Below are 68,989 nucleotides of genomic sequence, written 5' to 3'. Positions count from 1 at the left end.
AGACAGAGACAGAGACAGAGAAAAGTAAGTAGCTGATATTGTTAAAAATGTGGGAATGGCATGTACAAGATTCCTCCTCTATAACTCCCAACTTTAAAAGGCTTATCCAAAATACACATGGTAGGGAGGAGAGAGAGAGAGAGAGAGAGAGAGAGAGGTTGATAGAACTACAGAGGGTAGTAACTACTTGGTATTGTTAATTTTTTTTCCTCAAACAGGCTGAACCAAAACACACATGTAGAGAGAGAGAGAGAGTGAGAGAAAGAGATAAGGAGAGATAGAGTAACCAGCTGACACTGTTAAATAATATGAGAATGGCAGAGAAGAGATTTTTCCCTTACAGCTTTCACCTCTAAAAGTTTGTCCAAAATACACAAACATGAAGAGAGAATGAGAGCTAAAGAGATCAGTAACTAGCTGATTTTGTTAAAATAACATGGAAACGATTCAGCTTCTTCATACTTCCCTCCCCCAAACAGGTTACCCAAAACACACCTGCAGAGAGAGAGAGAGAGAGAGAGAGACATAGAAACTGGCTGAGATTAGTATATCCACAAGGCCATGTGATGTACATGATTCAGCTTCCTTTCTAGAAACCACCTCCAAACAGGATAATCAAAACAAACCTGCAGGAAGAGCCAGAGAGAGAGAAAGATAGATGGAGGGAGAGAGAGAGAGAGAGAGAGATAGAAAGAAGAGCAAGAGAGAAAGAGAGAGAGAGACAGAGACAGAGACAGAGACAGAGACAGAGAGAGGAAAAGAGTCAGAAAGAGAGAGAGAGAGAGAGAGAGAGAGAGAGAGAGGTGTGCTAGACAGAGAGGGAGCTGGAGACGAGGAACATTTTCCGGGTGGCACGCTCCTCCTCCAAAACCACGACGTCGCCAACCTTCTCCAGCAGCTCCTCCAACCTGGCCACCCCCAACCTCTGATAATCCAGCTCCCTCTTGTACCTCCTCTGATACATCTCCTCAAAATTAGACCCAAGAATCCTCCCCCCGTAGCAGACCAGCAGCTCCTCCACCTCCCTCCTCACCCTCTCCATCCCCCCGTATTCCTCCCCGGATGACGACGACCAGCTCCCTCCTCGCTGTCCCCGCCTCAGCACCACCACCTTCCTCTTCCCCTCCCCTACAACATCCACTGCATCTGGCATCCTGCACAACAGCTGCACCAGCTTGGTGGCACCGTACTCCGCCAAGTACAGCGGCCGGCCATACATCCTCACGTACTCCGCCGGCAGCCGCAGAAGAGGCAGGCTCCCCCCGGCAGCGATCAGCACTGCAGTGATCCTTCGTTTCAGAGCCGAAAGATCCCCTGGCCGGAATTCCTCCACACGACACACGTCTTCGTCCTCGGCAGGGGCAGCCCCTCCGCGGGCAACAGCAGGCCAGTCCCAGAGGAAGTGGCCCGCGTTGCGAAGCGCTGCCGAGACAGCGGCAGCAGCGGGGGCGATGAGGATGACAGCGTAACCACGCTGGCCAAGGACGTGGAGGGCAGGGGCAAAGTCCACGTCACCAGAGATGAGCAGCACGGTTGACGGTGGCGGGTGGTCAAGGGCGAAGAGGAAGAGATCCATGAGGATGGCTTTGTCGGCGGCGTCTTTTCGGGTGTTGGGCACGTCCACGAGCTTGACGCCGGTTCGCTGGCATGCTTCACGGAGGCGGCGGGGGAAGCCATTGAAGTCGCCATAGGCAGCAAAGGAGTTGACGGCGCCGCCAATCAAGGGGTGGAGACGGAGCGCCAAGCGGATGTTGCCTGCCACCTCATCTGGGCTGACGTCATTCGGGATAGGGCAGTTTTCCATGTCCCAGAATATGCCCACCGGCCCGGCCCAGGCCGAGGGTGGCCTCTCTGTGGATCCGCATGAGTCGGGGATTGAGCTAGAGATCATCTCCTCTTTATATTTTCTGCCCTGAAAATTAAAGAAACCCAGGTCAGTCTGCAGTAATTTTGACTGGGATTGTCACTAAGGTGGCTTAATTTTTATTTTTGGAGCAGAAAACGAAAAAACCAAGGATGGCATTAGCTTCTGATCAGGCACAATTATTCAGATTATTACAGCAAGAAGGTTCTGCAACAACTTCTACAACTTTGAGTACAACGTTTTTTAGTTTTATTTACATTCTTCTTCATCTTCTATCAGCAGAAAATAAAAAACTTTGGACGGCATTAGTCTTCTGATCTGACGATGCAATTATTCAGAAAGAAGAATTCAGTAAATGTTCGACAGAAGATTGATAAATGACTAGGAATTACAGTTGGATCAGGCTGGATCGGACCAAATCTAATTCAGATCAAGGGATTCTGTCGAGCTGTTGATCTGGTTGGCGATCTGATTGAAAGATATGATGTAATACAATCCTAATATGAGTCTATGAAAGAAGGAAGAGACATGGACAGAAAACAAGGCCCAACAAACAGGAAATGGGAGACACAGGTCCACGTGGCTCAGATGACGCTGATCTGGCAAAGTAACAACCTGTTCTTGACCAGTAGTGCAGATAGGAAATGAAGGAATGCTATAAATAAGAGGAGGGATCTCGGGACGAGGATCTTTGGCTTTCAACTTATGGGAAGGCGCAGCGGTCTATGGAGAGCAGGCAGCTGCATTCGGCCAGGGGGTTCTACCAGAATTCTTGGCGATCGGGGAGTTTGAAAGATGACGAAGAGCGTACTCCATTTGAAAGGTTGAGTAGAGTCGAAACTCCAAACAGTGAATCTGATCCTGATTGGACGCACGGTTTAATCCAATCCATAGGCCGGTTGGTCAATGGATTGGCAATCAGATCAATCTATATGATGGTTCGTTCAGCCTAACGGACTGAATCATCCTGTCAATGGCTGCCATGCGGCAAGCCAGGGAAGAAACTGACTAATCAGGGGCATGCAGTCTTTTGGTAAACATTTTCTGTAGAAATTGATAGAATCAACCGGACGACTGGTATCCTTTGGACAGTTAATTTCAATAAAAGTATTTCAATAAGTTGAGAGACTGTGTTAGTGATATATTCCTATATCGGGCTAATGGGCCCTGTTCTATAAGCCCATTAGCCCTTTATCTCTCTTCTCTCACTTAGGGTATATATATATACCCTCTTCTTGTAACATCTTTGGTACATTATTCTATTTTCCTTCTCACTCCATCTCTCTTGATCCACTTCCCCCTCCTAGGGTTAACAGACTGAAAAATATCAAAAACTCTCAGAAGAGCACGTCTGATCGCAGGACTACAAAACTGCGAGTTCCCCTCAAAATTAGACATGGACTTTTGAGATAAACTACGAATTAATCGGAATCTACAAAATTTTGATTCCTGCTGGACGGGATTTGGAAATTGTCCAGTCTTAATAATTACAAAGCAGATAAAAATGTAACTTTTACCCAGACATGACATCACCTCGGTACAGATTTAGTAAATCAGAGGCGTAAACGATAGTACGCGACAAGCGAATTAAATCAAACATGAAAAGTTGAAGTAAAGGAAATCAAATCTTGGCATGAAAATACTTTGAATTTTCTCATTGAACATAAAAACATGCACCTGAGATTTAATTTGTGTTCCAGCAACCATATTCCGGAGATTTTCTAATTTCTAGCGGTCCCACGAATCAGTAGCTCGAACTAGAGGGGCTTTTTATCAACACTGGAGGTAATTCAGTAATTCATATTAGTTTATCCAGCATTCAGGGAGTCTCTGGGAAGATTTTTCCGGTCAAATTCATGAACCATAACGCCATAGGGCAATTGAATCAGCATAATTCAAAAAAAATAAAATCGAACCACCTTCCCAAACTAACAAAACGGTTTTCAATTCACAAAAAAGACCACAAAGATTGCGAGCGCGCAAACTCGAAGAAAGTCCAGAAGACAGGTTAGATAAACCAAAAAAACACGGCGAGGTCCGGCCTGCCGTGCCCCGCCATGAATATCGTCGTTTCCGGATATTACCCAAAACAGAACTCGCCCATTAATCGCAGAATCTTTAGAATTACGAAAAAAAAAAATTGGGATGCAGAAAAAAGAAGCGGATCAAACCTCCTGGAATCCTTTTGAGCGAATGATGATCTGCTGCCCTCTGCCCCGATCTTGACCTTCTTGACCTGGCAGGATATCCACAGTCTCTCTCTCTCTAGAGCTCTTTATCTCTCTTTACAGAGCTCTCTCTATCTCTCTCTGGGAGAGATATCTCGCCTGCACCTTCGGTGGGTGTTTCTAGAAATACAACTGTTGTTATTTGGAGACGGTGGGTTTCCGTGGGTATGTAACCAACCTCCACCAGGCCCAGAAAGCCCAAACAGCCCAAAATTGAACCAGAATCAAGCCCATCGATGCCAACTTGGTCAACGTTGACCAAATGGACAGATCTAGTGTCAAAGCCCATCGATGACTAACTAGGTTTTAGGATTTAGGGTTTAGGGTTTAGGGTTTGGGGTTTAGGGTTTAGGCTTTAGGGTTTAGGGTTTAGGGTTTTTTGGGGTTTAGGGTTTAGGGTTTTTTTGGGTTTAGGATGTAGGGTTCAGGGTTTTTTTGTTTGGATTTAGGGTTTAGGGTTCAGGGTTTTTGCAAAAAAAATTGTTCTATTTTTTGGGCTGAGAAAAAGTAAATCTGAGTGGAGCTCGTTAATGAGGGAGGAGATGATCTGCGCATTGAGGTCAACGCCAGCTTATGGGTCAAAGTTTAGGGTTTGGGGTTTAGGTCTTATTAAATATTTTATTTTATAAAAAGTATGCTAATCAAATTGTATCATGTATTTTAAATAACGGTACACTTTTATAGATATTTTAATTTTATAATATTGTTTAAAACTATGGTGTTAATGAACCATGACTGATAAAAGTATCTTTTAATGGAAAAAATTGGGTCCATATTGAATAATTTCTAAATGAGTAAACTGAATTCAAAGGGTGAGGTTTAAACCCTAGGTTTTTTAATTAACGTTAATGGTCCTTTAAGAAAAACTAGTATTGGCCCTTGGTCATGCTACCCCTATCCAAAAGAGGGTTGGAACACGGTACTTCCCATCGCTATGTCACACAATGAGTGCAGTGTTTTGTGTCTCTTTAAACAAGAATGACACACGTTAGAGTGTAATTATACAAAAAGGAAAAATGTGTGTATGTGGTGTGTGGCAATGCAAGTGTTGATGTGGTGTGACGAAAAATGTATCAATTTTTTCTGGTGTGAGGAATCTGTTTGTCGACCACCTAGTGTCCATGGGGCACAAAGTTTTAACTGATGCTTGATAAGAACCCATTAGAGATGCAGATCAAATTTCAACCCCGAACGAGCCCTACAACATAGGGAATCAAGATTCATAAGTTGAGTTCTTACCTCTCTTCAAGTATTTTAGGCACCAAATTTAGACAGAGTGTTTAAAATATACAATTGCATAAGCATACAACTTTTAGCTCAAATAGAACCCTACAACACTAAGATGTAAATATCATAATTTTGTGTTAACCTCCCATCTCATTTTTTTGGAATCTGTATTTCCCCTGTCCATTTTTTTAGAGTAACTTTAGAATAACACAGTGGAGATTCGCACCAAATTTTAGCCCGAAATGAGCCATACAACATAGGTAACCAAGATTCAAATTTTGATTTATCAACTTTCTTTGGCTCTTTTTGGCACCAAATTTGGCCAGAATGTTATAATATACAATTAGGTAAGCATAAAAAATTTTCTGTTCAAAGGGAGCCTCACATAAGAGAAAAATGATAATTAAAACTTGTGTTAACCTTTCTCTTCGAGCAAAAATGCCCCAGCAAGGTGTGGGTTGATGGAAATATATGTGGCCGGCAAGCCAATTACACATTCCATATCTCATTCAATGTTCATTGATAGAACATATTCATTATATTGCACATGTGATGCTTATTATGAAGTCCATGAATGCATGATTGGACTTAGTGAATTATGATGATATCGTAACATGGAGATCACTAGTCCTTAAGAATGTGTTCTAAACATTCCTATTAAAAGGATACGCGAGAAGGACATCAAAATATCTGGATAGAATAGCAATATCTAGCCTCACTCATATGATGAGTATGGCTGGTCCCATAGCCATTAGTGTGGAGACAGTAAGGCTAGATAGTGGGTGCTCTTTAGTTGAAATAGTTTACTGAATTGATTCGTACGAATCCCTGAATGGTATTATTCCGAAATGTCAATCAGGTTGATTCACGTCACTGTTGTGTAAGTGGTCCTTAGACCTGAGACACCAAAGACGTCTTGAGGACGGACGGTTGTACTTTGATTATGGCCAATGAGTCTCTAATCATGGGATTCTAAACGGTCTTTGTTCAGGTACATCAAGAAGTTCACGAAGATGATTCAGTTTTCATGATGGGATCGTCTACCCTAGGTATAAGAGGTAACATGTCAAGGAAGATGATGTGATGAAGTCCTTGGCCAAGGCAGTGAAATATTGGAGAAGAGTTCTCCGATGATTTTCGAATGCATCAGTACTAACTCGGATGACCGATTAGGATCTGAAAATTGACCATAGCCTAAGTCGTCCAACGAGCGTCAAGTGGATGAGGGATTATTTGCACACGGTAACTGATGACGAACAAGTTCCATGAGTGAGTCGATATACACTCCTTTGTATCTTCTAGAGCATGAGGTGTAGCTTGGCACCCCACGTGTTGGAGACTCGACCTATCAATTGGGTTAAATAGATCCGACATTTATTAATCTATATGATGATATAGTTAATTAATTTTGAAGGCCAATAAAGGTTATTGGGCCGCTGGAGTCGTTAACTAGACTGATACATGGACCTAGAGGGTCACACGCAAATGGTCTTTTGGACGTCATAAAATATACGTAGGTTTTGGGATTTTTTATGAAAAATACCCACTTAGTATAAATAGAGGAAGGCCCTAAAAGAAATTCACCCAGGCCAAAATTGTTCAGGGACCTTCCCCTTCTTCTCCACTCGACCTACACCCCTCTCCATGCCCGATGCGATCGGAATAATGGAACCACGACGGTGGAGGTAGAACGATGCTCTTCAAGGAGAAGGAGGAGATTCGATGTGCCGAGGATCGCATGGATACGTCTAGAGGCTTCACATTTGAGTAGCTTGATTCGGCTCGCTCCATGATCCAAGAAATCACGGTTGTGATCTGTGCGAAGGTACTTTGATTAATGGTTTTAATGATGTCGTTTGATTCCCTTAAGGCTTCCGCTGCGGAATGTTTTGTTTTGTTCATCCAGGTCAAGGCCTCTAGAACCCAACATGGGCACTATAGTAACCACTCCACCATTGAGCCAGGGCAAACCAGCTCCAAACCATCCTGAGACAGTGTTGAGCCACCCTCGAGCCAAGGTGAGCCACCTGAGCCAAGGTGAGCCACCCATAAGCCGTGATGAGCCTCACTTGAGCCAAGGCGAATCAGATCCAAGCCACCCTCATGCCATGGTGAGTCTCCCTTGAGCCAAGGTAAGCAAGCTCCGAGCCACCCTCAAAACCATGCTGAGCCAACCTTGTTGAGCTCAAGAGAGCCAGCCTTAAGCCCGCTCTGAGCCACAATGGAGCCACGGAGAGCCAGCTCTAACCTACCGTTGAGCTAGAGTAAGCGATCTCGAGCTAGAGGTAAGCCATCCTTGAGTCTTCCTCTAATCAGCCCTTAGCCAACGTGGAGCTACCCTTGAGCCATGGCTAGCCAGCCTTGAGCCATGGTGAGTCAGCCACAAGTCTAGGTTGTGCCACACTTAAGCCAGCCCTTAGCAATTCGACCAAGATAGTTTGGTCAGACATGAAATATAAATTTTTCATGTCAGCTAGGTTGGCTCAGTTCGATCAGATCTATGACATGGGCCAGTAACGTCAATCTGGTCGGTTCAGTTTGATCAAAGACTTCACATGGGTCAGGGAAGACGGCTGGGTCGGGACTATCAGACTTGTCATATGGATCAGCCATGTAGGTTATGTGGGGTTGACTAGAACATATGGATCGGTGACATTGGTTGGGTTAGCTTATCCATCATATTGTGATGTTCGATCAAACCCTTCACATGGGTCACGTCGATGGGGATATTTTGGTCAGACCTATCATACGGGTCGGTCATGTTGGTTAGGTCGCCTTGGTTGGAGACTTCATATGTGTCAGTGACGACGGTCAGGTTAGGTCGGTTGCGTCAATTGTCACATACCAGCCTGATTGGTTAATAAAGTCAAATTTAGGGTATCAATTTGTCTTTGATATTTGAGTTAATCAATAATAATTTTTAAACCTTTACTCATGAAACAATTTGACTAGTTATTGATAAGAAAGGGGTCATCTCTATATGGAATGGATATTTGGGTATAAATATTCTTTAAATGATGATTCGAGTAGAATGAGAGGATATACTTGTAACGCATAAATTATAGCATAAATTATGGTAAGTTATAGCATTTATGCATTAAAATGAATATAAATGTGTGTTATCAATCTTTAAACAATTAGACATTGTTATATTGGTATTCTAATTTTTGTGGATTTAATTGGATTTTAAATAATTTATATGACACTAAATCCTTTAAGAACTTAAATTTCTGACTGATAATATATTTCTATGAATTTTTTAAAGGTATATTCAAAGAGATATGAATTTTCTAAGTTGAAATATATATTCATCACATTTTTATGACTTAATATTTATTTGATAATGATTTATAATGTACTTTTCTGGCTTTAATATTCGCTTGCCTTATGTCGCCTTTTGATTCATCAAATTGCAATAAATTATGAATTTCTGCAATGATTAGTTGTGCTAATCATTGCGAAAAGGTGCAATTATGGCATCACAAATTGCAATTTCATTATGTGCCAATCATCAGCTAACATTCAATGTACTTTTTTGCAGGAGCAATGTGGACCACGATGTGGTCACCAAGCCAAATCACATCACCATGTTTTTATTTAAGTTCATTGAATAAAATAATAGTTTATTATTATTTCAGTGTGATGTTCATAATGAAATCCATGAATACGTGCAATTTCGTACTGAATTATGATGAGATCATAATACAGTGATGACCCGTCTTTAAACATGTATTCTAAATGTATTCTTATTTGATGGATAGTCGAGATGGAAATCGAATTATCTAGATAGAATAACACTCACTGGTTCTACTAATACAATACATATAGCTGATCTTATGACTATTAGTGTGGCGACACTAAGGACAGATGGTGGGTGATCTTTGGAGAAAGAGTTAATTGAATCGATTCTTATGAATTCTAGAATGGTATTATACCTAAACATCAATCAGGTCGATTCATGTCAAGGTTGTATAAGTGATCCGATGACCTGATACACCAAGGATATCTCGTAGATGGATGACTACATTTTGACTGCGCCATACGAGCCGCTAATCATGGGATTCAAACAAGTCATTACTCGGACATAGTAAGAAGCTCTTGCAGATGATCGAGTGGTCAAGACGGGATCATCTGCCCTTGGTATAAGAAGATATTGACTCAAGTAAGATAATATAGGAAATCCCTGGCCAGGGTAGTAAGGATATTGAATAACATTTTCTCTAATGATCCTTGTTACACATTAATATTAACCAAATGGCGTATTAGGGTTTGATGATTAAGCTTACCCTAAGTCATACTAGAGTTTCACGTGGATGAAGGATTATACATGTACTATAACCAATGACAGACAAGGTTCTATAAGAGAGTTAAAAGAATACTTAGTATTATTTAGAGCACGAGGTTTAGCTTCGCACCCCACGGGTTGAAAACTTAACCTATCGATTAGTTGAAATTGATCTTCCATTAATTAATCTATATGTTGATATAGTTGATTAATAAGTTTAGTTAATACATGTTATTGGGCCTTAAAGTTATTAACGAGAACAATATATGAGCCAAGAGGGTCACACGCATAAGACTAAAAAGATGTTGGAAGATATACTTCACTTTCAAAGTTTTTTATGAAAAATATTAAATTAGTATAATAAGGGGGCACCCATTGTAGGTGTCCAAGCAAGCCAGATCTACCCCACCCCTTTTCTTCTTTCTAGAGTTTCTCCACTCATTCCTCAAGCCTCTTAAATGGTGATAAGAATCACAATATCTTCAAGAGGGAGAAGTGAACTAGAAGAGGAGATCCAATAATCTTAGATAAAACCCTAAATTTGGTCTTTATTTCAAGAAATTAGCACAATTTTATGCATTTAAAGAGTTTAGAATGGGGTTGTTATCATATATTACATGTTAATTAATTTTTCCAAGTGAATTCTCAATTTTCCTAATTTTCAGTTAATTTATGAATTTTAAGAAATTTATTTAAGCTTGGAAAAATTATGTTTAAATGAAAATTTCAGGTTTAAAAATTAATTTTAAACTTATTTAATGTGGGGACAAATTACTGAATTTATTAGATTTTTATGGAATTTTTTTGGAATTTATTCAAGGAAGAAATGAATTTTTAAATGAAAATAAAGTATATTTATATGGAAAATAAGAGTGTTAAGAAATTTCTAAAGTCAAAGGGTCTTTCCTTAAATTTTTGTTATAGTTATTCCCTTAAAACAGCTATCGGTCGTCGTTGTAAGCAATTAAAATAGTTTCAGGGTTTTAGTGAATTTAATAATGATTTTTATGATTATTTCAGGGGCAAGTGACGGGGGCATATACATAGATACATTTTGAGCGGCGTCGTTTTGCATGCGCATATTTAATGAGGGGCCTTTTCGCAAAATTCCACTCCGAGCGGTAAGTTCACCTCCCATGATGTGGCAATTTGTGATTAGGGGTACGCAAATACAGGCGCATAGATACGTGCAAAGTGCTTTGTACAATGTTTAATTTTTCTACTTTTTCTTTATTTTGATTTTAGGACAGGGTACGTGACGCGCGGAGAATGAACCATCTATTTGAAGTTCAAAATGCGCCAGGCAATCAGCCGTCGACCTGTCATTGCGTGTCAGAAAAAAAATTAATTAAATAAATGAATATTGATCCAATGGCTTAGATTGGTCTTCATTTATTAATAAATTTTGATCCTGAAGTCCGAGTGAGATGATTTTTTATGGATTTTCTCGTCTTGACTCCTCTTTCTATCTGTATGGTTGGATCATTCAAACCAAGCCTACATTGATGGATAAAAATTAATTACTGAGTAAGGGTAAAATGGTAGTTTTTACCATCTAACCTAAGAATAAAAGTCGAACTTTGAGAGGAGGAGACCATTCTGGAGGTGGCTCTATCACAACTGCAAGACAGAGAGGAGCTTCATCCTGGATCAACTCTATTAGGTGTGTATATGTCATTGTATTTTATTTTTAGTGTGATTTGGATTATGTGTTAGTAAATTTTGTGATTGTTCTTCTTGATCTTGGTCTGCATTTCTAAATCGCTTGGCTTGAGCGGAATGTACAAGCCCATTTTAGGATTGAGAGGATAAATTAAGAAATTGATCTAGCTATTCCATTTGCACATTACGAAAAAAATTGTAAAAAATTTTAATTTCTAGGAGATATTAGATTGTCGTTATGATCTGATAGTTAGCATATTTTGATACCAAATCCCCCAAAACAAAATAAATCCGAATCATATGTTCTTCTTATCCCCTCTAATTGACCCCTTTTGATCTATTTCATTGGATCAAAGAAGTCAATCTTGAGCTCCTCACTTCTTCTATTCTTCCCATCTCTTCTACCCCCCTTTCTAAATTTTTCATCTAATTAGGGTGATTTGATCTTCATTGAAGATTGAATTAACTCTAATTAGGGTCCAATTATTCAAGTAGATCACTAATTGAATTCCTTACTAGCTTCCCTTGGACGATACCTCTACTCATCATTATACATCTTAAGTTAAAATTAACAACGACAAGGGATTATAAAATTGCAAAATTCACCCCTATTTTTTGCTTATCAATTTTCTTGTCGCGTGGATGATGCTGGAGGTTGAGCAATTGATCAGCTTAAATAAACTCTCCCTTGAAGCAAGTCAACGGTATAAAAAGTTCCCCACAAGGTACTTATTCTATTACAAGTTTTGTAGAGCATTATGAAATGATCTGATGCTTCCGCTAGTGAAAATGAGTTTTCATACATCAAAAACTATGGTCCCATAACCCAACAGACCAATAGAAAAAAAGGCTTACTTGGATCAAAATAAATGTGATACGAGAATCAAGAGAAAGAAGAATTAAAAAAAGAGGAAAAAGGAAGTCAACAATTGTGGTGGTACTTGTGTAACCCCACAATTGATTAAAAAGTAAAAAGGCTACTAACGCCACACAGAAACATGTGTCACTTCAAATAGTAATTAGGGAATACTCTCCCTTTCTCTGTCATGAATGACATGCGTCAACGTGTCTTTTAAAGAAAAAGAGATTATTGGGACGTGTCACGCGATGATGCACCACCAGTCACAATATTCAAAACAAAAGTTGGAGTGCTTTATTGCTTTTTGTCCTGTAGGCATACATGGCAATTTTGAAGCACATGGGTGAGGCGATCGCACAGTCATTAAAGAATCTGGAAATTGGACGGCTCAAAAGAAAACAAAAAAAGGAAGCATAAATGCCAATGATAAGGAGAGAGAAAAAATTAATGGCTAGGATTTCTCCAAATTCAACATGTGATCTCTGACAATCCACATGTCTAATGAAGCTGAACTTTTGAGGGTTTGTCTCCCCCTCCTCTTTCCATCCATACCCTCTGATTAGGAATTTTATATAGTGATGAGTATGGATCGTTTCCGCAGGGAACGGTGATTAAGGATTAAATATTCTTATTAGGTGATTATTGAGATGAAAATAGATAATTACTAACTATGAAATCAATTGACGAGAAAATACGAGGCTAGATCATGATATTAGGTTAGGGAGAGTAGTTAGGAGATAATAATAATTCGAGTTTGAGAAGAGCAAGTGAATGTGAGAATGAAATAGCGATGACTTGAGGCGTTGATAACATGATAAAAGCATGTATATTTTCATAGCTTTTATATGTCTTTTATATTATTAATTTAGAATGTATCATGTTATCACTATAATTAACTAAATATTTATGCACTGGCTATAAATTCTACTTTTTTCACACTATGGTTACACTTTGAAGTCAAGAAATTCTAGTACTGATGTGTATTACATAGTTTAACTTTTGCAGAAACTTACAGGAATGAGAAGATGGTAACTCTTAAAGAGTTGGAGAATTTGTGTGAGATTAGTGATTCTACAAAGAGGCTTGAAAGGATCAAGTGGAGTTGTGGACCTTCAAAAGAGAAATCTGAGGAAGATGGGCCACTATTTGACCTGTCCATTGGGCTCTCAAAAGCCTTATAAAGAAAGAAGCTAAAGATTACAAAGGGAAGCTCCCAATCAATAGAGAAAAAGAGGCAAAATGGCAAGTAAAGACAATAGAAAATGCCCAAAATGGTCTTTTAGTAATTCTTCCAATGTATAAATAGACTTTTTCTCCCTCGTTTTCCCTCATTCTGGACGTGCTCTAGAAAGTGGCTGGCCAGCAGGACAAGGTATTTTTCAGAACCTAGGTCGTTCAACCTGTTTAATGTAAGCTTATTGAAGTTTTCTCTTAATCTCATCTCTTGTTTGCATTGAAAAATGCCTGATCCTGGTGAAATATAAGGATCCATAATTGGAAGGAAGAATTGAGGGCTCAGTTAACTTTCATGGAGGCTTTAGGATCTTAGATTTCGACTTTCTCCATCATTTCCCATCCATTTACCCTTAAAATCCATCACTTTCCCACTCTAAACACTCATTTTCTCTACTTTCTCTCTCTAGAATAGTTTTTTTCTCTCTCTAGACCTTCGTCCATATCCATAGTTCATCCCCTAAAATTTTCATTAAAAAACTTCTTCAAACTCTCTCTACACCATCTCTTCATTTTCTCTCTCTATCCTCTCATTTCGACCTTTTCTCTCTCTAAACACGTTTATTTCTCCCTATAAAATATCTCCCTATCTCTCTCCAGATCCTCAAGCATTCCCCACTTTGAATCCCAAAAAAAGTTGCATTCAAATATCACTTTTTATCATCTCAAAAATCAAAATTTCCCTCTTCTAGTTGCCACCATGCGGTGCTTGTGCGGCAGGGCAGCTCTCTGCCCGCCGGTCCGCGCTCAGGCAGCGCACATGACCGCAGGGCACAGAGTAGCCCTGTGCAGGACTTAGCCAAATCGGCTAAGTCCTGAGCATTGGGTTAAGCCCAATAGGGTTTAAGCCCATTTAGCCAAACCGGGCTGAGCATTAGTGGGCTGACCCACTAAGGCTAGCCTTGTACGCGCCACACCAGCCTCGCCGGTCCAACTGGTCCACCGCCGCCGCCGCCGCTACTACCGCCTCCACCGCCGCAGCCGCCGATGATCGCCGGAGCAGGTAAGTTTTATATTTTTACTATTTGAATATTAGTAAACAAATCAATAAAAAAAGAAAAATAGAAAAAAACTATTTTCTGCATTTAAAATTTTCAAAAAATTAGGAAAAATCCAAAAAATTCATAGAATCAAGGTACATACATTTAATATCTAAACAATAATCTAAAAAATGGCTAACTCTCATTTTTAGTATTTCTAATGGTTTCTGATGTACATTTAATTCCAGAAAATTCTAAATATATTTATTTTTGATTTTTTGTTAAGAAAAAATAAGTGTTTTGTGTTTTCTTTGTATTTCAGCTTTAATTTAAATCATAGGAAATTATATAAAATACCTAAAAATCTAGAAAAATCTCAGAAATTTTATTTTTCACTTTTAAAATCTTCTTCACCTCATGCTTGAGAAAAAATTCTGAAATTAAATTTCTGCTTCGCTGTGGATCGACCCCTTAATTTCCCTATATTAATTATAGAGTATTTAAGTAGAAAATTTTTATAAATATTGGTGGCTAAGTCTGAATCAAAACAATGACATAAACCCATAAATTTGGACTTATCAGGCGTGACAGGAATAGAGTAGATAATTATTTGAATATGATAATTAACAGTAAGTTACCAGTACAAATATGGTAAGATGTGATTTGGAGGATGTACAGAGGTGGTGGTGATGGTGAGATGTGATTGTGGAAATGACCTAAGCTAACGACGATGTCGAGAAAGAGCAATGTAAGATGAAGATACTTACCATATATCCTTACCTTCTTCTAGGATCACAACAATTTGTGGGTGTAGGTGAGTTCTACCTTTTCTCTGTTGCTTCTTCCACACTCCTAGGGCACCATGAACACACTTGATGGATCTCAAAAACTCACTATCTTTCAATTAGACAATATGAATAGGAAACAAGTTTATGCATATAAAATAAGAAATTGTAATGTGATAAATACGATACGGTGAGATGGTGATAATAATTATTTAATAAGGATGATATGAATAGTAATATGAGGGATAGGTAGGAAGATGTGGATAGAGCAAATGAGGGTGAGTGAGTGAGATAGATAAAGACGTGAAGTGATGATGGATGTAGAATATAAATAAGAAGATCGGATGATGAGGTAGGTGAATGGATATATGTGGATGTGGATAGGTGATAATGAAATTAAAGTCTGGAAGGAGAAATGGTGATGATCTAACTAATTGATATGATGAAAGAACAAAAAGTTAGTTTTGACAAGGAGAAGAGGAGAACGGACTAGACAATTTTGGACTTTTTATGAGATGAAGGTTATGAGATCCAGATTGGAGATGGTTGTGGTAAGGTGCGGTGATGGAAGATGGTGAAGAGAATGATATAATGAAAATAAGGATCTCGATCTATCTAAAGGGATGTGAAGGAGAGAAACCAATGTAAGGCACGAGACTAACCTTAGATCCTTACGTTTTGCCCAGGGATCAAGTTGTTTTCCTAATGCATATCAACCTCCCCTCTTATATATTGATATTCCCCAAGCACTGAAGACCCCAATAACACTCTTGATGGATCTTCAAAACTTCATTCCTTTTTAATTTTCCTCTCTAGGAAGAAGTGAGATTAATGATAGTTTTTAAAAAAATCCAAGGCTTTATTTATAGATAGAATCAATATGGATGGAAAGAGACGAGAAAAAGGAAGCTCCAATCAAAATTTCAGCCCAAAACTCCGTTTGGATCAAAGATCATGATTTGAATTTGGATCATTCTCACCACTCTGATTTTCTCTCTCCAATTTTCTCTCTCTTCTAACTTTGGAAATCAAGAAAGAGTCAAAGCGCCATTAAATAGTTCCAAAATATATATATTTATTAACAAAAATGTATGAAATACATTTTCTGTATGTAAAAAATTATAACTCTTTGAATATAGTGCCAAAAACTACAGGAAGAGTTTATATTTCAACTTAAAAAATTATGTTCTTTCAGAATTTGATGTCAAAAAAACCATTGAAAATACATTAAAATTCATAAAATTCCATCATTCTAAAAATAAATTTAATCATTTTTGGTTCTATAGCATGTAAATGTAATTAATTTAATAAAAATAAACGTAAATATGGTCATATTAACCTATTAAAAATGTGTTTTATCACTGGTCAATGACATTTTTCGAGTTAGTTTGCTTATAGATGTCATATATATCGGTCATGCAAGTTCAATGGGACCCATTAGATTGGCCAATCATTTCTGTCAGGTAGGGCAGTGACATATTCAAATTCATGCATATATGTTATCACTATGAAGGTTATATGTTGTTTATGATATGGAATTATTATTGATATTTCTTGATATGAGATGAATAAATTCTATTTCATGCATCAATTCATATATTACATATTTTTCTATTTTTATGAATTGAAGAGGATTGTGACAATGAATATAACCTAACGATGCTAAGTAAAAAAATAATGAGCACTAAATAGATGGAAAGAGAACAAAAAAAAGGGTTGTGGCCTAGGAGCAGCCAGAGAGCACCGTAGGCACAACCGTGGCAGATGTGCTAAGGCGGTAGCCTAAGCATCTGCAGCCACAAACAAAGAGAGCAGATGGTAGCACGACTACGAAGGTACATGATATCAGCCCCTGTCCCCGCATGAGCGGGAGGTCCTTTTCTTTCTTTTGTTCTTTAAAATTCAAATGTTACAGGCAGGGCCAGGGAAAATATAATGAGAGTCAACTCAGCCCACATGTCATTACATGAATAAATCATATAGAGAAGTAAAATTTCGGGGTCCCCACTAACCAGCCTAAAGCCCATGGCATCATGGGCCTTCCTTAAAATCGATGGGTTAATCCTGACCCTTGACTGTTTAAAACAAGATCAAACAATCAGATTCATTTTGCACACTATAATATATATCTCTCTTATCGGCGACCAATTAGCGAGAGGCGCCTCTGCAGACCAATGATGCATCACCAACTGGAAATAAGAGCTGAGATGGAAGGTGCTTATTGGGAGAGGACCACTGAGACTTGCGAGGGTCCACGGCTATGATTTAATCATAGTCGTTGAACCATTCAAGACATGAATCAATGGTCGAGGGGCAAGATCGTCCTCTCCTACCCCTCACCGCCATATCTGCTGCTAGTGACCAAATCCCAGCAACAGATGGGTGGATCTCCACCCATTCACTGCCAAAAAGCAGTAAGGAGTGGTCCCATATCGATGAAGAAGCTTTTGGGAGCATTCCAAACCTATAAAACTGAATTTTTTTACTGAGAATGCTATCTTTTTGTATCGAATTTTGAAGTTGAAATTTAAATTTCTAGCAAAGTGAGAACCTGCTATGCGTTTGGTTTCTCCATTGAGCCTTTCAGAACAAGAAGGTGACAACTTCCTGCTCTTGAGGGAAGGTCTTAAATGAATAAACCGAGAAAGAGAGGAGTGGAAGTAGAGCTGGAGGAGTCCATCATTCATAAGAAGAAATCTGAAGCTTGTGGCAATTTCTTCGTGGGGGGGGGATATATGAAGTAATGAGGATGTCCAGTAACCATATTTATATCTGATTATACGTAGAGTAATCAACAAATTAAATCAAACCAGACCGTAGACTAAAGTAATCAGGATAGGACATTATGGACCGAGGACTGGACAGTCCGGACTGAACTGGGACTGCCGGTCCACCGTTTTAGGGTGGACCGGTTGGTCGGGCCGCACCAGTCTGATGGTCAAACCGGGTTGGGGCCGGATTAAAAAATAATAAATAAATATAGTGTTCCCCTCTCCCCCACCCCTACCTGGTCACGTCCCCCCCCCTCTCTCCATCTGGCTCCCTTGCTTTCTCTCTCCGTCCTCTCACTTTCTCTCTCGTGCTCTTTCTCGCACGCTCTCTCTCCCGTTCTCTCTCTCTTTTGCACCCTCTCTCTCGCGTCCGTTCTCTCTCTCTCTCTTTTGCACCCTCTCTCTCGCGTCCGTTCTCTCTCTCTCTCGCACGCTCTCTCTCGCACGCTCTCTCTCTCGCATTCTCTCTATCTCTCACTCTCTTTCTCTCATGCTCTCTCACTCTCTCTCCCATTCTCTCTTGTGCACACACCCGCTCGCTCTCCCTCTCACGTTCTCTTTCTCTCCCACTCTCTGAGTCCCTCTTTCTTGCTCTCAATTTTGAGAATGTTTATTTTATTCTTGTTTCTTTCTCTCCTCAAACTCTGTCAAGTTTGTTTCATTGTATTCAAAGCTATGTTAGCTTTTTCCACTCTACACTCTACTCTGTCAAATGTTCTCCATTTCTTTAGTCTTCTTCCTTTTTATTTTATTCTTCTTTAAATCATCCGTCCTTTTTTATTTATCTCCTTTTTATTACTATTATTATTATTTTCTTCTTATTTTATTCTTCTTTCTTCTTCTTTTTTATTCATTTCTTCTTATTTTCTTCTTTCTTCTTCTTTACTTGTTCTTCTTCTTCTTCTTCTTCTTCTTCTTCTTCTCCTTCTCCTTCTCCTTCTCCTTCTCCTTCTCCTTCTCCTTCTCCTTCTCCTTCTTCTTCTTCTTCTTCTTCGGCTTCTTCTTCTGCTTCTTCTTCTTCTTCTTCTTCTTCTTCTTCTTCTTCTTCTTCTACTACTACTACTTCTTACTTTTTCTTCTTCATTACCTTTTTCCTATTATTTTCCTTCTTCCTCTTTCTCCTGATATTCTGATTTCTCATTATATTTTTTTTCCTTCTTCCTTTTCATCTTTATTTCTTCTTCGTTAATTCTTCTTTAATTGTTCAATTAGTCTTCTTTCAATCTTCTTTTCTTTTTCTCTTTTTATTTTATTCTTCTTTTCATTTTTCAAGATGTGGTTTATATGCAACTTTTCAATAAATTTTCCTTTTAATGAGAAGTTCCCACCATTTTTTGTTTTGATTTTTTTGTTTTTCAACTTTGACAACTCAACATGAGTGGACCGAGACCAGACTGGTACCGAAAGAGACTGGACTGGAACTGAACCGATCCTTAGCTAAGGTTTAGGTCCTTGGTAAAAGTATGGACCGAACCGGGACCGTCCAACCCTATAAGTAATATTGTTCTCGCATGCATTAACTCAAACTATATATACCCACATTACTTTCGAATGATTGTTAAGTATTTTTGACTGAAATTTGAATTCTAAAAATTGACAGAAAACTAACATGAAACTTACTTCTCTAATCTACATACATTTACATGATACAACCTTCCGATTTCGAATAAAATCACTAGAGTATAATTTCTTTATAAAAAGCTTATAAAACTTTCTTCCCCTTAGACATTTATACAAACAACTAGTGAGGTCTTTGATTTTGATTAATTGTGGTTTTATTTCCAGCTTCTTATTGTTTATCCTCATTCCCCAAGTTACCTCTCTATACTCCACTTAACTAACTTTAGAGTACCCTTCCAGGTTTCCCTATGTATAATTTAACCAATATAATAAATCAAGTTTCCTATTAGTATTTCTATTAACGATTCTTTTGATCCTATCTACTAAACCACTAACTTATTCAACTTTCAATAGCCAATCCCTAAGGAGAAAATTTTATTCCCTATTGTACATTTTAGAGTGACATTACACATTCATTGATTAAAGTTAGTAACAATGATATATTCACCTATAAACTTGCTTTAACAGGCGGTCGGCTAAATTTATGGGAAGGTCATGTCATTTTAGTTGGACTTGTCACATGGGCCAGACCCATCATATGGGTTGGTCATCTTGGTCAGGTCACATTGATTAAAGACTTAATATGGGAAGATGATAACATTTGGGTATGTTTGGTAAGAGACATCATACAAATCAATCTGACATGACGTGATCATGTCAGATAGGTTGGGTCAGGTCGATTTGACATGTCATACGAGTCGATTACATGGATCATGGTAGTTTGGTTGGACGCCTCATGAGTTCAGTCATGTAGGTCGGGTTTGTTCAAATACTTGTTGGTCTGATTTGTTGGGTTGGTTTGGCCAGACCCATCACATGGGTCGGTTGCACCATTTGGGTTAGTCGGGTCAAATTTACATCGGTTGAGTCAATTCGGGTCAGCTTTTCTTGGTCATGTTTTTCGCTCGGACATGCATGTGTCTCAGTATTGTCATATGGATCAGTCACATTGGTCGGGTCAATCAAAAAGGTCATATGTGTCTGTCATTTTTGTTTGATCGGAGATGTCAAATGGGTAGGTGGCACCAGTCATGTAGGTTCGACCATACCATATTAGTTGGCGACATCTATCATGCAGGTCAGACCCATCACATGGGTTAACCATGTCGGTCGGGTCTATTTGGTTACAGACGATCGGTCATGTCAGTTCAGTTGGACTCGTATGCACGCTCAGTGGTTGGAATGATCCACGAATTCAACAAGGAAATGCATTAGAGGAAAAAATTGATTCCCTATCTATGAAACAGGTAAACTTCCAGCTCATCCTAAAATTAGTCCTAGAAATTTAATTTTGGTTGAAAGTCATATTTTCTCTGAAATGCATGAAACTTCTAAATTATGAAAAATGGAAAAGTCTCACCTATAATTCTGAAGTTTATAAAAAAGAAGAATTAGGAATTCCCCTAAAAGAACTAGACAAACCTAAGAAGATATAACATAATCCTAAAGATTATGTTCCATCTATTCCATTCACAAATGCTATGAGAAAATATAAAGATAAACCAAATGCTCATGATGAACAGATTCTTGAGATTTTTAAGCAAGTAACTATAACCATTCCATTGACAAATCCAATGTAGCATATTCCATGATAGCTAGATCTAGCGTATGATGGAATATGTGCTCTCCTAGTACAAACAGAAGAATTATTATACAAAAATGTTAGTTCTATTTAAAGAAATGCTCCTGAAAAACATATGGATTGAGGAGCTGCCCTGCTCAAATTTGACATAGGAAGAATAGCTTTTTCCAAATCATTAATTGGTTCTGAAGCTTGTGTCAATATTTTGCATAAGCTCTATATGATAAATTCAAGTTCATGGATTTAAAACCTATATTTTTAGATCTACAATTAGCCAAATACTCTACCGCTTATGGACTATTAGATGATGTTGTCATTAAAATAGAACACTGTCATTTCCTGGTTGAATCCATTTTAGCATGTACGAAGGTATCACAAGATCTTGGAAATGTCCCTGTGATTGGTCCAAAATAGGGGTTCAAAGTTGATGATGAGAATATCACTAACTAGGTCGTTTGTAAGGTCAGTATGGGCCTAATCAATAAATTTGTTACCTTACTGGTAGTAATTAGTAAGGGTCGATCCCACAGGGAGCTAGGTGGCTAGTTAGGATGAATCTCAAACTGTATTTTAAGTTCCATAAATTTATAAGTTTCTTTGATTAGGTTTTTATTTGTTAATAGGGTTTATTTTCAAAGAAAAGAGATACGCACAATTTTCAATAGGTATGGAAAACTTTCAGTTAAGAGCCTAGAAAGAGAGATAAAAATATTTCAAAGTTAATAAGGTTGTAAAGGACTTATCCTATTCAAAGTTGTTGAACCAGATGAGATAGAGTTGTCGGAATCGTTACCGAACTGAGTCAACTCAGTTCGTGAACGATTCGCAACAAACAATTGGGTGAGGAGAGAGAGGTGCGCGCAGGCCTTGGGTGCTCCGCCGCTGATTGCCCAGGCGAAAGTGCTCAAAATGTGCATTAGGCTTCGGCGCTCTGCCACTCGTTGTACCGACAGAGGTGCTCTCACGTGTCGTGGACCAAAGCGACTATATCTGGAGTTCCATAAGTCATTTTGAGACGTATGAGTGGGCGTTGGAAAGCTTAGGATGTTGGATATATTTCTAAGTGATATTCAAGAATCTTAGGAAAATACTGAAAGGAGGTAGAATGAGAAGGAGATATGAACTTTTTTGTCACACAGAATGGGCCCAAGGTGATCTCTTCAGCTCCCTACCAGCTGGCTTCAAGATCCAGAATGCCCCTAGAAGACTCCTTTCACTTTCAGGACAAAGTTGGACCCAGGAAAAAGCTCAACTGATGGAGAAAATGGAACAGAACAATACTCAATTCTTGGATACCCTCAAGGAGGGTGAGGGGGCCCTTTTATAGGGTTACATGTGTTTTTTTCAATCATTCCTGGCTGTTGGATCACGGATGAACATCCAAGATTGCGTTCTTGAGGCCTTAATCTAGGTGATCAGGCCTCAACCAATCAGAGTCTTTCCCTCCAGGTCGAATTTGGAGGGAAAAGACCAAGTTGGTTAAAGTTAGCCTTTGGATTTGAGCTGGAATGGATGGACAGATGGGTTCCACCTCATGTTTCCTGAACTGGATCCGACCCTGGGCTCTCCTCCAAACAAGACCTGCCAGCTGGAGTCCTCGTCAGGTGTCTTGACCATCCTCAAAGCCTCCAAAGACCTTCTAGAAGGTTTTCTTCAAGCTCCTTCACTTCAGGCCTATTAGTTGAGTAAACTCCATTGATTAGCATGCATTTTTTTTCTTGATAGCTCCTTTTGATCTGAAACTTTTTCCCAAGCCTCAAGACTCATGTCTTGACCTTTTTATAAAATTTCGTAATCTTATGACCACTTTAAGTCAACATTTGACTTAAAAAGTCAACATACTAGAGAAATTGTTAGATTCACGTCCCACTTGACTCATTGAATCTAGTGGGGTTTAGAAATATCCTTGAAAGCCTCTAAACATAAATCCCAAACTATGTAACTGGTCAACTATATGTCAGAGCATTGATGGAAACCTTAAGCCAGTAAGAGAAAATTATCTTTTTAATCATTGCAAAAGTATAAGGCCTGAATTGATTATTATGTAAAATGAGAGTTTTTGGCAGTGTTGAACTAAAGTTCAGGATATTTAAGATGAAGAATGCATGCAAATGACTACCCTTATTTGACCTTATCACCCTATCATTTTAGGTCGACCCTTACTGGCTCTGATAGGGAAATACAGATTGGTAAAAGGGAATAGGAGAACTTGAAGTTGGAAAAGAAAAAAGTCTAAATTGATAGGACGTCCTGAAAATCTTCTAAAGATGAACATCTCCTTGATGATTTTGAGTATGTTGATTATGTTTCCATATGTGCATGATCTCAAGAACTTCCTAATAAGTTGGCATTTGAATAGAATGATGTTTATGCTCTTGAGGCAAATGCCAATTTGAAACTGTTACAATGTGGACATGATCGATAGTCATCACTAGCCAGATTTATTTATGTGATTATTGATTTATTTTTCATTGGATAAACTCAAAAGCACAAAAAATGAATTAAAACACTAATTTGAGTTTATCGTAACCCATATAGATAAATATACCTTCATGAATTGTGTTTTATCTAATATCTAGAAAATAACTTCAACATTAAATTATTTTTAATCATTTATATGATATAATATCTCTGAATTCAAATATAATATTTCTCAAAATATATGAGAATGCAAAATTTAATTTCCTACAAATAAAATTCCTATTCTTTCTTTTTGTGCTCTTTACTCTAGTTCTCTCTCATTCATTGACAACAACTTTAGCAATGTCTTTATGCTTATGAGATTTAAGTTAATATATTTTCTCAATTCTTGTTCAAGACAACATGGATCCAAAATATGTTTTGTTGAAGATTAAACAGCCTCCGTTGATAAATGAAAACTCAAAAACTGTTCTTAGAATCTCAATCACACAATCTCTTGAAATACGGTGATCTAATGATTTCTCCATGGTAGTCTTTTTTATTTGTAAATTCTCCAAAATTTAATCAAATTATAGAACTATATATATATATATATATATATCTTGTAATTTTATTCATTTTAGGAATAAGTTCTTTTGAATAAAAATTATCATCAAATCACAATATAAGTGGTAACACCAAATAGATAGTGATAGTTATATATGATCGTCTTATGTAATTATTTATTTCAATTATAAGGATACCTCATCCAATAGATTGAAAATTGGTAAAAAATACCTATTGGTTTTTACTTTATCGAATTAAGTGGTTTATGATATTTATCCCACTAGATTCTATGAAATTGAGCATATTATTCTCAATATTGACTAAAATGAAATTTTTAGATAAGTGAAAATTCTATATCAAATAAGATACAAAGAGAAGCCTAAGCCATGACTGGTATAGAAGGCATGCCCGGAGTTAAAACCACTTCATACTGAAGCCCTTCTAGGCCAAGTCAAAGGGATCAAGTTTTATGGAACTACTACATAATTTAACGTTGAAAGCTGTTTCCATATTGGAGGATGGATGAGAAAATGGATTTAGGCTGAATTTGATACATCTATATTGGGAATTTTCAGCCTCAATTGACACGATCCAAACTCAACTGCATTGCTGAATATCAAGTTCAAGACACATATGAAATTAAAAGTATAAAAAAACTGAAACCTTTGCCTTTGCACATACCAACTCTATGATTTTTTTGTTCCTTGAGAAAACATCTTCAAGACACTCATATTTTCAGCCTCTAAATATATCTAAACAATCTTTAGTGCACTAGATTTTCTCTTCTTTACCTCAAACTATGCTGCTACAAACTCTAATTTCCTCTCCATCCAGCCTCAATAGAAGCAACACCAAGGAAGAGGAAATTAAAGGGGGAGGTCTGATAATGTCAAGTTAGACAAGTAAATCATGGTTTTATACTTATTTTTTACCACATATTTTATATTTGCACTAGCACTATTAATCATTTAAGGATAAAATAAAAAATTTATGAATTATTTTCCTAAGCTCTATTTTTATTTAATTTATTAAATTTGGAGACTAACCCCATTTGTATCTTTAGAGTAAAGTGGATTTCTCACATCTTCTTGGAGTTTTATTCAATGAACAGGACTTTGGTAAGTACAATTGTGAATTTGAGATAAAAAATGGGAGGAAAGTAGAAATCTAATAAATAATAATAGGAGGCCCAATACACAAGAAGCCCATTCAAACTTCCTTAAAGATGGGGTTAACTAAAGGCAAGAATTGTGGAACTAACCCACAATTTGAATTTGAATGGCCTATTTTCAAATCTGAGGAAAGCACGTGGGTCCAGGATGGAAATCAAGAAATCCTAGCCCTCCAAGTCCTTAGAGTTAAATCCAATGGCTGAAATCCTAGCACTTATATTTATTCTCTTCTCCTTTCTCTTTGTATTTCATCTGGGATTTCTGCTCCCAACTTGTTGTTGGAAGCCGAGTGCATCATATTTGTTTGATCCATTCTTGTTCTTCAATAGTGTACGAGAGAGAGCTCAAGGGTGATCAAGATTCTTGGAGAAAGAGCACCACTTGGCCTTTGGGAGAAGTGACAACAAGGTTCGTGTGATCCCCAGAATAATTGATTTGAATTTTCTCACCATTTTTTCTAGGTAAACATTCCAGAGGATATCATAGACTTCAAGCTTTCCAGCGCATCAAATGGTACTAAAAAATTCCTCAAGTAGCAAAAGTTACATTGATTTTTGTCCATTACTCATTTTTACCACAATTACATTGCGAGAAATGCATCCTAAGGTTTTCTTTGTCTTTAAAGTTTATTTGTTGCTGTAGAAAATTTTATAAAAATCATAATAAATTATCAGAACTTATAATAAACAACAGAAATATTTATTTATTTATTTAAAATAGTTTTGACTAGTTTTCTATCATTTAGAAGATTTCCTATTTAGAAAATAGTCAAAAATAAAAAAAAGTATAAAATCGCCAAAAAAGTTATATCGAAATACATTTGAATTACAAAGTACTCTCTCATAACCTGCTCCTTGAGGATTTGACCGTTACATACCCTATTCTAAGGAAAATTTTATACATATTGTTGCATAAATCAGAGCTTTAAAATGACTTATTTATCTTATATTCTGGTTTATCAAGGTCACTCAAACTAACTCTCATGGTTACAAAAAGGGGATCATCAAAGTCTAGAATTTTTTTATTAAAGTCCTCATCTAGAGGAACATTTAATGAAAGTCCCCAAACATCGAGTATAGGTATCAACATCAAAAAATCTTGTACATGCGATCCTCAAGGCCAAATTATCAGTCTAGTTAATAGATTTAATGGCCTAATAGCCTTGGTTGGGCCTACCTATGAACTATGCACAAGTGGATAAACTATGAACGAGCTAACATCAGTGTAACCATTTAGTCTTATAAATATTTATAACCAATAATAATAGCTCCTCAAATTTAATAAAAAAATTATAAAGAATATTGTGATCAAACGTTCACAGTTTCTTTTCATCTCACGATAAAAAATACTCTTTTGAAATGTATTAGTCCATACACACAAGCGTTGGCCTTGTCAAATCAAGTCCGATTGTTCCATCAGACAAAACATCAACCACTGATATAGGAAATATAAACATTAATCTCCTAAAAAATTGTAACCCGAAATCTCAGGTTTGGTTGATTAATCAAACTATTCAAAGTAAGCTATGTCTATGATCATGAGAATGTCAAGTACTTACTCAATCCAGTTAATTTCAAACATGTTTTTTTTGTTGCATTAAAAGATATCCACAGATGGCCAGGACATGCTCTCATGTTACACAATGAGTTTACCCATGTCAATCTAAATTAACAAAGAGTTGACCACTACATTTAGGACCTCAAAGTTTAAGCCATAAAACAAAAAAGAAAAATCGCTAAAACAGTACCCTAGCCATGCACTGCACTTGACTTCTCAAGTTAGAGTTAGGACGCGAGCGCAAACTTGAGGGGAAGTCTAGATAAGTGCTAGTTTTTTAAGAGAGTGAGGTTTTAGGGGCCCTCCATAAAACATAAGGATTCACAGGGCGTGTTGAGTACACAAACAATTGCAAAAAAACCCAGAATTTTAGGCCAGATACGATGTTTGTATCATTGCAGACAAAAAAATCAGTTTCATTAACTTTCAATAATGAAGTGTTATGGTTAATAAAACATGTATCTTTAATGGCTTTCAAAACTTGAAAGTTCACTTCCCACTGGGTTTTAAGAGCTGTCTAAATCAATACAACAGAATGCCCCTTGGAACTTGTTAAGTACAAAACAATAGAAGATGGGCCAGTACTGGGCCGCTTGGTGCTTGATTCCTTACGTGGGGCCGAAAGAGCGTGAAATCGACGCAAAGCAAGCAACTTTTTAGCACCCAGCTCTGATTTGAAGGCAGAATCGCCCAACCCTAGACCAATAGTGCAGTTTGCAGCCGCTCTCATCCCTCCTCCGTCAACCTTATCTGGTATGATGATTCTTTTTGGGTGTTCTGCGGATTGTTATAATTTCAGGGTTCTTCATTGATTGAATTTTTTTGGGTTGATCGGTTGTTTTTTTTCGTGGTCTGTGGTCGTTCATCAACCTTATCTGGTAGCATGATTCTTTTAAGTGTTTTGTGGATCGTCATGCGGGATATAATATTTGGGTTCTTGATTGATTGGATTTTTGTGGTTGATTGGTTTGTTTTTTTTTCTTATTCTGTGATCTTCCATCAACTTTATCTGCCATGATGACACTTTCCAAGTGTTTTGCGGATCATCACGCGGGTATAATTTTTGGGTTCTTCATTGATTTTGTGTCATGTTGGATGACTCTTTCTGGGTGATATGCGGATTATCACAGTGAAATAATTTATTTCTGGGCTTTTAATTGAATGGACTTAGGTGTTTTGCGGTCTATCACAAGGAAATAATTGCTTTCTGGGTTTTTTCATTTAATGTACCTTTTGGGTTGGTCGTTCTTTTTTTCTGGGTTCGTCCATCTACCTTATCGGGTAAGATGACTATTTCTGAGTGTTCTAAGGTTTATCATCCGGAAATAACTTCGGGGTTTTTCGTTAAATCTACCGTTGGGGTTGACCGGTGTTTTTTTCTTCTTCTGGGTGTGTCCATCGACCTCATCATGTTAGATGATTCTTTCTTGGTATGATATGTGGATTATCACAAGGAAATGATATCTGGGTTATTCATTGAATGAATTTTTGGGGCTGATTGTTCAATTTTCTTTATTCTTCTGGGTGTTATGCGGATTATCTCATGGTAAATAATTTCTGGTTTTTTCTTGAATTAATTTTGGGGTTGATCTGGTTGTCTTTTTTTCTTGGTTGCTCCATTTTAGGGCAATCATGTCGGATGAAGAACATCACTTTGAATCCAAGGCCGATGCTGGTGCCTCCAAAACTTTTCCCCAGCAGGCCGGGACTATCAGAAAGAACGGGTACATCGTGATCAAGTCGAGGCCCTGCAAGGTTTGTCTTTGATTTATATTATTTAATTTTTTGCGTTGGTTCAGGATCTTAAGGAATTTGTCTTTTAATTATTTTCTATTCGCGTATACGGCTAAGGAAGCAGCACAATCTCTTGAACTAATTGAAACACCTGACTTAGTTCTCTCTTCATTTGATGTATCTATCTATTAGATTAAGACAAAACCTTATTTTGCGGTTCCCGTTTAAGCTTTGATAAACCTCAACAGAAAAAATCTTTTTTTGAAGAACCTATCTCCATAATACTCTCTAAAATAAAAAAAATTTACGATCCTCACCCTATCTAATGTAAGCAGAAACACTTCTTACATTCTTGATGTTCTGATCTCAAGCGCTGGATTGATTTATCATATCATAATGTTATTATTTCATAGGTTGTGGAGGTTTCAACTTCCAAGACTGGGAAACACGGCCATGCAAAATGCCACTTCGTCGCTATCGACATCTTCAATGGGAAGAAACTGGAAGATATCGTGCCCTCTTCCCACAACTGTGACGTGAGCATGATGCAATCATTGATTATCTACTAATCTTCATCTTATAAAGATTAATCTTTTCAATGACATGGTTTATTTGTCATGACGGCAGGTTCCGCACGTTAACCGTACGGACTATCAGTTGATTGACATTTCTGAAGATGGATTTGTAAAGGCGTTAACTTTTTCCCCATTTTTCGACTGTAAAAAGTTTAATTTTCATCTTTTTTACTTATTTTAAGTTTCCATTTTTCAGGTGAGTCTGCTTACTGAAAATGGCAACACCAAAGATGATCTGAGGCTTCCGACTGATGATCAGCTCCTCACCCAGGCATGTTTTGTAACTTTTGACTCTTATTAACTGAATAAGATAAATATAAATATTTTATTTCCGTAACCATATTTCCAGTGTTACTAATGATTCTTATTTAACTTAAAGGAAAGATCACTTATTTGTATTGATTGAATAAGGTAAATACATATTTTTTAATTGCTACGACCTTATTTCCTTATCTTTTGGTATCCTTATTTAACTAATGAAGGAAATATGACTTATCTTGTTGATTGAATAGAATAATTGTATTTTATATTTTCAATTCCACGACCAAATTTCCATGTCTCCTATGATTCTTATTCATATTTTGAGGATAAATCACTTGTCTGATTGATTAATTATGTCTTTCAGTTCCGCAACTATATTTTCATGTCAGCCGAGCTCCTTACTGATAACTTCTCATAAAGATTGACATAGATTTAATGTATATTTTTCATTCCCCTGACCTCGTCATCGTGTCACCTTAGTAACTTACGTTTTTGGTTGATTAAGATTAGTATTTTTTCTGACTATCAGTCTCGTAATCCAATGAATGTTATCATTAGAAGGTTGGCTTTCAAGCATAAGAAAATTTAATCAAGTATCCGAACTAACAAATCATCAGCTTAGTGCTAAACGAAACTCTATCGATGAGCAAAGAACTAATTAAACTTGTTTTTATGCAGATTAAGGATGGGTTTAATGCGGGGAAAGATCTGGTGGTGACTGTGATGTCTGCAATGGGGGAAGAACAGATCTGTGCCATTAAGGACATTGGGCCGAAGTAGTTCTTCATCTCACTACCAAATCTCTCTTTATCTCTCCTCTTTCTCGCTCTGCTTTCTAGTGAGAGATTTTATTGATATTAAGCCGCGGGCAGGATGAACAACTTGTGATTGATTGGGCGACTCTCATTATTGAATGTTGATCGGTGTTTTATTTTGTTGGAATAATTTATTAACGTGCTATTATTCTAATCGTGTGCTAATGCATATATTGTTTTTCGAGCAAATTTGAAAATTCGTAATTATTGAGAAGATGATATAGTTTTGAAAGTTACTATTTTTTTTGTCTTTCTCATAAAAGTCAACACTCCAGCTGACTCTTTCTGGCGAGTGTGCAGTAGAATAGTTATTTACTCTCTGCAAGCTGGCGACATGCATCAGACATCATGAATCACGGGAGAGAGAGAGAGGGGGGATGGAAAAGATAGAGAGAGAGAGAGAGGGAATAGCGGAGAGAGAGAGAATCGAGAAGAGAGAGAAGAAATAGAAGAGACAGAGAGAGGGGGGGAATAGAAGAGAGAGAGGAAAGAAAGCGAAGAGTAGGCATTGGGGATCGGATCTTTCGATCAAACAGACCCTTTGTTCGTGTTCCATCGAAAGTTTGGTTCATTCGTGTTTGATTGCCATTTGTTCGAACAAGTTCGAACAAATGGCCAGCGGCGCCAGCGACTCTCTCTGACGGCCGCTTGCCGGCGCTGGCGGCCGCTGGGCGGTGCTAGTGGCACCTGGATGGTCACTGGCGGCTGCTTGCCGGTGCTGGCGGCCGCTGGCCGGCACTGGCGGCGGCTGGCCGGCGCTGGCGGCGGCTGGATGGTCGCTGGCTGGTGCTGGGCCGGCGCTGGCGGCCGCTGGATGGTCGTGGGGCGGCCACTGGCACCGCCAGATTCGAACATTCGATTCGATCTGATTCGAACAACGTGTTCGAATCAGATCTTGTTGGAATATTCGATCCGAACAGCCACTTTGTTCGATCCGATCCGAACAGATGCACAGATCGGGTTCGGATCGGATTTGAACGAGGCAGATCGGTGTTTGGATTCGATCATTCGAATGCCCGATCTGATCGAACATTCGAACGATCTGTCCGAATCCCCGAAGCCTAGCGAAGAGAGTCACAAACAGAGAGAGAGAGAGAGAGAGAGAGAGAGAGAGAGAGAGAGAGAGAGAGAGAGAGAGAGAGAGAGAGAGAGCCAGATGAAGAGAGACGTCGAATGAGAGAACCAAGTGGTAGGAGAGAGAGAAAACGGACAAAGAGAAGCAGGGGGAGAGAGAAAGTCAGATGACGAGAGATGTCGCTACTGGGTAGAGAGAGTGGGGATAGGAGTTAATTATGAAGGTAACTTGATTTCTAGAGAGAGGAGAGAGGAATGCAGAGAGAGAACATAGAACGATGGACTGAGTGACTAGAGAGAGAGAGGTCTAGAGAGAGAGAGAGAGAATCTTAGCATGTGATGAGAGGGTATGTTTGGCCTGTCTGCCTCTCTGCCCCTCTGCCCATCTTCTCTATCGAGGCAGAGCGGGGACGAAAAGATTATGGTAGGGGATGGTAATTGAATGTAGAGAGAGAGAGAGAACATGAGATAGAAAGAGAGGATACTGTCAGTATGGTTGGAGAGGAGAGTAATGGCGATGGAGTTCAAAAGCACGTTGATGGTTGGATCGAGGTGCTCTCTTGACAGGAGAAAACGAAACCCTAATGAGAGAGAAACTGAGCTTCTCTCTATCCTTCTCTCTCTCTAGAGAGAGGAGAGAGGAATGTAGAGAGAGAAATCAAAACCATCATCCTGACGTCTCGAAGGAGATAAGAGATGAGCATGAAGAGAAGGGTACTGCTCTCCTGACAGGAGAAAACGAAACCCTAATGAGAGAGAAACTAAGCTTCTCTCTACCCTTCTCTCTCTCTAGAGAGAGTAGAGAGGAGTGTAGAGAGATGAATTAAAACCATCATCCTGACGTCTCGAAGAGAAGGGTACTGCTCTCCTGGCAGGGGAGACTGAACCCTAGTGAGAGAGAGACTAAGCTTTTCTCTATCCTTCTCTCTCTCAAGAGGGAGGAGGGAGGAGGGAGGAATGTAGAGAGATAAATTAAAACCATCGTGACATCTTGAAGGAGTTGAGAGATGGGCACGAAGAGAAGGATACTGCTCTCCTGGCAGGGGAGACTAAACCCTAGTGAGAGAGAGAATAAGCTTCTCTCTCTAGATTTAAAATATCATCGTGACATCTGGAAGGAGATGAGAGATGGCGATGAAGGGCGGACTAAGCTTCTCCTGGCAGGAGAGACTAAACCCTAGTGAGAGAGACTAAGCTTCTCTCTCTAGATTTAAGCTATCATCCTGACATCTGGAAGGAGATGAGAGATCCGGATGAAGAGAAGGATATTGATTATCCTGGCAGGAGAGATTAAACCCTAGTGAGAGAGAAATAATGGTTTCCAGTTTCTTTCTCTCTCCTGATTATGACATTATTCTGTCTTCTGTAAGGTGATAAACAGAGAGATCCGGATGAAGAATGGGATATTGCTGTCCTGACAGGAGAAACAATGGTTCCCTTTTTCCTTCTCTCCCGTGATGAAACCGTCATCCTGTCACCTGGATGGAAATAGGTAGAGAGAGAGACAAAGACAGAGAGAGCGAGAGAGAGAGAGAGATAGAGAGTGAGAAGAGAGAGAGAGAGAGAGAGAGAGAGAGAGAGAGAGAGAGACGGAGAGTGAGGCAGAGAGATAGAGATAGAGAGAGAGAGAGAGTAAGGCATAGAGATAGAGAGTGAAAAAAGAGAGACAGAGAGTGAAAAGGGAGAGAGATAGTAAGGTAGAGAGAGATAGAGAGAGAACATAAGAAAGAGAGAAAAAGAGAGAGAGATAATAACAAAGAGGGAAAATGAGAGAGATGAAGAGAAAAAGAGAGATAGTGAGAGCCATAGAGATATAAGGGAGAGAGAAATGAAGAGAAAAAGAGATAGATACTGAGAGACAGAGAGATATAAGAGAGACAGAGATGAATAGAAAAAAGAGAGAGACAGTGAGAGACAGATAGGGATATGAGAGAGATATGAAGAGCAAAAGAGAGAGATAGTGAGAGACAGATAGAGATATAAGAGAGAGAGAGAGATTAAGAGAAAAAGAGAGAGATAGTGAGAGACAGATAGAGATATAAGAGAGAGAGATTAAGAGAAAAAGAGAGAGATAGTGAGAGACAGATAGAGATATAAGAGAGAGAGAGATTAAGAGAAAAAGAGAGAGATAGTGAGAGACAGATAGAGATATAAGAGAGAGAGATTAAGAGAAAAAGAGAGATAGTGAGAGAAAGATAGAGATATGAGAGAGATATGAAGAGAAAAAGAGAGATAGTGAGAGACAGATTGAGATATGAGAAAGATGTGAAGAGAAAAAGAGATAGTGAGAGATAGATAGAGATATTAGAAAGAGATGAAGAGAAAAAGAGAGAGATAGATAGAGATATGAGAAAGAGATGAAGAGAAAAAGAGAGAAATAGATAGAGATATGAGAAAGCAATGAAGAGAAAAAAAGAGAGATAGATAGAGATATGAGAAAGCGATGAAGAGAAAAAGAGAGAGATAGATAGAGATATGAGAAAGAGATGAAGAGAAAAAGAGAGAGATAGATAGAGATATGAGAAAGCGATGAAGAGAAAAAGAGAGAGATAGATAGAGATATGAGAAAGAGATATGAGAAAGCGATGAAGAGAAAAAGAGAGAGATAGATAGAGATATGAGAAAGAGATGAAGAGAAAAAGAGAGAGATTGATAGAGATAGTTAGAGATATGAGAGAGAGAAGAAGAGAAAAAGAGATAGAAATGAAGGAAAAAAGAGAGAGATAGTGAGAGACAGATAGAGATATGAGCGAGATAGTGAGAGAGAGATACAAAGAGAAAAAGAGAGAGATAGATAGATAGAGATATGAGAAAGAGATGAAGAGAAAAAGAGAGAGATAGTGAGAGAGAGATACAAAGAGAAAAAGAGAGAGATAGATAGATAGAGATATGAGAAAGAGATGAAGAGAAAAAGAGAGAGATAGTGAGAGATAGATAGAGATATGAGAGAGAGAGAGAAGAAGAGAAAAAGAGAGAGAAATGAAGTGAAAAAGAAAGAGATATAAGAGAGAGAGAGATGAAGATAAAAAGAGAGCGATAGATTCAGATGTATGGGGACAGTGAGAGGCAGAGAGATATAAAGACAGACAGCGAGAGATAAATACTAGAGAGAGAGATAGATAGATAAAGATAGATATACTGAGATAGTGAGAGACAGATAGAGCTATCTGCCAGAGAGAGAGAGAGAGATAGATAGAGAGAATAAGAAAGAGTAAGAAAGAGAGCGAAAGAAAGGGACGTTGCAGCGGAGCTTTTAATGCGTGGTAGCAGCGGAGCTCGATTATTAGCGGCGTATTGGGAAGAGAAGAGAAGGCATTTACGGGGGGCCCTGGCTACTCAGGCCGTAAACTTTTCAATTGTTTGGCGCCTCCAAAGCTGTGGAGAAGAAGGAATTTGAGGCCTGTACCGCAACCTACAGAAAGGGCATCTCCTGCCCGTATCTCCCACTTTCTCTCTCTAAACCTTGGAGAAGCACAGACCCAGATCGAACTCTGCTCCTCCGAGGCCGAGTGATGAACTGGGTCGGCAGCGGAATTCAAGTCGGAAGATAAAGCCGCGATCTTTCGCGCTTACCACCCGGGCAAAAGAGTCAGAGAAGAGAGAGATAATCACCCTCTTCAATTTACTGGGCGCACCTACCCGGGCCTCTTCTGCATTTGCTGAAAAAGCCCTCGCCTTTCCCTTCTCCGAGGGCACTCACTAGTCACTCTCAAACCCCTCCTCTCTCTCTCTCTCTCTTGGAGATTGAAGTTTGGAGATGGGTTTTGAAAGCGGATTACACTGCTGTTTCTTTGGAATTTGAGGAGGATTGGTCTTGTTCGTTCTTTTCTCTGGGATTTTGTGGATCTCTGGCGATAACCCATTTCCCGTATCTCGTGGAGATGGGTTTTGAAAGCAGATTCCTGTGCTGTTTATCTGGAATTTGAGGAGGATTGGTCTTGTTTGTTCCTTTCTCTGGGATTTTGTGGATCTCTGGCGTAACCCATTTCCCCTATCTCTTGGAGATTGAAGTTTGGAGATGGGTTTTGGAAGCAGATTCCCGTGCTATTTCTTTGTAATCTGAGGAGGATTGGTCTTGTTTGTTCTTTTCTCTGGGATTTTGTGGATCTCTGGAGATAACCCATTTCCCTTATCCCTGAAGAGACCTCAGTCGAGATGAGGAAGCACGGATGGCAGCTGCCTTATCATCCTCTCCAGGTGTTCTCTCTCTTCCCTCTTTCTCTTTCTTCTTCTTCTTCTTCTTCTTCGTCTCTTTTATTCGTTGTTGTTGTTGTTTCTCTTTATTCTTTGTTCTGACGCTTTCTTCTTGCAGGTCGTGGCCATTGCTGTTTTTCTTGGATTAGGGTTTGCATTCTATGTGTTCTTTGTTCCTTTCGTGGGGAAGAAGCAGGTTGAGCTCATTGTGACGGCAATCTACACCCCTCTGGTCAGTAAGTTGTGCTCTAGTATAACGTATTCATTTATCTTTCCACTATCTGCTGTCTATCTCTGCTCATGTCCCTCAATCCAATGAGCTGGTTCAATTTCTTGTTATCTCTTTCTCTCTCTCTCTCTCCGTTATGCATCATTCTGTGATTCATATAGTGCCGCATGCTCTGTTTCATCTCTCTCCTTGCATTCCTTCGTCTGATTATCTAATGAGTTCTATCATTTCTCTCACTGTTATGTACTATTCTGTGATTGGTACAATGCGGAATTTTTCATTTTCCCTCCGTACTTCTCATTATAATCTCCATCTGATGCTGTTTAACTAATTCTGAAATCTAAGAGCGTACTGTTTCATCCTTGAAATGTTGCAACAGGTATAATTGAAAGATGGATATGAATTATCGTGCGGGTTTTTCTCCTACATTACCTTTCCTCGCCCTTTTTTCTGATAAGATGAAAATTGTGTTCTTTGTTTATGAGCCGTTTTATTCGGAATCTAGTTTTCTAGTTTAAAACTTATGGGTGATCGATAATCCTTGATGCAGCATATTTCCCATGAACATGATTTTTTTCAAAGAAAACCTCATCGTCTGAACTGTTTTCACTTCTGCCTTTTTTTATTTCCCACCAAATTAAAATTTTCATCATAGTATATACTCCAGATAATTCATTAGTCTTTCAAGCTTATATTTTTCACCAGTTCTCTTGTTCCTGGCATTTTATTTTTCTCATTAAAGGTTTGAAAACTTCAACATTTAACTTTTCCCAAGTTTTTTTGGTACTTTTATCAACATTCGAAGAATGAAAATTTTTATACTGACCCTGCCTACCCAGACAATTTTTTGTCATCTGTAACAGTCATTAGAAGCTGATATTTTTCTAATTCTTTCTTTTCATCCGTTTCGGTTTCCACATTCAATGTTTTCATAGTCCAGATTTTGGCTTTACCCTCAAAAAATAAAATTTTTAATTTGACCCTTCCTGCATTCTATGTATAGGTTGCATGTGTGTTCTTCCTGTACATCTGGTGTGCAGCAATGGATCCAGGAGATCCAGGAGTTTTCAAATCGAAGAAATATTTGAATGTTGCAAGCCAGAGGAGACACACGGGATCGAGGAGATCAACAGAGGGAGTCGAATCTCTCGCCTCTTCTGTGAAGAAAGCTAATTCCGTTGCTTTTGGTGACAAGTCGATCAGAGATCGACCCATGTCTACAGAAAATGTGGAGGAGAAATCTACAAGGGGAATCCTTTCTCTTCTTGGTGCTTTTCTTTGCTGTTCCTGTTCACGGTCCCGCAAGCACTCTCCTGATCAAGAAGCTAGCGAGGAGGGCATGTTTTATTGCAGTTTATGTGAAGTTGAGGTTTGTAACTGACATCTTAGTTTGTGATAGTTTTAGTCCCATTATCTTTTTGAAAACCTGACATCTTATTGTGATAATTTTAGTCCTATTATCTTTTTGAAATCCTGACATCTTAGCATGTTTTATTACCTTTTCCGAGGTATTAATTTTGTTGCAATTTTTGTAGGTTCACAAGTACAGCAAGCACTGCAGAGTTTGTGACAAGTGCGTTGATGGCTTTGATCATCACTGCAGGGTCAAGCGTCTCTCTTGTTTCCTTTTAAATGACATCAAATTTTACATTATTTAACCTGTTCTGACCCCTTTTTTGTTTTTTGCAGTGGATTAACAACTGCATTGGGAAGAAGAACTACTCTAGGTTCTTCATACTCATGATGTCGGCGCTCCTCTTGGTCCGCTCTAGATTCTTGTTTTTTTGAGTTTTCTGGGACAATATTCTACCAATCTGAATAAAAACTTTACCTTATCGTTTTTTATACCGTATAAGATGAAGTGACTGAATACGATATTCTCTTTAAAATTCCGGAAGATTATTGTAAACCTTTTTGCATCCTGTATTTTCGTTCCTAAATTCGTGTCCAATATTGAGAAATTATTTAGGAATTAAGGATCCTTAATTATTTTAAGTATGGATCTTATTCTGAAACTAATCATTCCATCCCAATCTAAGCAGTTGAACTAGATGTTTTATTCTTAGTTTGCCCATCCCGCAAAATTTTAATATTTTTATCCTTTTTTTACTGTGTTTGACAGCTCATCCTGCAATTTTCGGTCGGGGTTCTAGTTCTAGTCCGCTGCTTCCTCCAGCGTAATCGGTTCTCAGTTGACATTGCGGCCAAGCTTGGAAGTAGCTTTTCTTTGGTGCCATTTGTCATTGTGGTGGTATGTTTCTTCAACACTGAACTTCTCTCTCTCTCTCTCTCTCCTTTTCTGTGTTTGAATATTTCTTATTCCTTTTCTGCGTTTGTTGGCATTTTATCTGAATCCCCGATTGATTTTTCATCTGTGAACTTCGACGTTGTGTGATGCCTCTACTCAGTGCTCTCTTTCTATCTTATTTTCTACGCATAAACATGATGTCTTTTTTCCAATTTTTCCCTATATGTCATATGTGCCTTCTTCACCATTTTATCTGAATACATGATTTGTCATTATTTAGTGCCATATGCCACTGTGATGTTTCAGGTTTCGTCTGCTGACTCTGAACTCTTTTTAATCTCTCTTCTTTCTATGAATAAATCTGATATTTTTCTTTTTTCCCTATCTATTCTATGTAACTTGCACATTTTTGGTTTTAAATTTACCTTTTTTTCTGGATCCACGGTTGATCTTTTTCCTATTGATCCAGAGCTCATGCTCTTTCCTTGCCATGGTCGCCGCACTGCCCATTGCTCAGCTTTTCTTCTTTCACGTTCTCCTTATCAAGAAGGTGAACTCCTTCAACCCCCCCTGTCTTCCACCTCCATTTTTCTGTATGTTTGTCATTTGTTTATTGGAATGCTATTTTTTTTCTGAAATCTGGGCAGGGAATTAGCACCTACGATTATATTGTGGCCTTGAGAGAGCAGGAACAGGGCGGATTGGTGGGCCAGCAGAGTCCCCAGATGACTCCTCTCAGCTCCCTTACTGGGTTCAGCAGCGCCAGCTCCATCGCAAACTTCCGGCGGGGTAACTGGTGCACTCCGCCTCGCCTGTTCCTCGAAGACCAGGTCTCCTCCAGACCCACCTTATTTTTTCCCCTTGATGTTTGAAAAAAACGGATTTCCCATGTCATTTTAGTCGCCCCTTCTCAAAATTCCTGGTTTTTTAGATTTCTGCATTGGAAAAAAATGTTTTCCATTCGACAACCCTTCTAAGTATTCATTCTTTACAGAATTGCCCTCCGTTTATTCACCTCGGTAACCCTAATTGTTGTCCTAGAAGCCCATTTAAAATTTTTATCTCTTCCCATTTACTTGGATTCCATCCTGAAATTCCTGCTAGTATTCTTCAGGAATATTCCTGTTAATATTTTTTCATCAGAAATAAGTTCTTTGGGGATGGAAAAAATGTTTTTCGCAGATTCATCTGCTGGATAAACTGAGTTTTAGCTTAGTTCTTCAAAATATTCTCCCATTTACAGAGTTTTCGACCATCTATTTGCCTGGGTAACGATGATGTTCAGTTTTTAGAAGTAGTCACTTTCTTTTTAATCGTTGATTTAGAAACTCATTTAAAGATGTATGAAATTTTTGCCATTTACTGGGATTCCTGGTAATGTTCTTCGGAAATGAAACAACTTTTTCCCCTTGCATTCCGTTGACGACTAACAAGGGTTCTTCTGAATCCGTTCTTTACAGATTATCCCACTGATTATTCATCTGGGTAATGTTGATTAGCTCAGTTCTTCGACTTACTCTATTTACTTTTCAAACCTTGCAGTTTGACGTTGTGCCTCCATTTGCTGCCGCTGGCGCAAGCTCGGGCAACAAAAGGGCAGGTCCCTCAGAGGAACCAACAAAGAAGCAGAACCCCCCTGTCAAGATCAGCCCATGGACTCTGGCTCGGCTTGACGCTAATGAGGTCTCCAAGGCAGCAGCCCAGGCCCGCAGCAAGTCCCGCACCATGCAACCGGTGGCGCGACCCACCAGGCCCAGCAAGAGGCGGCTCGACGAAGCGGCCACAAGCTTGGGCCCTCTCCAGGCAGAAGCAAGGAATGCATTTATATCCACCCGTGAGATCTTTGGTGGCACCGGAATTGCCGCCTCTTCGCCTGACAGCAGCCTGGCCTCACCGGAGCATGAAGGCCCTCGGGGATTTGAGGCTCAAATGGCAGCTATCGGGCTGTCGAGGTCGACAAGTGATGGCTATGATGCATCCGGAGGCGAGGACAGCGACCGGGTGCCATCACGGATCGTTCACCGGTCATCAAATTGGAGCAACTTCTTAGGTGGTGGTGCGCCGGCCAGCATCAGGGTGTTGCGGCCAGAGGGGGGAGATGATCTTGGGCGCCGCCAATAGGATCTACCCAGGAGTGTGAAGAGGGTGGAGCCCACTTTAATGGCACAAGTATACCCCTTGTGTGGGAGGGTTATACAGGAAGGGGGGAGTTTCATGGAGCAGGCTTAGTCAAGCTCACCCCTACTGCAGGGTACAACTGCCCTGTGGGCTGGCCATTTTGAAGGGTCTCTCTCCAATCATCCTCATGACAGCAACTCTTCATTGGTACTCATGTTGATCCTCATTTTCTTCAGAGTTTCTCAGTCTATATTGAAAATGGGAGAGGCAGTGTGGTTTGTTGCATAGGGAGAGAAATTGACCACGAAATAGAATCTCTCTCTGAAAAGATTTGAAGTTAGAAAGGGTGTTGTTCAACATGGGCCACAAAAGCTTAATCTGGAAGTTGCTCAGCCTGGATGGTCTTGTGAAAAACGATGATGAAGAACCCTGTGTTATGTTTTCAACTTATGCCTTATGGTAGAATTGAAATCATAGGACAAACATCATCATCTCAACTAATGATTTGATACTGATTCATCATAATATTGAATTACCTTCTCAACTAATGATTTGAATGAGGTCAGTACTGACCTGATTCTAACTGAGATGATTCAGCACCAAGTAGTATATTAAACAAAAAATAAGCACAAAGATTTTCAGATGACATCAGCCTGCCTGTTCATCCATTGACCAGTTTTCAGGTAGATTGACTTAACTGGTTAAATATAAATGAAATCTAATTGATTCAAAGTGTAATATGATGCAAATTGCATCATTTTTCATATTATCTTCAGTAGCCCAGAAAGATAATACTATGCGATCAATATTTTAGATATTGACCACTGTAGCTATCTGAGATTTATTTCTCAGTAAGCTAAATATACTCTCAGTAAAATCATTTACCTTAACATTCATGAGCGGATTAATGTTGAAGAATGATTTTCAGCCATAAAATCATTTTTCTATTTATAAAATATAATAATTTACTGAGTCCCTGGGCGATGATCCTTCTTCAGGATTCTTAAAATTCTAATCTGTCACAGTTCATCTCAATGTAGTTCTTGAAGATACTCATTGAGTTATCATAAAATTATTAGTTTGATATTACATATGATCGACAAGTTTACTCTTTGTTATTTTTTAGATACTAAAAATTTATTTTGATATTTCGACCGTCCGGCACCTCATTTTCAATGTCATCAGTGTTTCTTTAATATCCTCAACTATGTATTTACTTCACTTTAAGATTTTGAGTAAAACTTATTGATGTCGAAGGATTTTAAGATTGTTCAACTTACTAGAGAGATTCTTCAATTATAAAATTTATTTGTTATGTTTTTACTTCAATCTGCTCATAGATGTCTGGGAACTTTGGATCATAGATAGCTGATAATTAGAATTAATGACTCTATTATCCCTAAAGCTCTATGATGGTGCACACCATCTCGAACCGTCAACGACGCTGTCCGCGCTGCCCACCGTCGTCGTCAACAACTGGGTGAAATATGCTAGTTCATCGCTTTTGTTTTTCACCATTTCTTTGTCATGTTTTGTGTTTTTATGCTCTCGTCGTCCTGTTTTCGTCGCACTACGACGCGTCCCGTCTACACCCGTTTTCATCGTCATGGGGAGGGGCCTCTAGCCCTTTCACATTTTTTTTATATTTTTCAATTTCCCCTCTATTTGTAATGGGGGGACCATTATATAAAGGCCCCTTTAATGGACCTGAATTTTCCCTTGTTGACCCACTTAGGGGCCCCATTTGACCTCCCCCTTTATAAGGAAAGAGGGGGGCACCCTAGGTCCTTAGACCAGGAACTAACAAGTTGAAGTTTAGTGTTATTGTCTTGGTCTCACCCCACCCCCTCCTCCTTCGAGAGAAATCATCAGAGGGGGGAAGGAGAGGAGCTCGCTGAAGCTGCCAGGGGGGAAGAAATCTGCCAGAAGGAGATAACGGTAAGGATCTGACAATCTCCCACCCTCGACTCCTCCTTTTCTTCTGATCCAGCCCTTCTTCCGTGAAGAAAGTCCCACGATCCCAATTCCGATCTTAGCAGCCGAATTCGTGCACCGCCAGGAGGAAGAATCCGCCAGAAGGGGAGTAAGGGGAGGATTTGACGATCTCCCTCCCTCGCTGACGGCCGGTGAACACCAACGAGCTGGCTGCCAAACCAGATCCTGCCAGATCAGGGCATGGACCTTTGTAAGCTTAAGTGGCCAATTTCCGGGTCGCGACGGCTTGGCCGCCTCCGGCCACCGGACGCTGCCGGGATTCCTTGCTCCCGCACGTGAAGGATCATTGCCACTCCCTTGGCTGACCTGCGCGCGTAAGCTCCGGCAGGTTCCAGCACAGTTGCTCGAGCCGCCTCACCTCCGTGGACGCTCCAGCGTCTCCTCTCCTCCGCTCCTTTACTAGCGTTCCGACATCACCATCGCCCGCCGAGCCACCGTTAGCTCTCCGGCGCCTTTCCACCGCAATCGTCAATGACTCTCTGCACGACGAGCCACACCGACGATGAGGTACGCCATCCTCTCGCTCGCTCGTTAATTATTCCTTGCAATACTCTTTCGTCTTGACTCCACTGCGCTCAAGCTAAGTAGGTGAGAGAGGCAATTGAGATAAAACAACGACATAATTGAGTGTCTTACCGGTATGGACAAGTTTGTACATTACGTGCGAGGCCTACGGATTGATTCTGTTCGGCCGTAGACGTCTTCGTCGCTCCGACGAGGTTTGAGAGGCCACCATCGCCGTCACTCGGCGACCCCGTCCAAGCTCGGAGCTCAGCGCCTCCCTCGAGTTAGAGCCTGCACATACGACACGTAGGACCCATCTTTCGTCACGTCATAGTTACACCGCTGACGTTCGATACCACTACCTATCTTTGCTACCGAGCCATCATACTCGGTGACGACAGGACGCCGTCCTCGACGACGTCCGCCATCAAATTGGTATCAGAGCATTGTCTCGATACCCGTTCGAACGACGACACCGCCGTCGTACGGCATCACCCTATATCAGATAAATACTTAATTCATTAACCCAATAGATGGGTCAAATTGGTAACACGGGGTGCCAAGATACATCATGTACTCTTGAAGTTAAAAATGAGTTCATCAACCACCTTTGCCAAAGCCTAATTAGTCATGGCCAGTTATTAGTGTGTACATTATCCCTCATCCTCTACGCACCCCTGAAATTATTTAGGGCATCTTCGATAGTCAAAACCTAATTGGTCATCTTTATTATTATTGATGCATTCAAAAATCATTAAAAAATACTATAAATATTTCCACTTTATCGGACAAGGTTTTGATCGAATCATCTTTGTTGAATCTGTCTCCTCTCATACCAAGAAAATAGGATCCCATATTGACCCCACAAACTCTGATATGTCTTTTCTATATTATCTATGACTTGTTTCACCATCTGTGCAAAAACTATTTGGAAACCCATGATTAAGGACTCTTAAGGCAAAGCATAATCATACATCTACGATATGTCTTTAGCATCACATGAATCAACCTATTTGATAGCTAGTTCTAATACGAGGAAGATCCTTGGAATCATGTATAAAAACAGTCATAGCTATATTATTGAATCATTTAAATAAAAGCTGGAATATGGATTCTGGCATGAATTTTTTTATTTTAGTGACTTTATCATCCTTAGAATATGTTTTCTGAAGGTTTTTAAAACATGTTTGAATAATATAAATATATTTATGATAGGTACATAAATAATTCCATCTTTAGTGAAATAAAACTCTACTTGAAAATTCAACAAAAACAATTCTAGAATGTATGCGCCATTAATCTTTTATGATCGGGTTCCTTAAGATATAATACTAAGGTACATCTTACAATGACTTCTCCAGTATAAGCTTACAACCTAAGTAAATGGTGCCCCTAATAGTGAGATTTAATCTATTATGTTCTGTCCTTCAAAGGATTATATGATAATATTTATCAAACTTATACAAAGAAAGTAAGAAGTTTCCAATAAATGTGGAATAGAGAGCTGCTTCAGCGAGTAAATTCTATCTTGTCATACACTTGTTGGCTAAATTTATAGAACCAACAAATAAATGGAAAAACATAGTAGATACATGTTTTGTAAAATATCCCATTTCACATCCTTGTACATATTGAGAGAGTAAAAAAATGTGTTCAAATTTATCATTATAATGATTTCACTTTGGTCAGCTATTATGTATAAACTTTTCAACTTAATCAAGAGTAAACCTATGAAATCATGGGTATCTCCTTGGATTCTAGGCATTAGAAATAGGTTGAATTTAGATTTATAACGGCAAATATAATGATTTATTAAGATAATAATACGATATTAGATGAAAAGTGATTAATTAGATGACCTTGCTGATGGATATTATGCGGTCTTCAAGCTGATCACACAACCATGTTTTGTTCAAGTTCATTCAAATGAATGTAATTTTTTACTATTATTCTCATGTGATGTTTATACTAAAGTCCCTGATTACATTTAATGACATAGTGAATTATGATGAGATCATAATAGAGTGATGACTAGCATTTAAGTATGTATTCTAATTTTTTTTATTAAATGGATACTCAAGATGGACATCTAATCCTACTTATATGGTAATTATGGGTGATCTCGTGGCCGTTAGTATGGAGACAGTGAAGACATGCGGTGGGTGCTCTTTAGTGAAATTATTCACTAAACAGAATTGTATGAAATCCTGAATGATATTATACCTAAACATCAATTAAATTGATTCATGTCCCGGTCGTATGAGTTGTCCGTTGCCCTCAAACACCAAGGATATCTTGTGTATGGACGATTTTGACCAAAATGTACGAATACCTAATCATGGGATCCAAATATGTCATAGCTTGGATGTAACAAAAAGTACACAAAAGTGATTAAGTGTTCAAGATGGAGCCATTGGTCTTTAATGTAAGAGGAGATTGACTCACGGAAGAAACTGCATGAAATCCCTGGCTAGGGTAGTGAGGATATTGGAGAAGATGTTATAAAATGATCAAGTATGTATAAGTAACCCGGTATGTATCAGTACTAACTAAATGACATATTAAATATTGAAAAAAAACCATACCAGAATCATTTGAGAGTCTCGTGTAGATTATGGATTATACATATATGGTAACCAAATGATGAAAAATGTTCCATTATAGAGTTCAATTTAACATATTGATTGGGTTAAATTGATCCTTAATTAATCAATTTATAGGTTGATATCCGCACCATCGACGTGAACGACAGATCCCACACCGTCAAAGAAAATAACTAATATGAGCATGGTGGCTATTCCTATGCACAATTAGGCAGAGGAGCAGTAGAAAATCAGCACTGAAAGATGTAATTTAACGGAAGGGACATGACCTTTGGCGGCGGTCGGCGAGGGGCGATTCTTCTGCCGTGGATTAATCCTGATCGATGACGAGAAAATACCAGGATCTCATTCAGATCGTGCACGATGGTGTGAAAATGATGAATTCTTGGCATCGCCAAGGGGCCAGCATGAACCAACAGAATGTCGTGCGAGCAGTACCAGGTCCACAAAAATGATACACTCGAATGTATCAACAGCACGGGAGATGGAAAAAGCCTGATCCAAAGTAAGGAAAAATTCTGCGCAAGATGGATCACTGAAAAAGAGATCAATCGCCAACCGATTCTGGTTTCGTTGACTTGTTGCAAGGCATACATGCACCGTAACTCTCGAATGGCCCCGCCCGGGATATTCCTCCAGTAGGAGAACAATGGGTGAAGATACAATTTGTGTAGCGGCGTAACTTCCAACGATCGTCGACGATTAAGTCGATCTGGGACGTTGATGATGGCTGGATTCTTCCGGACGCGTAAGACTAAACGGCCACGACAAGGATTTTCCAATGACACCGAAGATCGGAACAGTTGGAGTTGGCTGAGGCAGAGTCCAACTATCTTCGAACGGTAGAAGATGGTCAACCCGAAAGAAGATCTTCAAACATGCGTCGGCAAACCCACGATCGAAGATCTTTTAACGTCGGAATATCGTCGGTATTCCCAAAAACATGGATCGATGAAGCATGTTGTCGAACACGCGCAATTCCCCCGCAAAGAGTACTAACAAGAAGACAAGCAAACGATCTATCCCAGGAAGAAGAGGCCGACTGATGGGGTGGAAACGCTAGATCTGCACGGTTCTTCTTTCACGAACAACTCAACTACCTTTCTTTCAAAGAGACACTAACTTCATAACAATTGCGATAACTGGTTCAAAACAAGGCGCGAGTCCCACGTTCGCCCTCCCCTCTCTTCTTATAGTAGAGAGGGGCTTTTATGGACATCCTAGTGGGCCACTTTTTAAGGGGGTAAGAAGTCAAATGGACTCCCCCCATAAAGGTACAGAGTGAATCACTAAGACAAAACATAAACACCATTCATGGGGAGGCCCGAGCACATGTAGGGGAGCCTGCCGAAAGGTAGAGGGAAATAAAACAACGGATACTGTCGTGAAACACATGATCATGCAATATAGAAGCACCGAAGAGGAACCCGACGTCAGGCTTGATACCGGAAATGCAGATTCTTTGCGTCGGCTTCTGCTACACGGTGTGGTTGATGACAAATCTGAATGTACTCCTTCGGATGATCATCCACCACAAAGGTTTACCAATAAGTGTTAGTTGGCCACTAAAGTTATTCATTAGAATGATATGTGTGCATATAAAGGGTCACACATAAGATAAATGGACGTTGGTAGATATATTTAAATTTATAAGGGCTTTTATGAAAAGTGTCTTCAATAAGTATACATAGAGGGGGCACCCATTTTAGATGCCCATGCCAGCCAGACCTAGGTCTCTTCTTTCTCTTCCACTCCACTCACTCCATTAGAAGATCTTAATGATGAGAAGATCAACTAGTACTCAATAAGAGTTAGAGAAGATGAGAAGTAGATCCAACAGTCCCTTGATCACATGGATACATCTAGAAGCTGGGCATGTGAAAAGCTTGAAGTCACTCTTCCAAGGAATAAGTCAAGGGTGAAGGAAATTTTCCATAAGGTAATATGATAATTAATTTATTATTCTATTTATAGATTTTGAATCGAACCCCATCTTCTGTTGCATGAAAGTAGTTTTCAAACATTCAATCATGGCCAAAGAATCCAACGCTTAGTATACAAAAGTAAGAATAAGACAGTAATGATAATGAGGCAATAAAAAATAAAGAATGTAAGGAAGAATTAGATAGTGATATGGGTGTTCAGAATTAGGCATGGTGGAATAGGAATGTTAGGTAATGATATATTTACATTCAACACAGTATGAGAAAACTATGACGACCACCGTATCCTTCTAGGATTGTCATTCCTCTAGTTGTCCACCTTCAAGGGAAACAAAGTATTTTATATTTCCATGTTCTCATGCAAATTATTATGGAAATATCATGCATAATCCTAAATATATGCATCTAAATGTCCATATTTGCATGTTATCATGATTTAAAATGATTAAAATTGCCTTTAGTGTGAATTTATGATTTTTCCAGATTTTTTGGAATTTGTACAGATTTATTTGACTTTAGATTTGATGAAAAAATTAATTTCAAAAGGCAAAGACTACTCATTTGTAATTACTAATGATGTTTCTTATATTTTCTGGACTTTTTCTATATTTTCTCACATTTTCCAATACCAGATTTGCAGAAAGATTCCTTCCTTCACGCGGAAGGCAAGATGAGCTGGCCACAACTGCAGGAGAGAGAAAATGAAGAATTTCAATGACCATTATTCAAGAAAATTGAAACCTTGATATTTCAAGATCCGACCGTCAGATCAACCTGAAATTTTGAGGGGAGTTTTGTTTTGTCCTGCTCTTAAAATTTATTAGAGGGATTTATAAAATATGTTGGGAAGAGGGGGGAAACCACTTTTAACTTGCCCCAACCCTAGCTGACCAGGGAGGACACAACAAGCTTTTAGAGTCAAATTTTTCTGCAGTTCTTGAGTTAATATGGTGAGTTTTTTGTTCCCCTGTTGGTTTTCTTCTTGTTTTTTCCAAAACACCAAGAATGGGTGAAATATTCATGATCTAGGAGGAGTTATTGAGGGGAGAGCATCACCTTAGTTCAAGAGTGCAATCTAAAATCGAAAACGAATTAGATAGGTCATCTACCATTTCTAGGATCTCATTTAGATTGAATCTATTAGTGACTACATCTTCTTTAGCACTTATATTCAGTTTCCCTTCAAGATCTTGATTCCCTTAAGGGAGAATCAATATTAAGAAGGGGTAGGATTTATTTCCATCCATTTCTTCACTTAGATATCGATCCTTTCAAGAGGATCAATCCCTAAATACTACAATCATTCTCATCATTCATCCAGGTGATCTACATCTTCAGGAGAAGGTTCGAGTTACTTGATCCCCTTCTCTCATCTATTTATGAAGCATTCCATTAGTTCATACAATTTCTGGCTCCTAGAACCATAAAATAGATTCAGATTTTGAGGACAGTTGCCTCCCCGTGGATTGACCCCTTTCTCATTCTATATTTTCAATATTTTTAAAAAGGGAATTTTAAAAATTTATTGCATAAGCTTAAATCCAAACGACAAAATTAAACTTGCATTTTTTCACACCATTTCTAGGCTTATCAATTGCATTTAATCACCACATCTTCCTGCTTCAGATCAACCCCCCACTTCTTTGGCGAACCTCCCAAGCACTAGAGAAACCAAGGAACACTTGATGGACCTTCAAAACTTCACTTTCTTCAATCAGCCTCACTAGGAGGAAGTGATCTTAAAAGATGCTTTCTACAAAGATGGGGGCTCAATTTATAGATCCAACTATTGGATTGATAGAGGATCAAAAGATGAAGCTGCCCCTAAAATTTCAGCTCGATCCGAGTTCTGGATCGTCAAATATGAAGCCTAGAAGTTGGGTGATTTCTAACCATCGATTTAATTCAAATATTTCTCTCTCCTTGTCCTCGTCAACATCGTCACGCCATTCGGTTAGGGTTTTTATCTTCTGGACATTAAATGCGATGATTGATTGAGATTCCTCCTCGACATCGGCAATCAGCTGCTCTTGTCGCGCCATGTGTCGTCGCAGGAAAAAGACAAAAAAGGATAATGATAATTTATTATTGAAATATATTGTTCAATAGATTTTGACATCATGCCATGTCAACGATTTCTCCTTCTAAACCAATAGAAATGTGACATGTATGCGCCAAGTGTACATGTGCACCCCCACGTGACATGTGGCACTCTGTGGTAATGCCACGTCACTCGACCATCATTGTTGGCTATTCCAAGGAGAGATAAATGGGAGAGAAATAAAAATATTTTAATCATCTCATTGTCAGGCCACAAAACACATTTACTACTGAAAAATAGCTCATTTTTTGTAATTGGTCCACGTCACCTGCTCCAGGAAAAGTAAAAAAAACCCAAAATATATTCTAAAATTAATAAAATAATGGCCCAAAAAATACAAATATATAATTTGACTTAGAAAAATCATATCTTTGCAAATTTAATGTCAAAAAATTCCAAAGAAACCTTATTCTGACTCAAAACATTGTTTTCTTTCAGAATCTGATGTCAGAAAAATCTCCCAAAATACATTAAAATGCAGAAAATTCAGAATATCACTCTAAAAATGAATTTAATCATTTAAAGCTTGATAACATACATATATAATTAATTCAATGCAAATAAACATGTAAATATGGTCATATTAGGCTACTAAAAATGCATGTTATCAGCGAACAAGAGATAGCTTTTACAAGTTCACGAACTCAAGCCATTGCCTCCCCAAGGGAGGTCACACTATGTCGATATGATATGTCAATTGAATCTCCTAGTCAGCAAATGACCATGGCAGTGCATTACAGATGATAAGCCACAAAATTTCCTGCTTCTCCTCCTCTGGAGTGATGCCAATATAATACTTTTTTGTGGGCGACAGGCTAGAAAACAGTTCTACAACAGATCATTGTGAATCACTATGCCTCTAAGTTTATCATGTAACTTACGATGAACTATCGGTAGAGGTCGCAAAAAAGTGTTTCTAGAGTTTAGACCACGTCATACTTCATATATGCACTTCAAGTTGTCTACTATCATCAAGCAGTCGACAATTTTTTCTCTAGGATGCATCCTTAAATTTTCACTTGGCCCTTCAAGGCAAGTCCTACTATCATTTACTACATCACTTAGTTTCTAGAGCTAATACCATTGCATACTTCATATATGTACTTCAAGTTGTCTACTAGCATGAAGCACTCCACACTTTTTGCTCTAGGTGATCTTCTCAAATTTTTACTTGGCCCTTCAAGGCAAGTCCTACTATCATTTACTACATCACTTAGTTTCTAGAGCTAATACCATTGCATACTTCATATATGTACTTCAAGTTGTCTACTAGCATGAAGCACTCCACACTTTTTGCTCTAGGTGATCTTCTCAAATTTTTACTTGGCCCTTCAAGGCAAGTCCTACTATCATTTACTACCTCCATTGCTTAATGATGTTGCTCAAAGTCATGTTGTGCAAACACATTGTCAGCACTAGACTCTGTAATTTTACTAGCTCCCTTAGAAAGATGATCTTTTTCCATTATTGATTTAACTTCTTTCTTCCTGGATCATGTCTTTTTTGTCATAGTGTCTTCTATTTTTTCAGGTGGCTTTCGATAAGATTGGTTCAATGACAACCCATATAATCACTACGTAGAGGAGGATGCAAAAGCTGATAGTCAACGGTGACAAACAAAGACAAATCCCTTTTTTCCTCAAGTATTTTTGAATAAATAGATAAAAAGAGCACCAGAGATCATGGACTTCTTCTAAGAAAAATATTTCTTTTCTAAGAAGGGGGAAAAGCACCCATGCAGTTTGCAAAGAATGAGAAGTGTGAGAGAAGAGCGAGAAGACATAAATAAGATTGAGAAGAATTAGAATATCGAGAAGAGAGATAAAAGTGAGAAGAAAAAGATGAAACATAGGAGAGTGAGAAGAGAGAAATAAGATTGCTAGGCGTGAGAAATGAGAGAGAAGAATGAGGTAAGAGTAAGGAGAGTGAAATAAGATTACCAGTCATACATACACTAGAAGCTATACCAATAGTGAGGGAGAGGTCATATGAACATTAGAAGCTATCAAATAGTGGGAGAGAAGATAAGAGAGAAAGAGTTTACAAGTCTGTGATCTTTCAATGTTGAAGTGGGAAGGAGAGAGATCCTCCTCCAAAGTCAATCATAACACCTTTGAGACAACTTCCTCCTGCTGTGCCTGCCATAGTGAGAGGCAAACAAACTCCTGAATGGGGTCCAAAAAACTTCATCTGACTGAGATGAAGTAGATGTACAATTGGAGAAGGGGTCCAGCTTTCCATCAGAGAGAAACTAAGATTAAAATAGTGAAAATAAGGTGAAAAGAGACAAACAAAATGAGACATATAGTGAAAAGAGAAGAAAAGACAAACAAGGAGAAAAGAAGTAAACAAAAGAGAGGGATGAGAGACTGAGGGAGAGTACAATAATATAGAGAATAAAGAGAGAAGGGAGCAAGAGGTCACAATGAATGGCGGACGACAGTGGGCATGGCCCGGGCGGGAGCATCGATGAACGCCAATGACAGTGGGCAATGTGCAGTGACAGCTAGCAGCATACAAAGTGCAGCAAGCAACAAGTGGCGAGGGGTGGCATGAAGTGGGCAGAAAGGGGTGACAACTGGCGAGGATGAAGAATAATAACTTTAACTGGTATAGTTTGTCATCCATACGTCTTTCATCAGTTACGTTTTCTGTGTTGGCCGGCAAGCCAATCACACATTCCACATCTCGTTCCATATTCATTAATAGAACATATTCATTATAGTGCATGTGTGATGCGTATAATGAAGTCCATGAACACATGATCGGAGTTAGTGAATTATGATGAGATCGTAATACGGAGATCACTAGTCTTTAAGCATGTGTTCTAAACATTCCTATTCAAAGGATACGCGAGAAGGACATCGAAGTATCCGGATAGAATAACACTATCTAGCCTCACTCATATGATGAGTATGGCCGGTCCTGTAGCCATTAGTGTGGCGACACTAAGGATAGATAGTGGGTGCTCTTTAGTGGAAAGAGTTCACTTAATTGATCTGTATGAATCCCTGAATGGTATTATACCGAACTGTCAATCAGGTTTATTCACATCACGGTTGTATAAGTGGTCCTTAGATCTGAGACACCAAAGACGTCTTGTGGACGGACGGTTGTACTTTGGCTATGGCCAACGAGTCTCTAATCATGGGATTCTAAACGGTCTTAGTTTGGATACATCAAGAAGTACACGAAGGCGATTAAGTGGTCAAGATGGGATCGTCCACCCTCGGTATAAGAGGTGACAGCTCAAGGAAGACAATGCAACGAAGTCCTTGGCCAAGACAGTGAAATATCAGAGAAGAGTTTTTTGATGATTTCCGAATGCATCAGTACTAACTCGGATGATCAATTAGGGTTTGACAGTTGACCATACCCTAAGTCGTCCAAGGAACGTCAAGTGGATGAGGGATTATACATACACGGTAACCGATGATGAACAGGTTCCATGAGTGAGTCGATACACACTCCTTTGTATCTTCTAGGACACAAGGTGTAGCTTGGCACCCCAAGTGTCGGAGTCTCGACCTATCGATTGGGTTAAATCGATCCGACATTAATTAATCTATATGATGATATAGTTAATTAATTTGGAAGGCCAATAAAGGTTATTTGGCCACTAGAGTCGTTAACTAGACTGATACATGGGCCTAGAGGTCACACGCAAATGGTCTTTTGGACGTTGGAAGATATACTTAGTTTTGGGGGTTTTTATGAAAAATACCCACTTAGTATAAATAGGGGAAGGCCCTGAACAAAATTCACCCATACCAGAATTGTTCAGGGGCCTTTCCCCTTCTTCTCCACTCTCCCCACACCCCCTCTCCATCCCTGATGCGATCAGGACGACGTAACGACGCCGACAGAGAAAGAACAGGGCTCGTCAACGAGAAGGAGGAGATCTGACGCGCCGAGGACCGCGTGGATACGTCTAGAGGCTGCACACTTGAGCAGCTTGACTCCTCTCGCTCCGGGATCGAAGAAATCATGAATGAGATTCGTGCAAGGTACGTCGTTTTAATGGTTTTTGTCGATGCCGTTCAATTCGCAAAAAGTCTTATGATGCGCATCGTTTTGTTCTGTTCATCCAAGTCTAGGCCTATAGAACCCAACATGATTAAAGAGAAAGTGGGAATGATGAAGGAGTTGTGATAATGACAAAGTGAAATGTTGTGGATGGATGACTGAACGGACGTCCGTTCAGTCCCATTCCTTCATCTGTCAGAAAATGTCATCCATCATTTGTCCAACAAGTGTAATATCCAATCAGCTCCAGGCCTGTCTCTGTAGCATTTGGCCTGAACAGCCCTAAACCTTGACATTGGCCGACCACCCTGTGCAACTCCACAGGCGCCTTGGTGCATCGGCGACTAGTCCTTTGCTTTGTACCAGATTGTTTGAGCCTGTTGGATGCTATTTTGGTACTGATAGCTGCACACAGGCCAAGCTCAACTTCTCTGTGACTATGACATGCACTCTTCCTTCACATTTTGTCCATCTCTCCATTTATTATTATTTACTACATTAGTATCATTGCATTCATGCTTTTGCCAAATCATTATTTACTTTTATTAGCCTAAAGTTTTTTTGACTTGGTAGGTTAAAAAATTAGATAAATCAATCAACATAAAAACACGAGCTTAAAAATATTCATTTCATGCATGCTACGACTGAAAATTTCCTTAAAAAAGAAAATAATCCATATTTTTGTTAATATCCATGAATTTATTTCTGATTAAATCAAGAAGAGGAGCATCTTTAAGTATACTCGTACGCATAACAGGAAGCAAAAGTATGCACGATGGTGTACATAAAATGCACATGGTCACATATCCATAGACTTTGTTAGAGTACCTTAAGGTATGATTATGTGAATCAATTGTTGCTAGATCTCCCCAAAAGATGTATGCCTTCGATAAAAAGAAAGAGTGAGCATTTATCTCATTTCGTATTTTTGTTCTCAGAGTGTGTAAATATATAATTATAAGAAAATATATCATGCAACCTAGAATATTTCCCTAAAAAAACTTAGAAAGGTATATTAAAATTTAAAAACGTGATTTTTTTTTGTCCGGGACAAGGGACGGGACGGTTTTTCTCCGGATGGGAAGAAACTGGCAATGTCGGGATGCTGACGATTTTTTTCTTCAAAGGACGAATCCCTGGACGGAAGAGTTTGGACGAAGTTGAAAAATCCGGACGTCGAATAGTAATATCTTTGTCCCGTCCTGTCCATCGTCCACGTCCCGGACGATCCGGAACTATAGTGACAAGTTGAAGGTTTTTGGCAAATAATTTAAAAGTTTAAAAATGGTATGGAGAAAGAGAAAAGCGTTAAAACGGTCTAATTTCTGTGGCCGCCAAACCATACCTACCAAACCTTCACCTACTCCTTCCTCTCTGCTCTGCGGCGTCGAAGAACAGCGCTCGAGAGCTCCAGATCTACAGGAAGAGGTCCGAATTGCTTGTCAACGATGGAATTGAAGCTTCTGCAACCTCCCCCCTGCGCTTCGGTCGTCCGTTTCTCCGGGTTTCCCGCGGCGGGAAGGCAAATCTCAGCCGGAATGCCGCGGAAATTGCTGCTCGCGGCGAAGAATGACTGGCGGGTTCAATCTGTACAGAATCTCGCCGCAAGCTTCACGGGGTAGCGAATTCTCGACGTTTGAGTTGTTTTCGTCGGGTCGAGTCGCGCTAATTTGTTATATCGTTGTAATTTGGGGTTTTTTTGGGGAAAAGGGTGGGCTGATTGCTTAGGAATCAATATTTGATTGAGGAAAATTTCGAATGAGGATACCCCAGTTCTCTTAAATTTTAGCTTTTGTTGAATAGTTTCATCATCCATTTCAAACTCCGTTATGAACTGAGAATAGGCGATTGCACTGGGAAGATTCTGCCATATTTTCTTCGAATTGGTTAACGGCGAATGCATATACACTATTTCTGTTATATTTAGTTTTTAGTTAATGGTTTCTTCTTCCATTTCAGAAGACATCATATACTGATTACATACCATTGTTGCACCGGGAATATTCTCCCATAGTTCCTTCGAATTACAAAATGACGTAAAAATGACGAAGGGGGATGGAAAATTTGGTCTTACATTTTTTGTTTGTTTTGTAGTTTCTTATTAAATTTCATAAGATGTCATGAACTGATCATAGTGCATTGCACTGGGAAATATCCGCCCATATTTTCCTTCGAATTTCGAAAATGAGTGCAGAAATGAGGATTGGGGATGCAGTAATTCACTAAAATTCTGCCTTTCTTCAATGTTTCTTACTCTATTTGTTGGGAACCATGAGTGGATTACAAAACCATTACACTGTGAAGAAATTAAACATTTCTTCTTCCGTTGTTCAATGCTCGTCTGGGCCTGTGTGTTAACATCTCTTGTTAACAGTTTGAAATTGTCCTGTCGCATTTTATTACAGGTCTGAGAAGAAGAGGGTGGATGAGAGTCAAAGTTTGACTCTGGATAGCATAAGAGAGTCTTTGATTCGGCAGGAAGATAGCATAATCTTTAGTCTATTGGAGAGAGCGCAATATTGTTTTAATCCTGATACTTACAATCACAATGTGTTCAACATGGATGGTTTCCAAGGCTCGTTAGTGGAGTTCATGGTTAGAGGAACCGAAAGACTTCATGCGCAGGTATATTCTTTCTTTGAAAAAAGAGGAATAAACGATATTTAAATGTTTATACATCGATTTCACGCTTCATTATAATGCAGGTTGGTAGATACAAGAGCCCAGATGAGCATCCTTTCTTTGGTGATGATTTACCAGAACCCATGTTGCCCCCCATGCAGTACCCAAAGGTTGACTCCTGCATTTGTTTATCTCTCTCCATCCGTCTGTCTTCCCATGTTTAGATATTTATTAAGGTTGGGCAATGATGATCAATTTATCATCAGCATCATCGTCATCCTCAATTTTTGCCATTGGCGTGGTCATTTATGAGTGGATTGGAGATAATGATGGTGAAACCCTCATTGACAGTTGGATTTCTGGGATAATGACTAAGACAAGGAGGATGACGAATTTTGGATGCCTGATGACAATGTCAATGAAAAGAATTCACCATCATCATCCATATCTGGGCTTTGACTAACGGTAACGATGATGAGAAGGACCTTGTCAACACAGCATTGCCATCGTCATCACTAATGCCGCACCCTAATTTTTTTACAATTCCGCTCTTCTGTGTTTTTTTTATCTCTGTTACCGCCATTTTCTCTCTATTTTTCATCGTCAAAATACGGTACTTCCTAATTTAGGGAGCAACTGGGTATTGACACTTCTCATTAGGATTGGCAGACGATGATGAATTCATCATCCTCATTGTCTTCATCATCTATTTTTTGGTACAAGTCTAATGACAAGACGATGATTGACAGTGGTGAGACAAGGAAGAAGCAATGCCATGATGGTGACTAATTTGTCATCGGATAATCTACTTGTTGGACATCATTATCATCATCATCATCATCATCATCAAGATAGATACCGAACACAACTTCTCATGTCATTGATTGATTTTTCCAGGTACTTCATCCGATTGGCGACTCTATAAACATAAACAAGAAGATCTGGGGAATGTACTTTGGCAGCCTCCTGCCAAAGCTAGTAAAACCAGGGAACGACGGCAACTGCGGTTCAACCGCTGTTTGCGACACCATCTGCTTGCAGGTGGGAGTTGACTTTTACAGTAAATGGACAAGGTTCAACCAAATGAAACCAAAACATGTTAATTATAATTATTCATAATCTACAGGCTCTCTCGAGGCGGATACACTACGGCAAGTATGTGGCAGAGGCCAAGTTCCAGGCTTCCCCAGATCTCTTCACACCCGCCATACAAAATCAGGCAGCTAATCTGAACTTGTTCCCATTGGCTGTCTTGAAATTTTATGGGTTGGGTTTTTTACCGCTGAGCATTGACTTTCAGGATGGAGACTGGATAATGCAGCTGCTGACTTATGAGACGGTGGAGCTGGCAGTCATGGACAGGGTGGAGACAAAGGCGAGGATCTTTGGGCAGGAGTTTGTGGGCAAGAGCAATGGGCAGCCTCAAGCCCACAAGATTGACCCAAGGTTGGTGGCTGAGCTGTATGGAGATTGGATTATGCCATTGACGAAGGAGGTCCAAGTGGAGTACCTACTGGGCCGGCTAGACTAGATATCTGAAAATGTCAAGGAAATGTACAGACTCTTTTCCTAGGTGAAAAAGTGGAAGGGGATTCAGCAAGTTCACATTATTTATATATAATTTTATGTCAAATTTCTCCTGGTGATATAAAATGTTAAATTCGTATATAAACGTGCAAGACAAGATGTATCCAAAACCTAGGAGGGAGTTCAAGTCGGAAGGTGAAGACTATCACTCGCTGGAGTATCTAGAATGGCCCAAAGAATTTGGGCCCCGGCTTCTCATTGTCCCTCTTCGTGAGAGACCTCATTTGGTAACTGCGAAGCTAGGGATAGATTTGATCCTCTGTGTTGAATTTCCTGTGGCTCCAATGTTTTGCCACCTAGTTTTTCATCCTAGATTTTGTCCACTCCCTATAGGATTTCAGGAGGTCTAGGATCTGGTCCCTCGTGGAGGATCTAGTCAGGGTAGTCAATGGGTGAGATAGGAGCCCCATAGCAAGTGATGGTAGTCAGGTCTCAGCCATATGTCACCTTGAATATCAATGTTTTATTGCCTTAATGATATGAAGTGTTATAACTATACTATGCCTAATTTAGCCACAAGCTCTGTGTCTTGGGCTTGTCTCTTGCAAACCAATGGAAGTAAGCTTCCAAATTCATGTTCAACCCTTCAGTATGCTCGTCGGTCTCTGGATGATTGGATGAGCTATCCTTGTCTGGAGATGGGTGCCCTGGAGTGCATTTAGCCCCTTGTAAAATGCACACACGAATAATACTTCCATTCCATGGTTGGAGGCGTCTGTGACACTAAGACCATTTAGCCACATGATCTCCTTGTTTAACGAATTTGCTATCTCCAAAGAGGAGAAAGGGTGCTGGAACCCAATGAAATGTCCTTCCTTACACAGGCAATCCACATCACTAATATAATCTATCCCACCTCAAATGAACAGACCTCCAATTAAACACATGGAAAGCTCCTCCTAGCTTTGTGTCTGTATTGGAAGGACCTGTAGAAGATTGAATGGAGAGAGGTGAGGCGACTTGAATTGTTGAAAAATGTCTCCAAAAATTTGTTGTTTATAAGTGAGGCGACTTGACTTGAATTGATGGACCTCTAGATTTGTTGTTTGTCTTCATGCATGTCCCATAGCATTTTTGTTGGCAGTATGACTTAAAAAATTCCACACTTTCTCCCACACACAGTTGTGGAATTCTTCCATAGGACATGAAAAGTGGGGGGATATCTTAGGAAGCAATAAACATTCATAAAAAAAGAGAGCTTTTAGGCAAAGAGAACTCACGTGAGGACTCGGTCTCCATCTCAAGGAAGTCTGCCACGCAATTCAATTGTGGGACAGCTGCACTTTTTCCTGGGTGTTATATGGATAATTACACTATCGTGTTTAGATGTTCACATTGCTGATATTGGTCTGAATACTGAATTGAATATTATATTAGGGAAAACCAATATGTACCACTACCTATATCGCAATATCAGATGGCACAATACCGTTATATTGAGGTTTGGATGTTGATATTGGATTTTGCAATGCAAATTTTAGATTTTTCTTATATCTGACTTATTATGTTTTTATTTTTCTTGATAGTAACCTTTCTAATGATAAAATTTTTATTACTAAAAAATCTAACTTTATTAATCTCTAGTTGTTTCTCGCTATCTTTGTTTCTCTCCACCACACTCTCTATTCCTCTATTTTTTATCAATAGTTTAAACCTATAAAACATTATTTTCTTTATTTATTGAATGTGTGTTGGATTATGTTGCCTTGATAGAAGGGTATAAAAATATTTTCTGCGTAACAGACATCATGATCAATTCCAAATCGATATTTAAAACGTTACACATCATCTGTACCTTGTGGGGAAATTGTTCCACCGTTTACTTGCTCCCTTGGATATTATTGTGAAGCCGCTCAGATGTCCGACCTCTAGAAGTATACACACGATGAAGGTGCGATTTGATCTCCTCTTCTTGTTCTCCAACTCTTCTTGAAGCTATTATAGAACTTCTCACCATGAAGACCCTCTTCTTGGATGATTTGAGAAACTAATAAGGAAGAAGTGGGGGGGACCAGCTCTGACTGGCCTGGGTACCGCAAATGGGTTCCCCTCCCCTATTTGTACTTTACGTAATATTTTTCATAAAAAACCCCGTTACGTTTAAAGTATATCCTCCAATGCCCGTATGATCTTATGTGTGCGACCCTCTAGGCCCATGTATCATTCTAGTTAATAACTTTAGTGGCTGGATAACAATGATTAACCAACCTTATTAATTAACTATCTCAACATATAGATTAATTTACTAAGGATCGATTGACCCAATCGATAGATTAAGTTTTCAGCCCGTGGGGTGCAAAGCTTCACCGTGTGATCTAGAAGATACATAGTAGTATTTGAACTCTCTCATAGAACCTTTACCATCATTTATTGTCATATATATATAATCCTTCATCCTCGTAAGACTGCCAAACAGTTTTGGGTATGAATAATCATCAAACCATAATCCATTATTTGATCAATAATGATGTGTAACAAGGATCATTGGAGAATGCCTACTCTAATATTTTCACTGCCCTGCAGGGGCATTTAACTGCATCTTCTTTCTTGAGTCAATCTCCTCTTATATCAAAGGTGGATAATCCCATCTTGACTATTCAATCTCCTCTTATATCGAGGGTGGATGATCATCTTGACTACTTGATCACTTTTATGTGCTGCTTGCTATATCTGAGCTAAAGTTTATCTGAATCTATGGTTAGAGAGTCATAAGTTGTAGTCAAAACATAGTCCTCCATCCATAAGATGTCCTTGGTCTCTTAGGTCAATGTATCACTTATAAAACCATGACATCAATCAACCTGATTGATGTTTAGGTATAATAACATTTAGGGATTCATTCAGATCAATTCATTAAACTCTTTCTCCAAAGAGAATCCCACCATCTTTCCTTAGTGTCTCAACAATAACGACAACATGATCAACCTTATTGGTCATATAAGTAGGATCCGATAGTGTTATTCTGATGGGGGACCATCTGCAGGCCGAGGCACAAGATCGACCCGTTGCAACACGTGAGCAGCCACGTCGCGTAGCTCGAGCCAACGCGAATGATCCGGGGTTCAAGTATAAAGCTTGAGGAGGGAGTTTTCCGGTCCCACTTTCTTTGCATTTTCTCGGATTTTCCTTATTGTGTTTTTGGGAGGGCTTTTGTGTTTTGGCCCCTCCGTCGCATTTCGAACCACTTTTTTTTTTACGGCTCGATTAGGGTTTTTCTTCGTCGCTGACCCCATCAGCATTCGCCCCTCGAACACTGCCGCGCTCGCCTGGGGAAGCCGTCCCCGCACATCCAAGGCGCCGCTCCAATTGCCGTCGACTGATGCCCCAGCGCCCGCCCACCTTGACGTGGCCCCAATTGCTGCCGGCTGACGCTCCTAGCGCCCGCCCACCTCGGCGCCTGTCCCTGACCGCCGCTAGCTGACGTATCCAGCACCTGCCTGCCTCAGTGCCTGCCCCTGACCGCCGCTGGCTGGCGCCTCCAGTGCTCGCCAGGGCGCCCGCCCGTTGGGACGCCAACCGCCCCCCCTGGTCTGTCGATAGGCTGCCGAGTTGGGCCTCCATCGGCAAGAACTGACGTCATCATCGCAGCCTAGTGCCTGCGCCGGGGGCGCTGATCCCCGTCTGGATGACCCGTCGGCCTTGTCTCCTTTCAGCCTCACGTCTCAGTCCGATACTCGCTCGCCGTCGCCATGGTCTATTTCCCGCCAACCACACGGCTTCGATCCACCGCGATCTACCGGACTTCGGTCCCGCAGGTCAATTAGCTACACCCCCCCCCCTTGAGTATTGTTACTTCGTCCAATATTTTCTCGTGTGCTCCACCGCCGAGGATTAGTCGCCTTAACTTGTTCCGTGGGGTTGGGGAGGGTTCCATTTTGCCCATTCCATCTCGCCCCTTATCACCGGGAATATACAGTCCGATCAAGGATACCCGCACCGTCGGTGTTTATCGTGATCTATCGGGTCATTGGGAGTCCGATCGTACGTGGCACGTACTGGGTTGTGGATTGTGCTTCTCATTATTTTCTCGAATTTGCATCATCTTTCATCATCCTCTGAATTAGTTCGTATTGTCCGTTCCTTCGCCTTGTGCTGCAATGCGAGCCGCCGATCCCAGCTGAACGTGTTGCATCATATTCAATCGGACTATCCATCTTGACTATCCATCAAACATGAATATCTTGAATAGGAGTACTATGATTTCATCATAATTCACTAGGTCATTCCACGTATTCATGGATATTATTATAAGGAAATAGTTTATTCAGTTACGTTAAATAAATACATGGGGGTGTGATTGGCTAGATGGCCGCAAAATATCCATCAATGTATGCATGACTCTCTCTTTTTGTATCTATATAGGAGTATTTTGTTATTGTAGATAAGTGACATCAATGATATATTATACAGATACCAAATATTACATCAAAGATCTGATATTGGATAGTGATATCTGTTGGGTTCTAAAGGCCTTGATATGGATAAATAAATCAAAATATTCTGTAGTGGAAGACGAATGGAATCGAACGGCATTGATAAAATCATGCAATGAAGTACCTTTGCATTGATCGCATCCATGATTTCTTGGATCCGAGCGAGACGAGTCGAGCTGCTCAAGTGTGAAGCCTCCAAACATATCTACGTAATCCTTGGTACGCCAAATCTCCTCCTCCTTGATGAGCCCCATTCAACCTCCACCGTCGTCGTTACGCCGTTTCGATCACATCGGCCATGGAGAGGGGATATAGGGCGAGTGGAGAAGAAGGGGAAGGCCCCTAAACAATTCTGTCATGGGTGAATTGCGTTCAGGGCCTTCCCCTATTTATACTAAGTGGGATTTTTCCATAAAAACTCCCAAAACTTAAGTATATCTTCCTACATCCAAAAGACCATTTGCATGTGACCCTCAGGCCCATGTATCAAACTAGTTAATGACTCTAGTGGCCCAATACCCTTTATTTGCCTTCTAAATTAATTAAATATATCATCATATAGATTAATTAATATCGGATCGTGTTCTAAATTAATTAAACTTGTCAATACGTTGAGTCTCCAACACGTGGGGTGCCAAGCTACACCTCGTGTTCTAGAAGATACAAAGGAGTGTGTATCGACTCACTCATGGAACCTGCTCATCATCAGTTACTGCGTATGTATAATCCCTCATCCACTTGACGCTCATTGGACGACTTAGGGTATGGTCAACTATCAAACCCTAACTGATCATCCGAGTTAGTACTGATGCATTCGGAAATCATCAAAAAACTCTTCTTTGATATTTCACTGCCTTGGCCAAGGACTTCGTTGCATTGTCTTCCTTGAGTTGTCACCTCTTATATTGAGGGTGGACGATCCCATCTTGACCACTCAATCGCCTTCGTGTACTTCTTGATGTACCCAAACTAAGACCGTTTAGAATCCCATGATTAGAGACTCGTTGGCCATAGCCAAAGTACAACCGTCCGTCCACAAGACGTCTTTGGTGTCTCTGGTCAAAGGACCACTTACACAACCGTGACGTGAATCAACCTGATTGACAGTTCGGTATAATACCATTCAGGGATTCGTACGGATCAATTCAGTGAACTCTTTCTACTAAAGAACACCCACTATCAATCCTTAGTGTCACCACACTAATGGCTACGGGACCGACCATACTCATCATATGAGTGAGGCTAGATAGTGTTATTCTATCTGGATACTTCGATGTCCTTCTTGCGTATCCTTCGAATAGGAATGTTTAGAACACATGCATAAAGACTAGTGATCCCCGCATTACGATCTCATCATAATTCACTAAGTCCGATCATGTATTCATGGATTTCATTATAAGCATCACACATGCACTATAATGAATATGTTCTATTAATGAACATGGAACGAGATATGGAATGTGTGATTGGCTTGCCGGCCACATATTTCCATCATAGCCCTTCAGCAAGGAAAAGTAATAGCCCATGAGGCTGAGAAAACCTCGTTGCTGCCACACTGTCTTAGGTGATGGCCATGATTGGACATCACAAACCTTCTCATCATGAATGACAAAATTATTCCAAGGCATCTTGTAAATAAGAATTTATTCTGATTAATGTAAGTCCCATATTTTTCTAACAACTAGAAGACGAGGTATATGTGATGTCGAGTTGCACAGCTGTAATCGAAGATCCAAAGATGTTACGTGTGGGGGAAAAAATAATCAGAATATAAATGTCCCTTTAAAATTAAATAAAAAACATGCAAATTAATCATCTCATAAGAATAAACATCCATCCATCCATTAATAGCTGATTCATATCACTCGTCGTCATCATCCACCTGGCCCCCTATTCTTTATATATAAACATGTAAATACATTAAGTATTACATATATTTGTCACTACTTATCACATTCTCATCTCACCATAATTTCTAATCAACATTTAAATGTCATTGATTTTCTATTCATTTTCCCGTATGAAGGAGACCCTTTCTCATCACTAATTAATCTATATTAAGATTCATGGTATTATTTGAGGCCAGTCCTCAGGATCATTTTGAATCTTCGATAATTGTTTACAATAGTAACATTTACAGAGAAATTAACATGATGGCACATGCTGGGTTTTCATGGAATAACACTGTATGACCATCTTCATGGAAAATTATTTTCTGACCTTCAATCATCTTACCCACAAATAGAAATGTCAGATTTATCTTGGTCTGCATTCTTTTGAGGGGGACTATAAACATGAAAATTTTAGCTGCCGTACAATTTTTGAGGTGGACAAAGTATTTCAATGGTTGAGATTTGAAATCTTAGATCTGGCGCAATTTTAAAAAATGACAATACCTCAATGGTAGACATAATTGGCTTCTGGATATTTGCCCTACTCTAAGTTTGAAAAACATACTTTTATCCCCACAGGATTATCCTAAAAATTTGGATTAGAAACACTTCCCCAAGAAGATAATGACCTCCAATGAAACTAATAATCCAATAAATGGAAACCGCCTTTTTTTTACAGAACTGAGTTGAAGTCATACGGAACAAGAGAAAATGAAGATGGAAAAGGAAGAAAATCGATAAGAAAAGAATACCCAAATTAAATCTCAATACAAATCATCTCTCCTCATTCGGCAGCGGTTCTCTTCTTCAGCTCCTCGATGAATGCCTCCTTCTCTTCCTGGGTCATTCCATCAGTTGAGCAGTCGCCGATTCCCCACTCAGCACCCCGCAGGCAATACTTATCTTCAATTGCTCTCTTGTTCCTGAAATTCATAAGATCTCTTAGATATGCAGTTCAAGATTCCTATAATCACGTTCTCTTCTTCCTGAAATTCATAAACATTATCAGATCTGTTAATCTTGATTCCTATATCACTTAAGACTTGTCCTCAATTGCACTCTTGGTCCTCCAATTCATAAAAATATTAAGATTTGTTGTTCTTGATTCCAGTGAAAACACAATAATTGTCTTGGACAGCTCTATTGTTCCCGAAATTCATTAAATTCTCAGTATCACCTAATACTTGTCTTCCATTGCTCTCTTGTTCCTGAAAGTCATGAAAACACTTATATTTGTTGTTCCTGATTCCTATGAAAACACAATACTTGTCATGGATTGCTCTCTTGTATCTGGAATTCATAAAAAAACACAGATTTGTTGTTGATTCCAATGATCAAAAGCGTGGATTCTATTTCTGATACTGGGAAAGCTTGACGAACGAATTTCACCGCCATAAATTAAGATTAACAGAAAAATAGATCAACGGGGATACGAAGAAAAACATAAGATTGCACCGCGTTCAACTCTAATGAACATTCTTCAGGTCAGAAAATCTAATAAACATGTCTTCATGAATGTTCATAAGTTTCCATCTTTACGGGTAGGAAAAAGTTGTCAAATTTAGCAGAGCCGTAATAAACATAAAGAAAACGAGATTTCAAATCAAGAAATTAGGGAGATCCAACCCCATAAGTTGAAGAAACGCCCTAATACGATCAACTTTTGATGCAGAAACAGTGGGAGAAACCTGTTACCTTTCTTTGTTTTGCTTGGATTTCTCCAGCAATTCTTTTAACACCGGCGATGACTGAAATTTCGAGTCCAGATCTTCATACTTTTTCCGCCTTTCTTCTGAAATCAGAAAATGATCATGATCAACAGCGCAAATTCTCCAAGCCAGGGATGAAATCAGCACCATTCCACCGGTTGAGGAAGTCGATCTTCGGAAGCTCCGGCCCTGGCACGGACTCCAGTCCAGAGAATCCAGAAAGAACACCAGCCTCGACTGCCAACATATATCATCTAAAACAATCAATACATACAAAGAAACAGTCTTGAGCAAGCGGCAGAATCTAAAATATCTACATTGCTTCCACCCACAAGGAAAAAAATCATCTAAAATATCAACACAAGCTTAGCAAAAACCTTGTGCGAACGCCAGACCCAATCAAAAAATGGGTCCCTAACTGAACATTGCTTACACCTCAAGACATCATAAAAAAATCACCATGATTGCCGTCACAAAAAATACCAACAAATGAATAGAAAAAGTTTAGGAAGAACGCCAGGATCAGTTGGAAAACGGTTCCAAATTGAACATTTCTTTTACAGCAGGAAATCATAACAAAAGCACCAGGAGTGGACCCGAGTAAAAACTCCAGCCTCGACTGCCATCACAAAAATATCAACACATTAAATGAAAAAAAATCTAGGACGACCACCAGAATCAATCGGACAATGGGTTCCAAGCAGAACATTTCTCACACCTCAAGAAATCCCGGAAAGAAAAAAATCATGAGCGAACGCCAGATTCGAAAATGTGTTCTTACCCGATATTTATCACACCGCAAGGGATAAACAAACACAAATTAAAGCATCTGGAGTGGACCATAGAAAAAACTCAGCACATTAATTGAAAATAAAATCAAGGGCGACTGCCAAAATCAACCGGAATTGAAAAGCTTAACATTTATCACACCTCGAGAAATATAAAAAAAATCACGAAGGAACGCCAGATCAGAAAGTGTGTTCCAACCCGATATTTTTTTAAAAAATAAAATCACCGCAAGAATTTTTTTTAAAAAAATTTAAAGCGGCTGGAGTGTACCATAGGAACAAATTGACGAATCAGAAAATGGGCTCAAAACTGAACATCTCTCACACCTCAAGAAATCCAAAAAAAATTCTTGAACGAACGCCAGATTGGAAATTGCGTCCCTACCCGATATTTCTCACATCGTAATATAACTAAAAAAGACAAATTAAAGCACATGGAGTGTACCATAGAAAAAAAATCAAGAAATCAGAAAATGGGTTCAAAACTGAACATTTCTCACACCTCAAGAAATCCAAAAAAAAATCCTGAACGAACGCCAGATTGGAAAGTGCGTCCCAACCCGTTAAAAATCACTTAGCAAGAAATTAAAAAAAAACGAATTAAAGCACCTGGAGTGGACCATAGAAAAAGCGCAGAGGCCGCCGCCAGATGAATAGCCCTCCGATGAACTTGCAATTGAGGCAGCGAAGAGGAAGAGGATGGAGGATTCTCCTTCCCGCTGGGCCCTGCTCTTACAATGGCGCCATGGCCGATGAAATTTCGCTTACTGGTTGGCGCGAGAGGATGGAGAGATGTAGAAGAAAGCATCACGGCTGCGAAAGTTCTCTCCTTAGAACTGCAACCGTGAGAGATAACTTATCCAAGGATTTTATTCCGCCATCTTATAAGATATAAACTTTATATTATCAGTGGGACCCACTTATTTTTCTTAACTGATATACTCTTACTTTGGCATTTGGAATTTCATTTGATGTAATTGGAAACTAAGCCTGAATTCATCCAAACTAGTAAAATAGCAAATTATGAGGATGATTGGCAAGGAAATAAACATTGAAATATTTACCTAACAAAAGTAGGTACATCAGTTCACAAATCTATTCTAGAATTAGTGATTAGCACACTAATTGTTGTATTTTCATCTATATTTATAGATAATTTCAGTGACATTCAAAGCTTGTGGGTAAAATAATGATGTGCAGTTTCAATTTTGCAATTATTGCCCATTTTAGTAAGTTGATACTTATTTAATATCTTTTGATGAAAACCAGGACAGAACACATAATCTTCAGAGCTGAGAAATTCTGTAACTTTAATATCGATAACAATTCAAACAGATATGTTGAGACACAAACTCGTAAAATACTTTGAACCAAGTTTTAGTAAGAGGTAAATATCATAATAAGTAACACTGATATTTAAATGGAAATAGACTAATGTCATGATTAGACCAAGATGTTCATTACCAAGTATCTTTCAGTGGCCCAAAAGGAAGGCTTAAGTTACCCCTTGAATTTACTTTTTATATGCTTTATATATACTAAGTTTACATATATAATTAAAAATGATTTGACATGGGATACTAGTATGCTAGTTTAAGTTATTCCTTTGTCTAGCCTTAAGGAGGGATTCTCACTCATACACCTAAATAATTCTACAACATTATTGAATTAAATAGAACATATGTACATGACATAATAGTTATGATTTAAGTTGGTAATGTTGGGTTCTAGAGGCCTAGATCAGGATGAACAAATCAAAACGATATGCAGCGGAAGACATTTGTGAATCATACGGCGTCGATAAAACCATGAAATGAAGTACCTTTACGTGGAGCGCATCCCGTGATTTCTTGGATCATGGAGCGAGCTGAGTCGAGCTACTCAATTGTGCAGCCTATAGATGTATCCACGTGATCCTCGGCATGTCGGATCTCCTCCTTCTCGTTGACGAGCCCTGTTCTACCTCCATCGCCATTGTTATGCCGTCCCGATCGCATCGGACATGGAGAGGGTGTGAGGGGAGAAGGGAAAGCCCCCTTCAACAATTCTGGCCTGGGTGAATTTTGTTCAGAGCCTTCCCCTATTTATACTAAATGGGTATTTTTCATAAAAAACCCCAAACTTAAGTATATCTTTCAACGTCCAAAAGACCATTTGCGCATGACCCTCTAAGCCCATATATTAGTCTAGTTAACAACTCCTGTGGCCCAACCTTTATCGGCCTTCTAAATTAATTAACTATATCATCATATAGATTAATTAACGTCGGATCGATTTAACCCAATCGATAGGTCGAGACTCCGACACATGGGGTGCCAAGCTACACCTCGTGTTCTAGATGATACAAAGGAGTGTGTATCAACTCACTTCATGGAACCTGTTTGTCATCGGTTACCGTGTATGTATAGTCCCTCATCCACTTGACGCTCCTTGGACGATTTAGGGCATGGTCAACTGTCAAACCCTAATTGATCATCCGAGTTAGTACTGATGCATTCGGAAATCATCAAAAAACTCTTCTCTGATATTTCACTGTCTTGGTCAAGGACTTCGTTGCATTGTCTTCCTTGAGCTGTCACCTCTTATACCGAGGGTGGACGATCCCATCTTGACCACTCAATCGCCTTCGTGTACTTCTTGATGTATCCAAACTAAGACCGTTTAGAATCCCATGATTAGAGACTCGTTGGCCATAGCCAAAGTACAACCGTCCGTCCACAAGACGTCTTTGGTGTCTCAGATCTAA

At 39.3% G+C, this 68,989-nt stretch overlaps 5 protein-coding genes across 8 annotated transcripts; 3 read left to right on the top strand and 2 right to left on the bottom strand.

The window, feature by feature from the left end:
• Positions 1–522: 522 nt before the first annotated feature.
• LOC144706655 (Putative endonuclease or glycosyl hydrolase) lies at positions 523–4,211 on the bottom strand. 2 transcript variants are annotated; one of them, XM_078579656.1, is made up of 3 exons: positions 4,036–4,211; positions 3,542–3,643; positions 523–1,912 (listed from the first exon to the last, which is right to left on the bottom strand). In XM_078579656.1, exons 2-3 carry the CDS (start codon positions 3,569–3,571, stop codon positions 809–811), a joined length of 1,134 nt encoding a protein of 377 aa, XP_078435782.1. In that variant the 5' UTR covers positions 3,572–3,643; positions 4,036–4,211; the 3' UTR covers positions 523–808. The 2 variants fall into 2 exon arrangements, with proteins under 2 accessions (XP_078435782.1, XP_078435783.1); XM_078579657.1 differs by lacking the exon at positions 3,542–3,643.
• A 23,176-nt stretch (positions 4,212–27,387) lies between these two features.
• Positions 27,388–30,331, top strand: LOC144706653 (eukaryotic translation initiation factor 5A-2). Of its 2 annotated transcripts, none has more exons than XM_078579654.1 (6): positions 27,388–27,545; positions 28,418–28,547; positions 28,940–29,062; positions 29,154–29,210; positions 29,298–29,372; positions 30,041–30,331. In XM_078579654.1, the coding sequence occupies exons 2-6, from the start codon at positions 28,425–28,427 to the stop codon at positions 30,140–30,142; spliced, it is 480 nt and encodes a 159-aa protein (XP_078435780.1). In that variant the 5' UTR covers positions 27,388–27,545; positions 28,418–28,424; the 3' UTR covers positions 30,143–30,331. The 2 variants fall into 2 exon arrangements, with proteins under 2 accessions (XP_078435780.1, XP_078435781.1); XM_078579655.1 differs by lacking the exon at positions 27,388–27,545 and adding an exon at positions 27,574–27,670.
• Positions 30,332–34,535: 4,204 nt separating this feature from the next.
• Positions 34,536–40,275, top strand: LOC144706478 (DHHC-type zinc finger family protein). The gene is made up of 9 exons (XM_078579453.1): positions 34,536–35,448; positions 35,564–35,677; positions 36,678–37,043; positions 37,210–37,278; positions 37,364–37,435; positions 37,797–37,925; positions 38,392–38,472; positions 38,570–38,752; positions 39,465–40,275. Exons 1-9 carry the CDS (start codon positions 35,407–35,409, stop codon positions 40,041–40,043), a joined length of 1,635 nt encoding a protein of 544 aa, XP_078435579.1. The 5' UTR covers positions 34,536–35,406; the 3' UTR covers positions 40,044–40,275.
• Positions 40,276–54,535: 14,260 nt separating this feature from the next.
• Positions 54,536–57,467, top strand: CM1 (chorismate mutase 1). Its single transcript, XM_078580019.1, has 6 exons — positions 54,536–54,830; positions 55,618–55,837; positions 55,918–56,004; positions 56,732–56,875; positions 56,961–57,053; positions 57,135–57,467. Exons 1-6 carry the CDS (start codon positions 54,661–54,663, stop codon positions 57,363–57,365), a joined length of 945 nt encoding a protein of 314 aa, XP_078436145.1. The 5' UTR covers positions 54,536–54,660; the 3' UTR covers positions 57,366–57,467.
• A 6,904-nt stretch (positions 57,468–64,371) lies between these two features.
• On the bottom strand, positions 64,372–67,099 carry LOC144706882 (uncharacterized). Of its 2 annotated transcripts, none has more exons than XM_078579949.1 (4): positions 66,853–67,099; positions 65,603–65,692; positions 65,442–65,538; positions 64,372–64,669 (listed from the first exon to the last, which is right to left on the bottom strand). In XM_078579949.1, exons 1-4 carry the CDS (start codon positions 67,049–67,051, stop codon positions 64,531–64,533), a joined length of 525 nt encoding a protein of 174 aa, XP_078436075.1. In that variant the 5' UTR covers positions 67,052–67,099; the 3' UTR covers positions 64,372–64,530. The 2 variants fall into 2 exon arrangements, with proteins under 2 accessions (XP_078436075.1, XP_078436076.1); XM_078579950.1 differs by lacking the exon at positions 64,372–64,669 and adding an exon at positions 64,909–64,954.
• Positions 67,100–68,989: the final 1,890 nt, after the last annotated feature.

This window comes from Wolffia australiana, chromosome 8, assembly GCF_029677425.1.
Source record: "Wolffia australiana isolate 7733 chromosome 8, ASM2967742v1".
Taxonomy (NCBI): domain Eukaryota; kingdom Viridiplantae; phylum Streptophyta; class Magnoliopsida; order Alismatales; family Araceae; genus Wolffia; species Wolffia australiana.
This window is presented reverse-complemented; position numbering and strand designations above follow the sequence as displayed.

What these genes read in the sequence shown, in the direction of transcription:
- LOC144706653 (XM_078579654.1), top strand. Translation starts at nt 28,425, where the DNA reads ATGTCGGATGAAGAACATCACTTTGAATCCAAGGCCGATGCTGGTGCC. An exon ending in CCTCTTCCCACAACTGTGAC is followed by an intron (nt 29,063 to 29,153) that starts GTGAGCATGATG and finishes TCATGACGGCAG; the next exon opens with GTTCCGCACGTTAACCGTAC. An exon ending in ATGATCAGCTCCTCACCCAG is followed by an intron (nt 29,373 to 30,040) that starts GCATGTTTTGTA and finishes GTTTTTATGCAG; the next exon opens with ATTAAGGATGGGTTTAATGC.
- CM1 (XM_078580019.1), top strand. Translation starts at nt 54,661, where the DNA reads ATGGAATTGAAGCTTCTGCAACCTCCCCCCTGCGCTTCGGTCGTCCGT. An exon ending in CTCGCCGCAAGCTTCACGGG is followed by an intron (nt 54,831 to 55,617) that starts GTAGCGAATTCT and finishes ATTTTATTACAG; the next exon opens with GTCTGAGAAGAAGAGGGTGG. An exon ending in CCCCCATGCAGTACCCAAAG is followed by an intron (nt 56,005 to 56,731) that starts GTTGACTCCTGC and finishes TGATTTTTCCAG; the next exon opens with GTACTTCATCCGATTGGCGA.
- LOC144706655 (XM_078579656.1), bottom strand. Translation starts at nt 3,571, where the DNA reads ATGGTTGCTGGAACACAAATTAAATCTCAG. An exon ending in GAACACAAATTAAATCTCAG is followed by an intron (nt 1,913 to 3,541) that starts GTGCATGTTTTT and finishes TTTAATTTTCAG; the next exon opens with GGCAGAAAATATAAAGAGGA.
- LOC144706882 (XM_078579949.1), bottom strand. Translation starts at nt 67,051, where the DNA reads ATGCTTTCTTCTACATCTCTCCATCCTCTCGCGCCAACCAGTAAGCGA. An exon ending in TTTTCTATGGTCCACTCCAG is followed by an intron (nt 65,693 to 66,852) that starts GTGCTTTAATTC and finishes ATATGTTGGCAG; the next exon opens with TCGAGGCTGGTGTTCTTTCT. An exon ending in TCCAAGCAAAACAAAGAAAG is followed by an intron (nt 64,670 to 65,441) that starts GTAACAGGTTTC and finishes TATGAATTTCAG; the next exon opens with GAACAAGAGAGCAATTGAAG.
- LOC144706478 (XM_078579453.1), top strand. Translation starts at nt 35,407, where the DNA reads ATGAGGAAGCACGGATGGCAGCTGCCTTATCATCCTCTCCAG. An exon ending in TGATGTCGGCGCTCCTCTTG is followed by an intron (nt 37,436 to 37,796) that starts GTCCGCTCTAGA and finishes TGTGTTTGACAG; the next exon opens with CTCATCCTGCAATTTTCGGT. An exon ending in TGCCATTTGTCATTGTGGTG is followed by an intron (nt 37,926 to 38,391) that starts GTATGTTTCTTC and finishes CTATTGATCCAG; the next exon opens with AGCTCATGCTCTTTCCTTGC.